The sequence below is a fragment of the Lolium perenne genome, chromosome 4, assembly GCF_019359855.2.
Source record: "Lolium perenne isolate Kyuss_39 chromosome 4, Kyuss_2.0, whole genome shotgun sequence".
Lineage (NCBI taxonomy): Eukaryota > Viridiplantae > Streptophyta > Magnoliopsida > Poales > Poaceae > Lolium > Lolium perenne.
The window spans coordinates 179,273,986-179,346,074 of NC_067247.2; the positions used below are offsets into that span (position 1 = coordinate 179,273,986).

A 72,089-nucleotide genomic window follows, 5' to 3' on the forward strand; every position below is an offset into this window, starting at 1 on the left:
TTAACTCCGGCATTGAGGTGCTCTTGTAGCCCTACACAATTAGTGGTGTTCATCATCCAACAAGAGAGTGTAGAGTGGTTTTATTATGTGATCAATGTTGAGAGTGTCCACTAGTGAAAGTACGATCCCTAGGCCTTGTTTCCAAATACTGCAATCATCGCTTATTTACTGTTCTGCTGCATCTTTACTTACTACACGCCAGCAAGCACTTTTCTGGTGCCGTTACTACTGCTCATATTCATTCATACCACTTGTATTTCACTATCTCTTCGCCGAACTAGTGCACCTATACATCTGACAAGTGTATTAGGTGTGTTGGGGACACAAGAGACTTCTTGCATTGTGATCGCAAGGTTGCTTGAGAGGGATATCTTTGACCTCTTCCTCCCTGAGTTCGATAAACCTTGGGTGATCCACTTAAGGGAAACTTGCTGCTGTTCTACAAACCTCTGCTCTTGGAGGCCCAACACTGTCTACAGGAAAAGGAGTGTGCGTAGACATCAAGCATCCTTACATTTAGTCCATGAATCAATACTATTCTTAGGCAAAGATAGCAACCAATCTTTAGCTCTTCCTCTTAAGGAGAAAGGGAACAATTTTAATTTTATAATGTCACCATCTACATCCTTATACTTTTGCATCTCACAAAGTTCAACAAAATTATTAAGATGGGCAGCAGCATCATCAGAACTAACACCAGAAAATTGCTCTCTCATAACAAGATTCAGTAAAGCAGGTTTAATTTCAAAGAATTCTGCTGTAGTAGCAGGTGGAGCAATAGGTGTGCATAGGAAATTATTATTATTTGTGCTAGTGAAGTCACACAACTTAGTATTTTCGGGAGTACCCATTTTAGTAGTTGTAAATAAAGCAAACTAGATAAAATAAATGCAAGTAACTAATTTTTTTGTGTTTTTAATATGGAGAACGCAAACAAGATAGTAAATAAAATAAAGCAAGTAACTATTTTTTTTGTATTTTGATATAAGAAAGCAAACAAAGCAGTAAATAAAATAAAGTAAAGCAAGACAAAAACAAAGTAAAGAGATTGGAAGTGGGAGACTCCCCTTGCAGCGTGTCTTGATCTCCCGGCAACGGCGCCAGAAATTAGCTTGTTGATGCGTAAAGCACACGCCCGTTGGGAACCCCAAGTGGAAGGTGTGATGCGTACAACAGCAAATTTCCCTCAGTAAGAAACCAAGGTTTATCGAACCAGTAGGAGTCAAGAAGCACGTTGAAGGTTGTTGATGGCGGAGTGTAGTGCGGCGCAACACCAGAGATTCCGGCGCCAACGTGGAACCTGCACAACACAATCCAAGTACTTTGCCCCAACTTAACAGTGAGGTTGTCAATCTCACCGGCTTGCTGTAACAAAGGAATTAGATGTATAGTGTGGAAGATGATGTTTGCAGAGAACAGTAAGAACAAGTATTGCAGTAGATTGTATTCGATGTAAAAGAATGGACCGGGGTCCACAGTTCACTAGTGGTGTCTCTCCAATAAGAAATAGCATGTTGGGTGAACAAATTACAGTTGGGCAATTGACAAATAGAGAGGGCATAACAATGCACATACATATCATGATGAGTAATGTGGAATTCAATTGGGCATTACGACAAAATACATAGACCGCTATCCAGCATGCATCTAACAGACAATTGCATTAAGTATGGTGCGTAATGTAATCAACACAAATATCCTTAGACAAAGCACTGATGTTTTATCCCCAGTGGCAACAGCACATCCACAACCTTAGAACTTTCTGTCACTGTCCCAGATTAAATGGAGGCATGAACCCACTATCGAGCATAAATACTCCCTCTTGGAGTTACAAGTATCAACTTGGCCAGAGCCTCTACTAGCAACGGAGAGCATGCAAGATCATAAACAACACATAGATGATAGATTGATAATCAACATAACATAGTATTCCATATTCATCGGATCCCAACAAACGCAACATGTAGCATTACAAATAGATGATCTTGATCATGTTAGGCAGCTCACAAGATCGAACAATGATAGCACAATGAGGAGAAGACGACCATCTAGGTACTGCTATGGATCCATAGTCCAGGGGTGAACTACTCACACATCAATCCGGAGACGATCATGGCGATGAAGAGTCCTCCGGGAGATGATTCCCCTCTCCGGCAGGGTGCTGGAGGCGATCTCCTGAATCCCCCGAGATGGGATTGGCGGCGACGACGTCTCTGGAAGGTTTTCCGTATCGTGGCTCTCGGTACTGGAGTTATTATCGACGAAGGCTTCTTATAGTCGGAGAGGTAGGTTTAGGGGCGACGCGAGGGGCCCACACAACAGGGCCGCGCGGCCAGGGCCTGGGCCGCGCCGCCCTTCTGTGTGGCCGCCTCGTCGCCCCACTTCGTTTCCCTTTCGGTCTTCTGGAAGCTTCGTGGAAAAATAAGACCCTGTGCGTTGATTTGTCCAATTCCGAGAATATTTCCTTACTAGGATTTCTGAAACCAAAAACAGCAGAAAACAACAACTGGCTCTTCGGCATCTCGTCAATAGGTTAGTGCCGGAAAATGCATAAATATGACATAAAGTATGTATAAAACATGTGAGTATCATCATAAAAGTAGCATGAAACATAAGAAATTATAGATACGTTTGAGACGTATCACATGTTAGGTGGAGTACGTCGGAGCATCTAGGGTGGTCGGTTTGGAGGTCGGGAGAAATCCCTGTCGGCATGCTCGACACCGACGCGGTGACGCCTGCGGGTGTCACCCTACCTTCCTGAAGGGCGTCGGGTGTACCTCCTCCTCAATCCCCTTCGCATACCGGGGGAAACCCCAGGACTAGTCCGGGCAGCAGCGGCGTCATCGTCGTCTCCTTGGTGAAGGTGTTGCTTGGTATGCGGCGCTTCGGCGTGCTAGGAGCGTGGTGATACTTCTCCGGAGGGTGCAACGGTTGCGGGTCGTCATCGTTTTCGTCGATCTGCCGGTGTCGGCATTAGTTTTTCTTTCCTTTCTTTTTCTTTTCTTTTGGGCTTGGTTGTGCTGCGGCCTCGGCGTGTTCGTTGTATCGGGTCGTTTGCTATATTAATATAGCGGGACGAAAGCCTATTTAGAAGAAGTATACTTAATTATCCTACATGAGCAGAGCGATCGAACTAAATTAAGCAAACGACTAAACTGAATGGGAAATGCATCATTCAGCACCAGTGAGAGCTAAAAATTCCCGGGAAACAATCTACTTGGACAGTATTTTCATATAAATATCATGACCAAAGGAACAATAACATATATGTCTCAGCAAGCGAACAATAATACAAGCCTCAATCAATTGGATCCATAACTAGATAAATAAAGGTGTTGCTGAAACTGAAACTGTTGGAGTGTATTCGTAGCTTGATACACTTCTAAGGTAGGACACACTAACTACTCCCTCCTCCTTTCTCCGGGCTTGGGACCGGCTGATATAGGCGGAGTTACCTACCCTACCAAATAAAAAGTACAAGTTCATACAAATTTAGGTTTAAAAATATTACAAATGAAGTACATAAAAACTGTATTTTTTCTTTTTCATTTTTTCATTTTTTCAATTTTTTTTGGATTTTTCTTCTTTTCTTTTTTGGATTTTTCTTTTCCATTTTTTTTTGGATTTTCTCCTTCCTCTTTTTTTCTGCGCAAGATAAATCTGACAGTATTTTTGCGCCCATAGATCAATCACCAGGTTGCAATTTCCAAGCCCTTGCAGTTAACTACCTACAAAATAAACCAGCATACAAGATAAGCATAATCACTTTAAAAAAATTGAAAAACCAGATTCAAGACTACACAAAAGGTCAAGATCCAGTTATATATTTGCCAAATGCTTAACCAAACTGGGGCGTGTGCATCTGTCAAACGACATAAGGCCATGAAGATTACAATCATGCAGGTTTTGTCATCGATTGTAGTATATCTTGCGCTGCCACTAATATATACAGCAATTTTTTTTTCAAATTAAACCACTTTAGTAATTGAAAAAGACAGAGTTGTACAATCCATTCCCTTCAAAACATTTCAAATAGATTTAAACTAGTATCATCGATATCTATTTACAGATGCACACAATCGGTACGCAATTTCAAAAGAAAATAAAGAAGAAAGTATCAACTGGAGTTATTCTAGGAAATGTACAATCACAATAGATTGAAACATTTTACGTGCATAAGGTTGACACTATATCTAGACAAGGTTGCTACCAAGACCTTAAAAGGGTTATACTGCGAGACGCTGAGCAACAACAGGGCTTATGCAGTTCTTTGTGCATTGCTAATAGGAATATAATAAGCTAGTAAAACAGGAAGCTTCTAAAAAATCTGGTCGGTCCAAATTATCTTATGTAGAATACTTATAATTGTAAGTTATACAAGGTGAAATATGGCCTCTGACTTGACATCAATTGACTAAAACTAGAGAAAATAACAATAGTACAATACCCAATGAAATATACACAAGACTCAGATCAACTCAGATTTGCTTACAGGATGAGGGCGTCAAAAATGTTTGTACAGAACAAACGAATAAGATAAAATGTGCTCTTTTGTCCAAAATGTCAAACGGCCAGGGTTCTTCCTTTTACGGAAGGAAAAGAGGACAGCCTGCCAATGGACGCAAACCATCGACCGGACTCCCTTGGTGCCGTGGATGGATCGATCAGGAGAGCACCCACCGAACGAACGGCATGCAGCCAGGCCGAAGCCGGCGTCGCGCGCTGCAGTGCGGCGGCGCGTGTACTTAAAACTCGTGTTGTACGGGAATATGGGACTCGGTCTACGCGCAAAGCTGCCCCAGTCTCGTGGAGTCGTTCGTTCAGTGGCGTGCGCTCTCCCGGTCTAGACAAAGCTGCCCCAGTCTCGCAACGCAACCGATCAATCCATATTCACGGCACGGCACGGCACGCACCAAGAGATCTTGGTGCTGATGCGAAGAAAACATAAGCTAAAGCCGAACGAGCGCCACAGCCGACCTGCACAAGCGGGAGGAGGCAGATAAGAGATAACCAGCCTTTGCAGGAACGGACGAGTGTGTCAGGGCCACAACCTTGCTAGGAACATGATCGACCCACTAAAAACATCTTCACCGGCGCCCCCGATATCGGTACCGGCGCGCTCCAAATAGCATCGGCGCTTTTTCGAGCCCAACATAAATGCCGGCAACCTCATGCCGGCCCTTTTGTGAAGGGCGCGAACTAGGCGCGCTTGCGTCTCGCGGCACGCCGTTTTTCGCGGGTGGGGGCACCTTGTCAGCGAGAGGACGCGACGGAAACGACTAGGGATGGTTTGTCGTCAGCGTTTAATGGTCTCCCACGCGGAAACCGAGGTGGCGGCGAGGAAGGAGACTAGCCTCGTGGCGTCCACTCGCATGCGCCGCCCTAAATGCGGGTAGTTGGCACCCCTATTAGTACGTACATCGTCCACCGCCGCGGTACTATCCTCTCATCTCCACCACCGCCGCCGCGCCAGTCTCTCCTCTCCACCTAAAAAATGTCGTGCCGTCTTAAAACGACGTACTCCATACTTGGCCTCAACGGCTGCGCGCTGCATGCGGCGACTTCGCCACCACCGCAGCCCGAGCCAGAGCCGCAGCCCGACGCGAAATACAGCTCCGATGACGCATTGGATCCACGGTTCGTGGTGTGGCACGAGGCCTATGTCGCAGACGTGGAAGCTGAGGCGGCGGAGGAGGCGGCGCAGTGGCGCGAGCAGCTGCAGACCCTCGCTGACCCGAGCAGGCGGCGATCCTGACGTCGTTGAACGCACAACGCTTCCGGAGGTTGGAGGAGGAGCGGGAGTTCCTCAACGACGCGAACCTCGAGCATGCCCTCGAGATCTCGAGCCACCGAGCGGCCACGGAGGAGACGGAGCTACAGAAGCTCATTGAGTTGAATGCTCATTGCCACTACGAGGCGTTCGCCCGCGAGCAAGCGAGACGCGCCGAGAACGAGGCAATGGCCGGCAGCGCGGGGACAGCGCCGTCGGCAAGCTCCTGCGACGTCGGCCGCCATGCTCCACCGCCAGATGCACGAAGTAAGGGCCGAGAGGTGGGCACGGACGCATGCGGCAAAGGGAAAGAACGACGACGAGGCAGGCCCGTCGCGCGCCCCAACCGACGGCCAATAGATTAGGGCTAAGTTTAAGTTTTATTTAAGTTTACATTCGAGCGTATGAATTTCGGTTTTAAATGTCATTTCAAGTTTCAAATTCTATCGAGCTGGCCGTATGGGGGTACCGGTATGGGAGCCGGCACCCCTGCCGACGCCTATTTGGGGGCCGTCGGTGGAGATGCTCTAACTACTACCAATCTACTACCTTCATTTCAAAGAATAAGACGCACACGCGTATTCCAAGATGAACTTTGACCTTAAAAATTGAACAACAAAATCTTGATTATATTATATGTAATTAGTATCATTGGATTCGTACTAAAAAGAACTTTTTAATGGTACTAACTTCATATAAACAATGTTTATCTATTTGAAGTAATTATTGATCAAACAAAAAACATGTAAAACGAGGGCGCCTTATTCCTTGAAACGAAGGTAGTACAACCATGTCACCGGTACCAAGAAAAATAATGCAAGCCGATAATATCTAAAGTACCCTGATAATGAATGGTCACATCTGATTCAATACTACTCCACCAAATAAAAGCACAACACTGTGTGAACCTAACAAGATAATCTGTAAAACATAAAATGCCTAGTTCATGTCCATACCTCGTGCCTTCTCAGTCCATATGCAGTTGGGCATTACTACCAGTCGTAGACATCCAGGTCTTCACCATGACGTTGTTTGTGCTCTTGTTGAAGCCCTGGTATCCACAGCGAGGATAGCTCTTTCATACCCTCGTCCAGCCACAGTTGTTGCAAATTACCCAATCCCTCAACACACCTCAAGCCTGGGCAAAGATTTACACGCAGCTCCTCCACTTGAGGAAGGTTCGACACCCTCTCGAGCCCGCCGCATCCGTCGATTAAAAGCGTCTCGGAGAGGAACGGGAGGTCCTCCACCACCTTCAAGGAGCTTGCTCCTCTTATATTGAGCTCTTTCAAGTTGGTGGCCTCCTGTCCTAGCTGTCGTGGGAGAGATCCCAGCTTAGGGCAGCCCCCAAGTTCCAACTCCTTCAAGTGTGGCAGCAGCTTCATCCCTGGAGATGGGGCTTCCCCCTTTTGTATCTCAGCAGATCCATCCTCTCCCCCTTCCGCTGCTTCTGCATCTCCCTCTTCAACAAAGGACCACTTCTCCCAATTGGGCATATCCCTGATGATCAACGTTTCGAGCTTGGGGAAAGCAACAACCGCATCCGTGGATCTGCGATTATCCCCCCTGCAGCCCACGAATTCGGGCCCAATCTTGGTAACTGCTGCTGCTCCATCAATTTTCAGATATCTCAGGTTGGGCAGCTCCCCGATTGGTGGAAGATGCACACATGAATTGCAATCTATGAGGGTCAAGTATATAATTGAAGCTAGGTGGGTGGTACCAAGCCATGTGGGATACATCCGACCAAAGAAACTATTGATAACTAGATCTTCCAGGTTCTGTGGAGGGATTAGCTGCTCAACGACCTTCTCAATGTTGCTAACATCTTCCTCTGAATATGGTTCATCTGTAGGTTCGGTGCAGATAAGGAGCAAAACTTTGAGATGTTTTTTCTCTGTCAGCAATGAATCTGTACCGTAAGGAGTAGCCCTTTCCAATTTAATCATATCAAGCCGCCTTAGCTGTGAGAGATGTGCCAACTCTTCCAACTTCCATCCATCTTGTATTTTACCATTGTCACCTCCACCACCAACAGGAAATCCTTCCAAATCATTGAGGAATTCTAATCGTCCAATACCTTTTGGAACCTGATTTATGGGTGTATCAGCAAGCCCGAGGCGCCGTAAATTGCACAACCGAGTGACTGCCAACGGAAGGCTGTGCAAATCTTTGCACCTCGACAAATTAAGTATCTGAAGATTCATTAGAGAGCTGATGGACTCTGGAAGACCAGATATGTCCGTCCCATCAAGATCAAGTAGACGTAGATGGATCATATTTCTTATATAATCTGGGATGCTGTGTACAAGTGAGTCACTCAGATTCAAAACTCGAATATAGGGAAATCTCTTGAAAAATGTTTCATCGACACTCCATGGCTTCTGATCAGTGTTGAAGGTCCTAAGTTTAAATTCCCCCTTATCCATGCTAGGTAACACTGCACTATCCGCCTTAGTGACAGCGGTAAGGCGTCGCAGTCTTGATATATTGATAACCCCTAAAGATTTAGGGTCTCCGATGAAACATTCTTCCCTTGACAAGTAACAAGCAAGCTGCCTTAAGAGGTCGTGCATTTTGCATACCACATGGTCTACAGATGTACCATTTGGTTGGAGGAGATTCCGATTAATTAGTTCATAGTAGTACTCTTCTGCTGTGTCTTCCAGAAGTTGGCCTTGCTGCTGCTCTATAAAGCCTTCAGCAACCCAATCCATCACAAGATAATCACGGTACAGCAACGCATCTTCAGGGTGAAGAGCACAATAAAGAAAACACTGCTTCAGATGAATTGGTAGGTCATCGTAACTCAAATACAAAGCACCTCTAAGCTCAGTAGGAAGATTGTCCACAGACCAAGCACTTCCATCAATAAATTTTCTCCACCCATTCTCTGTTTTCTCTTTAGTTGCTAGAACCCTGGCCGTAACCTTGATTGCAAGCGGAAGTCCACCACATTTGCGAACAATATCGAAACCCATATCCCGAAGTTTTTCCACATCTTTTTCTTCATTGAGGTTCATACTCTTCCAAAGCAGCTCCCATCCTACATCTGCTGACATCAGATCAACTCGATGCACATATTCCATCCCAATTGCATGTGCAACTGTATCATGCCGAGTGGTAACTAGAATTACTCCAGTTGCAGCAGCATGTAATGGGATTCTCAGCAGATTGGTCCACACCTCAGGCTGCCAAACATCATCTAGCACAAGGAAAAAACTTCTATCTGTAACCGCGGCTGCAAGCTTGCTGCTGAGCTCTCCCTCAGTTTCATCTTGCTCATGGTGTACCGCAAAATTTCGAAGAATTTCTTTCAAAAGAGCGACTTCAGAGTACTCCTGAGAAACACATATCCAAGCTTTCTTGCTAAAGGCCCCTTCTAGCTTTTTGTCATTATATATTTTTTGAGCTAGTGTTGTCTTCCCTATCCCACCTGTTCCAACAATACCAACCTTGTACGCCTTCTTTTCCTTATTTCCAAGCACATTTTTAACTAATCTTTTGCAAGCATGTAATGTTTCATTTCCCACAAGATTAGGCTCCACAAGGTTGGTAGTTCTCTTCACATTCGTAACTTCTGCTTTAGGCTGCATACTCTGAAGCCCTAAAAATCTTTCACCCAACTTTGAGATCTTCTCCAGTTCAACATTGAAATCTCTGATTTTAACAGCAATCTTGTGACGCTTCGGAACATTTGGAATGCAAGTGAAAAATGAAATGCCACCACATTTAGTTGACTCTGTCGATGATGAAGGACATCCTGCTAGTAGCATTCTCCCTTCAGATCTTGCGATGTCGATAATATCATCAGCATAATACATAGCATCTCTCAGCTCACCAAGCCAATTGTTAACTGCTGATTCTTTTATCCTCCTTTTCTCAGCATCATTAAGAAAGCATTGTATCTGGGTCATTGTTCGCTGCAGTTCTTTGAGGTCTTCTTCTGCCCCTAGAATCAAAACTGCCTCTTCTGTAATCATTTCTTGCATTTTTTTGGCACATGACCCAACAAGAGAATCCGGCTGCCATTCAACAAACTTGATGAGGTTGATCCACGAGAAATACAAAGCGACTCCTCTGGAAGTGTGGGAAACATGCAGGCTGGTAAAGAATGCAGAAGATGTGTTAAAGACTGGTTAAAAATTTAACAGTTTTCACCAAATACTAATAATGTTAGAGAAATTCTGGCTCAAATAATCTAGCTCGGGACAGAAGCTCCAGTTATAGCTTTAGTGCGCTCTGTGGGCTTTGGCATTTAGCACACCACAGTATGTTGGTAGAATGCCAGAATAGTGGGACTACCAAATCACTTCAATTTATGTGCTGGAGAATAAAGCAGGTGTGGAGGTTTGTAAATCATGCTGACTGCATATCCATGTGGATGACGAACCTAATACGCTACTACTCGTTTTGCTACTTTGGCTTTAGTAAAATTTGAGTGCTAGGACTTCCATGTTAAAATTCACTCTCCTTATTCCATATGGTTTCCTCAATTGCACATGTCTATGATTCCTTTAATTTGTTTTACACAAATAGAAAGTAATGAATTAGAAAATTACTAAGTCCTCTTGATATGGTCCAAATCTTGATCACAGGTGTAATTGAACACGATACCTGCTCCAATGATCAACACATCGCCACTTCAGATCTTGATGGACCGTGCCCAGGGGAGTGAAATTGAACTGGTTGAATAGACCGATGTGTAGAAGAGATAGCGGAACATTATCATCCAGTCATCAATAAAACAAGACCTACTGCTGGGGAGTGAAAAAAAAGAAGGTGAAGTGTACATGTTTCCCTTGAACCTAAGCTAGCTCAGCAAATAGGTAGAGAATTTCTAACAAAACAGAGCTATAAGAACTAGAGAAAGTACCTTAATGCGGGTAGGTTGATTAGAGTGCTGCAGGAGAGTGAGATATATTCATACAAATTCTTACATCCCAGTAGGATCTCTTTGGTACGGAGGCTAACAAGCAGAGAGAATAAGCGCACCGACCACAAAAGCCTAGCTGCATTTGTATCATCAACGGGTGCAAATTAGGATAAACAAATAAAGGTTAAGACAAGAAAGAGGGTGAAATATGTACTCTCTATTGATCAAGGGACACACTTGAGCTTACCAGTTATGAAGGAGAACGGATGCAGAAGCGGAGTATTGCAGAACGTTGAAAACCGATGGATGCAGATCCAGATGAATGGTTGGAAGTCAAAGAGCAGTGGCTACAGAAGCAACATGTTCTTGCATCTCATCAACAGTTTGGGGCCTGGGGGTACCTTGCGCAAAATAGTATTGAGATGTGGCCACCCTGTTCCGATGTGGCCACTAACTTGCAAGGGCTTGCTTATTGGTACTGAATATCAACTGCTTAGCTGGTAGGCTGCTTAGTGGCACCCGTTATTCATCAGGACCTGCATTCAGGTCTAATATCTTTCTTATGATAATTAGTTGGCGATGTGATCTGGTTACCTACCTCCTCGAGATTTCATGAGAACACGCCGGACATGCCGTCCATGTTATTAGTTTAGTCCTGGCTTATCACGTATGTTGTATGCAAGTTGTACAGTTTATAAAGTAGTACTGAGGACTTTGTTAATTGATGGATCTGGAATCTTCCCACGAGGGCAGCAGACCAGCAACTCCTCTCTGTAGCGCGCTAGACAAGAAAAAATGCAGTTGGCCAGCAATATTCAGGCATGACAAGAAAAACGGGCATGGCAAAACAGAATAATATTCAGGCATGTCCAAAGAAGGTTGTCTTATATGATGCCTTGAAGATCTGTATTTACCCACTCGTAAGTCACAATAGTGACGATGATAAGTGAGAAAACAAAAGAAAATCGAGTCAGCTGAGATATCACACTCACAGATCATAGATAAATGTAGCGATGACTCCTTCCATTCCCACCCTTCCGTAGTATGTAATGGCGCCCATGTGTATGCAAGTTGCCCATTTTTAAAGCAGCCGAGACAACTAATCAACCTAATAACTAATCGATCTTATCTAACCCGGGAAAAAAACCTACTGAAGTCGATGGTACGGTAAAAAGAGGCGACAACGAACCTACTATGAAGACCCCAGTAATTTCCCCCCATCCTGACACCTGCCCTGAGCAGAGCATGGTTTACTCCCCGGCAAAAGCAGGGCCATCCTTCCCTGAGCATCGGAAGCAGGAGATTCCGTTCCGCCTCCCAGGCGAGCGGCGAGGTCAGGCATCTTCCGGCTGGGCACCACGAAGACGATGAGAGGGGACGGGAGATTTGCTTTGGGCCTTTTGCCACAGCACCGAAAAACAGCCCAGATCTTTTGCGAGATTTAAAACGGCACGCCAACAAGAAGGCTTTGTACAACTGGAACAACTGGACAAGGCTTTGTCATTAGTTGTGGACTAGAAGGACCGAGCGCGTCTTGCCGCGCCCGCTTTTCTATCTTAACGTTGTGCTGGAGAGCATGGTTTTCTAGGGGAATAAACTGTTGGATAATTAGGCACAATTTTCATGATTAATTCCAGAATATTAAACATGACGACAGTAACTACTAACATGTGAAACTCGAACATACTAGATGCAGTGATCAACATGAACAGTAGCAAAGCAAACAGTACAGCATCCATCGCTAAACAAATCGAGATATGTCGCACGTACCGATCTGGTGGAGGTGGCGGTGGAGGTGTAGCAGATGATGTCGCAGCAGTAACGTTGTTGATGACAACGTTGTGGACGACAGGGACGACGGGTCGAAGTAGACGGCGTTGAAGACGACGGTAGGCAGCACCGCCCGACTTGGACGGAAGACGACCCGTGATGAAGAGCTTGAGCAGTCGCGCAGAGCGCTTCCCAAAAACCTAATTCGCCCTCTCCCGTACAGGATCGCAAGGACGAGCGGTTCCGGAGACCTGCTCTCCCGTTCGCCGATGCACGTCGGCGCGCGGGATGGAGTAGGCTATGATGGCGGCGCAAGCAGAGAGAGGTGGAAACCCTAACTCGTGTATCAGATGTGTTTCTGCGGTAGCCGGGCAAGAGATTATATAGGCTCAGGAAACCCTAGGCAACGTGGGGCACGCCCACGTCGCGCGCACGTTTTCGAGTCGGTTACAGATAGCCCACGGTCCGGGAGCGACCCGAACCGACTAACTGCGACGCGTCCGTCTAGGACTCTGTTCGTTTTCCTGAGCTGCAAAAAGTAAGGAAAGTCTCGGCTCGAGGCTCAATCCACTCACCACGAGCGCGGCGCGCGTCGTGACGTGTCGAGTCGAGTCGAGTCGAGACGAGACGAGCGAGCGAGGAGGAGGAGGAGCGCGCGTGAACCACTCCTATTCTTACTCACTTACTAGTGGTGGAACAACCCACCTTATAAGGTGGTCTAACTTCCTCCCAACTTTCCATGTGGGACTAAACTTCCCACCTCTTGCCACTCCCTAGTGAGCTGCCACCAACTTGGGCTCAAACTCACAAGGCTGCCACTAAGTGGGCTTTGAGATTTATAGGGAAATCTGAAATCTAGTATGGGCCAATGTGTATGGGCCCAATATTTCAACAATCCCCCACCAGATCTCAAATCCCCAATTAGAGATTTACCAATACTCGCTGCTTGTTTATATACCAGTGTTTCAGCGGAGACTGTTAAGTTGAACTTCCGCCTAGAACCTTAAGCTACATCCATTCACACTTGAACAATGGACTAAGCCTTGAATTGCAAGTTTTGCGTGAACAAGGTTTCACTCAAAGTCATAACCAGTACATGGCTGCCAGTAGCCTACCCCGCGGGTGAAGCATATGCGTCATACTTCGTGGTCTCTTCATGAGTTTACTAGAGATCACCCAAATCTCATAGATTGCGACGTTTAACAATCGGACTCATATAGGTGTGTTATTTCAAGAATGCTCTGTAGGACAGCATCTTTGCTAAAATAGCCAACATAAACACATTAAGGCTTGTTGCCAACCTGCCTTACAGCAATTGAGAGTTGTGCATCTTCGCATAGAGAGGGTTACAGAATACTCTCCTCAATTAAACCACTAGTTTGTTCTTCCCAGGTCCTAATTCACGGGATCTCCGATCACAAAGGTTGGGTTACCACTATGGTGTAACATCAACGGGTCTCAAACCCATCTCCCTCGATGCACTTTCTATCACATTACGTGATAGTCCCTTTGTAAAGGGATCTGCCAGGTTTTTATCTGTTTGAATATATGTAACAGTTATTACTCCGGAGTTTCGCAATTTCCTGACAGACTTCAAACGTCTTTTGACGTGTCTTGATGACTTCGTGTTATCCTTAGAATTGTTCACTTTGACAATTACAGTTTGATTGTCACAATTCAAAAGGATTGCCGGTACAGGTTTTTCAACCATAGGCAAGTCCATCAAGAGCTCACGCAACCATTCTGATTCAACAGTGGTTGTGTCCAAAGCAGTTAGTTCTGCTTCCATAGTTGACCTCGTCAATATGGTTTGTTTACAAGATCTCCATGACACTGCGCCACCTCCAAAGGTAAATACATACCCACTAGTGGCGTAGAGATCAGCTACATCAGAGATCCAATTTGAATCACTATATCCTTCAAGCACAGCTGGGTGCCCTGAATAGTGAATCCCATAACTCATTGTACCACATAGGTAGCGCATGACCCTATCAAGTGCATGCCAATGATCAGTACCCGGGTTTGACATGAACCTACTCAACTTGCTAACAGCAAAAGAGATGTCGGGTCTAGTCGCGCTCGCTAAGTACATGAGTGAGCCAACAATCTGAGAGTATCTCAGTTGATCTACGGCAATCCTCCGGTTCTTGCGTAATGTCACACTGGGATCATAAGGTGTTGGAGAAGACTTGCTATCAATATAGCCGAACCGGCTCAAGATCTTCTCAACATAATGGGATTGTGTTAGAGTAATCCCACTCTCGTTCTTAATAAGCTTGATGTTCAGAATCACATCAGCTTCTCCCAGATCTTTCATATCAAAACACTTTGACAAGAAAGACTTGACCTCGTGTATTACTTTCATGTTTGTACCAAATATCAGAATATCGTCCACATACAAACACAGTATAACACCTTCGCCCCCACCATGGCGATAGTAAACGCACTTGTCAGCCTCATTGACAACAAAGCCTACAGAAGTCAAAGTTCTGTCAAACTTCTCATGCCATTGCTTAGGTGCTTGTTTCAGGCCATATAAAGATTTCAGCAACTTGCACACCTTTCTTTCTTCACCTTTTACTACAAACCCATCAGGCTGATCCATATAGATTTCCTCTTCCAACTCTCCATTAAGAAAAGCTGTCTTTACATCCATTTGATGAACGATAAGACCATAGGAGGCAGCCATGGACAGTAGTACTCGAATGGTGGTAAGTCTAGCGACAGGTGAATAGGTGTCGAAGTAATCTTCGCCTTCTCTCTGTGTGTAGCCTTTAGCTACAAGCCGCGCCTTGTACTTCTCAATAGTACCATCAGGTCTTAGCTTCTTCTTGAACACCCATTTGCAGCCTACAGGCTTGCATCCATGGGGTCGTTCTGATAGCTCCCAAGTTCCATTAGAAAGAATCGAGTCCATCTCATTATGGACAGCTTCTTTCCAGTCATCTGCATCTGGAGATGCGAATGCCTCTGCAATGGACGTGGGAGTATCATCCACAAGGTACACAATGAAATCATCACCAAAGGATTTTTCAATCCTCCGTCTCTTGCTCCGTTTAGGATCTTCATTGTCATCCTTCTCAGTAACATTCTCATGTGATTGTTCAAAATACTCATTAGATGGACTAGACTCAGGAATTATCTCAGTAGAAATTCTAGCAATGCTATGCATATCTTTCATAGGAAACATGTTCTCAAAAAATGTTGCATCACGAGATTCCATAATAGTATCAACATGCATATCAGGTACCTCGGATTGAACTACTAAAAATCTATAGCCTATACTCCGTGGAGCATAACCTAGAAAGATACAATCCTTGTCTTTGGTCCGAGTTTGCGCTTCTTAGTAATTGGAATATTGACTTTCGCCAAACATCCCCACGTGCGCAAATACGAAAGTGATGGTTTTCTCCCAGCCCACTCCTCGTAAGGGGTTTTATCTTTATTCTTGTTAGGAACTCTATTCAGGACATGACATGAAGTCAATAAAGCCTCCCCCCACCATGCCTTTGATAAACCAAATAGTGGCTAACATGGAATTCACCAAGTCAGTCAGCGTGCGGTTTTTCCTCTCGGCAACCCCGTTTGACTGGGGCGAATAGGGAGGCGTCCTCTCATGAATAATGCCATGTTCCTCACAGAATTCATCAAAGATTTTAGGAAAATATTCACCACCACGATCCGACCTAAGACGCTTGATCTTTCTCTCTAGTTGATTCTCAACTTCAGCCTTATAAATTTTAAAGTAGTCTAAAGCTTCATCTTTAGTTCGCAACAAATAAACATAGCAAAATCTAGTCGCATCATCAATCAATGTCATGAAATATCTCTTTCCACCTTTTGTCAACACACCATTCATCTCGCATAGATCAGAATGTATGAGTTCTAGAGGTGCCAAGTTTCTCCCCTCGGCCGCCTTGTGAGGCTTCCGGGGTTGCTTTGATTGCACGCAACTATGACACTTAGAACCTTTGGCAATGGTGAAATTCGGAATTAAACTTAAACTGGATAGCCGAGACATTAAACCAAAATTAATGTGACATAAACGAGAATGCCAAACACTGGTATCATCACTGACATTGCCACAAATATGGTTCACAGACTTATTACTGAAATCAGAAAGCGAAAAGCGGAACAAGCCTCCGCATTCATAGCCTTTACCAATAAATTGTCCAAACTTGGAAACAACTACTTTATTCGACTCTAAAACAACCTTAAACCCATCTCTGCATAGAAGGGAGCCGCTAACGAGATTCTTGTTCATAGTAGGGACATGCTGCACGTTCCTCAGCTGCACGATCTTCCCCGAAGTGAACTTCAGATCTACCGTGCCAACACCACGAACAGAAGCATGTGACCCATTCCCCATCAAGACGGAAGAATCCCGGGCGACCTGGTAAGAAGTGAACATGGAGATGTCAGCACACACATGAACATTAGCACATGTATCAATCCACCAACATGGAGATTGAAATACTGAAAGAACAGTAAAGAGATTACCGTACCCATCAGCATTGCTAGCGGTCACCGTGTTGACTTGCCTCGCCTTTTTCTTGCGGTCTGCCCTCTCTGGACAGTCCTTAGAAAAGTGGCCAGTCTCTCCACAGGTAAAGCAGCTCAGATCTGCTTTGTTTATCATCTTCTTCTTCTTGAAGGTGGTAGTCTTCATAGGCTAATAGAAGGAGGGCTTGTTATTCCCTTTATTCTTCTTTGTAGGGTTTCTTCGCACCATGTTGGCGCTAGACTGACCCTCTCCTTTCTCGCAGTATCCTTAGCCCGAGCTTTCTCCTCAACATCAAGAGACGCTATCAGATTTTCAACTGATATCTCCTGTCTCTTGTGTTTGAGAGTTGTGGCAAAGTTCCTCCATGAAGGAGGCAACTTAGCGATGATGCATCCAGCCACAAACTTATCAGGTAAGGCACACTTAAGGAGTTCAAGCTCTTTCGCAATGCACTGTATCTCATGAGCTTGTTCGACTACAGAACGGTTGTTTACCATCCTGATGTCATGGAAGCTCTCCATGATGTACAGTTCATCGCTCGCATCGGTTGCACCGAATTTAGCATTCAGTGCATCCCAGAGCTCTTTACCGTCTACTATGTGCATGTACACATCACATAGACGATCAGCAAGAATACTCAGAACGCATCCGACAAAGAGAGTATTGTCTTCCTTTAACTTGTTCTGATCTTGGTCAGATATAGTTCCTTCAGGTAAGCCATTACTAACTTGGAATACTTTCAGATGAGTAAGCCAGAGCGTGGCCTTAATCTGCCACCTCTTAAAGTGCACACCGGTAAACTTATCCGGCCTCAGTGCATCAGCAAAACCAGCCATTGTTAACTCAGAAAATTGCCTACAATTAGGTTTTTGGATTGTTGGATAATTAGGCACAATTTCCATGATTAATTCCAGAATATTAAACATGACGACAGTAACTACTAACATGTGAAACTCGAACATACTAGATGCAGTGATCAACATGAACAGTAGCAAAGCAAACAGTACAGCATCCATCGCTAAACAAATCGAGATATGTCGCACGTACCGATCTGGTGGAGGTGGCGGTGGAGGTGTAGCAGATGATGTCGCAGCAGTAACGTTGTTGATGACAACGTTGTGGACGACATGGACGACGGGTCGAAGTAGACGGCGTTGAAGACGACGGTAGGCAGCACCGCCCGACTTGGACGGAAGACGACCCGTGATGAAGAGCTTGAGCAGTCGCGCAGAGCGCTTCCCAAAAACCTAATTCGCCCTCTCCCGTACAGGATCGCAAGGACGAGCGGTTCCGGAGACCTGCTCTCCTGTTCGCCGATGCACGTCGGCGCGCGGGATGGAGTAGGCTATGATGGCGGCGCAAGCAGAGAGAGGTGGAAACCCTAACTCGTGTATCAGATGTGTTTCTGCGGTAGCCGGGCAAGAGATTATATAGGCTCAGGAAACCCTAGGCAACGTGGGGCACGCCCACGTCGCGCGCACGTTTTCGAGTCGGTTACAGATAGCCCACGGTCCGGGAGCGACCCGAACCGACTAACTGCGACGCGTCCGTCTAGGACTCTGTTCGTTTTCCTGAGCTGCAAAAAGTAAGGAAAGTCTCGGCTCGAGGCTCAATCCACTCACCACGAGCGCGGCGCGCGTCGTGACGTGTCGAGTCGAGTCGAGACGAGACGAGCGAGCGAGGAGGAGGAGGAGCGCGCGTGAACCACTCCTATTCTTACTCACTTACTAGTGGTGGAACAACCCACCTTATAAGGTGGTCTAACTTCCTCCCAACTTTCCATGTGGGACTAAACTTCCCACCTCTTGCCACTCCCTAGTGAGCTGCCACCAACTTGGGCTCAAACTCACAAGGCTGCCACTAAGTGGGCTTTGAGATTTATAGGGAAATCTGAAATCTAGTATGGGCCAATGTGTATGGGCCCAATATTTCAACAATCCCCCACCAGATCTCAAATCCCCAATTAGAGATTTACCAATACTCGCTGCTTGTTTATATACCAGTGTTTCAGCGGAGACTGTTAAGTTGAACTTCCGCCTAGAACCTTAAGCTACATCCATTCACACTTGAACAATGGACTAAGCCTTGAATTGCAAGTTTTGCGTGAACAAGGTTTCACTCAAAGTCATAACCAGTACATGGCTGCCAGTAGCCTACCCCGCGGGTGAAGCATATGCGTCATACTTCGTGGTCTCTTCATGAGTTTACTAGAGATCACCCAAATCTCATAGATTACGATGTTTAACAATCGGACTCATATAGGTGTGTTATTTCAAGAATGCTCTGTAGGACAGCATCTTTGCTAAAATAGCCAACATAAACACATTAAGGCTTGTTGCCAACCTGCCTTACAGCAATTGAGAGTTGTGCATCTTCGCATAGAGAGGGTTACAGAATACTCTCCTCAATTAAACCACTAGTTTGTTCTTCCCAGGTCCTAATTCACGGGATCTCCGATCACAAAGGTTGGGTTACCACTATGGTGTAACATCAACGGGTCTCAAACCCATCTCCCTCGATGCACTTTCTATCACATTACGTGATAGTCCCTTTGTAAAGGGATCTGCCAGGTTTTTATCTGTTTGAATATATGTAACAGTTATTACTCCGGAGTTTCGCAATTTCCTGACAGACTTCAAACGTCTTTTGACGTGTCTTGATGACTTCGCGTTATCCTTAGAATTGTTCACTTTGACAATTACAGTTTGATTGTCACAATTCAAAAGGATTGCCGGTACAGGTTTTTCAACCACAGGCAAGTCCATCAAGAGCTCACGCAACCATTCTGATTCAACAGTGGTTGTGTCCAAAGCAGTAAGTTCTGCTTCCATAGTTGACCTCGTCAATATGGTTTGTTTACAAGATCTCCATGACACTGCGCCACCTCCAAAGGTAAATACATACCCACTAGTGGCGTAGAGATCAGCTACATCAGAGATCCAATTTGAATCACTATATCCTTCAAGCACAGCTGGGTGCCCTGAATAGTGAATCCCATAACTCATTGTACCACATAGGTAGCGCATGACCCTATCAAGTGCATGCCAATGATCAGTACCCGGGTTTGACATGAACCTACTCAACTTGCTAACAGCAAAAGAGATGTCGGGTCTAGTCGCGCTCGCTAAGTACATGAGTGAGCCAACAATCTGAGAGTATCTCAGTTGATCTACGGCAATCCTCCGGTTCTTGCGTAATGTCACACTGGGATCATAAGGTGTTGGAGAAGACTTGCTATCAATATAGCCGAACCGGCTCAAGATCTTCTCAACATAATGGGATTGTGTTAGAGTAATCCCACTCTCGTTCTTAATAAGCTTGATGTTCAGAATCACATCAGCTTCTCCCAGATCTTTCATATCAAAACACTTTGACAAGAAAGACTTGACCTCGTGTATTACTTTCATGTTTGTACCAAATATCAGAATATCATCCACATACAAACACAGTATAACACCTTCGCCCCCACCATGGCGATAGTAAACGCACTTGTCAGCCTCATTGACAACAAAGCCTACAGAAGTCAAAGTTCTGTCAAACTTCTCATGCCATTGCTTAGGTGCTTGTTTCAGGCCATATAAAGATTTCAGCAACTTGCACACCTTTCTTTCTTCACCTTTTACTACAAACCCATCAGGCTGATCCATATAGATTTCCTCTTCCAACTCTCCATTAAGAAAAGCTGTCTTTACATCCATTTGATGAACGATAAGACCATAGGAGGCAGCCATGGACAGTAGTACTCGAATGGTGGTAAGTCTAGCGACAGGTGAATAGGTGTCGAAGTAATCTTCGCCTTCTCTCTGTGTGTAGCCTTTAGCTACAAGCCGCGCCTTGTACTTCTCAATAGTACCATCAGGTCTTAGCTTCTTCTTGAACACCCATTTGCAGCCTACAGGCTTGCATCCATGGGGTCGTTCTGATAGCTCCCAAGTTCCATTAGAAAGAATCGAGTCCATCTCATTATGGACAGCTTCTTTCCAGTCATCTGCATCTGGAGATGCGAATGCCTCTGCAATGGACGTGGGAGTATCATCCACAAGGTACACAATGAAATCATCACCAAAGGATTTTTCAATCCTCCGTCTCTTGCTCCGTTTAGGAGCTTCATTGTCATCCTTCTCAGTAACATTCTCATGTGATTGTTCAAAATACTCATTAGATGGACTAGACTCAGGAATTATCTCAGTAGAAATTCTAGCAATGCTATGCATATCTTTCATAGGAAACATGTTCTCAAAAAATGTTGCATCACGAGATTCCATAATAGTATCAACATGCATATCAGGTACCTCGGATTGAACTACTAAAAATCTATAGCCTATACTCCGCGGAGCATAACCTAGAAAGATACAATCCACTGTCTTTGGTCCGAGTTTGCGCTTCTTAGTAATTGGAATATTGACTTTCGCCAAACATCCCCACGTGCGCAAATACGAAAGTGATGGTTTTCTCCCAGCCCACTCCTCGTAAGGGGTTTTATCTTTATTCTTGTTAGGAACTCTATTCAGGACATGACATGAAGTCAATAAAGCCTCCCCCCACCATGCCTTTGATAAACCAGCAGTGGCTAACATGGAATTCACCAAGTCAGTCAGCGTGCGGTTTTTCCTCTCGGCAACCCCGTTTGACTGGGGCGAATAGGGAGGCGTCCTCTCATGAATAATGCCATGTTCCTCACAGAATTCATCAAAGATTTTAGGAAAATATTCACCACCACGATCCGACCTAAGACGCTTGATCTTTCTCTCTAGTTGATTCTCAACTTCAGCCTTATAAATTTTAAAGTAGTCTAAAGCTTCATCTTTAGTTCGCAACAAATAAACATAGCAAAATCTAGTCGCATCATCAATCAATGTCATGAAATATCTCTTTCCACCTTTTGTCAACACACCATTCATCTCGCATAGATCAGAATGTATGAGTTCTAGAGGTGCCAAGTTTCTCCCCTCGGCCGCCTTGTGAGGCTTCCGGGGTTGCTTTGATTGCACGCAACTATGACACTTAGAACCTTTGGCAATGGTGAAATTCGGAATTAAACTTAAACTGGATAGCCGAGACATTAAACCAAAATTAATGTGACATAAACGAGAATGCCAAACACTGGTATCATCACTGACATTGCCACAAATATGGTTCACAGACTTATTACTGAAATCAGAAAGCGAAAAGCGGAACAAGCCTCCGCATTCATAGCCTTTACCAATAAATTGTCCAAACTTGGAAACAACTACTTTATTCGACTCTAAAACAACCTTAAACCCATCTCTGCATAGAAGGGAGCCGCTAACGAGATTCTTGTTCATAGTAGGGACATGCTGCACGTTCCTCAGCTGCACGATCTTCCCCGAAGTGAACTTCAGATCTACCGTGCCAACACCACGAACAGAAGCATGTGACCCATTCCCCATCAAGACGGAAGAATCCCGGGCGACCTGGTAAGAAGTGAACATGGAGATGTCAGCACACACATGAACATTAGCACCTGTATCAATCCACCAACATGGAGATTGAAATACTGAAAGAACAGTAAAGAGATTACCGTACCCATCAGCATTGCTAGCGGTCACCGTGTTGACTTGCCTCGCCTTTTTCTTGCGGTCTGCCCTCTCTGGACAGTCCTTAGAAAAGTGGCCAGTCTCTCCACAGGTAAAGCAGCTCAGATCTGCTTTGTTTATCATCTTCTTCTTCTTGAAGGTTGTAGTCTTCATAGGCTTATTGAAGGAGGGCTTGTTATTCCCTTTATTCTTGCTGTAGGGTTTCTTCTGCACCATGTTGGCGCTAGACTGACCCTCTCCTTTCTCAGTAGTATCCTTAGCCCGAGCTTTCTCCTCAACATCAAGAGACGCTATCAGATTTTCAACTGATATCTCCTGTCTCTTGTGTTTGAGAGTTGTGGCAAAGTTCCTCCATGAAGGAGGCAACTTAGCGATGATGCATCCAGCCACAAACTTATCAGGTAAGGCACACTTAAGGAGTTCAAGCTCTTTCGCAATGCACTGTATCTCATGAGCTTGTTCGACTACAGAACGGTTGTTTACCATCCTGATGTCATGGAAGCTCTCCATGATGTACAGTTCACTGCCTGCATCGGTTGCACCGAATTTAGCATTCAGTGCATCCCAGAGCTCTTTACCGTCTACTATGTGCATGTACACATCACATAGACGATCAGCAAGAATACTCAGAACGCATCCGACAAAGAGAGTATTGTCTTCCTTGAACTTGTTCTGATCTTGGTCAGATATAGTTCCTTCAGGTAAGCCATTACTAACTTGGAATACTTTCAGATGAGTAAGCCAGAGCGTGGCCTTAATCTGCCACCTCTTAAAGTGCACACCGGTAAACTTATCCGGCCTCAGTGCATCAGCAAAACCAGCCATTGTTAACTCAGGAAATTGCCTACAATTAGGTTTTTGGATTGTTGGATAATTAGGCACAATTTCCATGATTAATTCCAGAATATTAAACATGACGACAGTAACTACTAACATGTGAAACTCGAACATACTAGATGCAGTGATCAACATGAACAGTAGCAAAGCAAACAGTACAGCATCCATCGCTAAACAAATCGAGATATGTCGCACGTACCGATCTGGTGGAGGTGGCGGTGGAGGTGTAGCAGATGATGTCGCAGCAGTAACGTTGTTGATGACAACGTTGTGGACGACATGGACGACGGGTCGAAGTAGACGGCGTTGAAGACAACGGTAGGCAGCACCGCCCGACTTGGACGGAAGACGACCCGTGATGAAGAGCTTGAGCAGTCGCGCAGAGCGCTTCCCAAAAACCTAATTCGCCCTCTCCCGTACAGGATCGCAAGGACGAGCGGTTCCGGAGACCTGCTCTCCCGTTCGCCGATGCACGTCGGCGCGCGGGATGGAGTAGGCTATGATGGCGGCGCAAGCAGAGAGAGGTGGAAACCCTAACTCGTGTATCAGATGTGTTTCTGCGGTAGCCGGGCAAGAGATTATATAGGCTCAGGAAACCCTAGGCAACGTGGGGCACGCCCACGTCGCGCGCACGTTTTCGAGTCGGTTACAGATAGCCCACGGTCCGGGAGCGACCCGAACCGACTAACTGCCACGCGTCCGTCTAGGACTCTGTTCGTTTTCCTGAGCTGCAAAAAGTAAGGAAAGTCTCGGCTCGAGGCTCAATCCACTCACCACGAGCGCGGCGCGCGTCGTGTCGTGTCGTGTCGAGTCGAGCGATGAGGAGGAGGAGGAGCGCACGTGAACCACTCCTATTCTTACTCACTTACTAGTGGTGGAACAACCCACCTTATAAGGTGGTCTAACTTCCTCCCAACTTTCCATGTGGGACTAAACTTCCCACCTCTTGCCACTTCCTAGTGAGCTGCCACCAACTTGGGCTCAAACTCACAAGGCTGCCACTAAGTGGGCTTTGAGATTTATAGGGAAATCTGAAATCTAGTATGGGCCAATGTGTATGGGCCCAATATTTCAACATAAACCACATCCAGGGTTGCTTATTTTTATCGGTCACAATCTAACATCATCGACAAATAAACAAACAATGCAGAATTTAGAAGCCGGCCTGGTGCAAATACACAGTTCTATAAGTATGGGAAACTGAACACAGCAAATGAAGAAGACATCAAGTACTTGAAGGTGCATGGTAAGAGAGCCTATTGACTGGACCGGAGAAAATTTAAGGAAACAAAATATAGAAAATTTGCATCCGGATTCAGGAACACATGGCCCCCATTTTCTGCTCAATCTTTCAATCACGTAGAAGCCAGCTCACAATCTGACACAAACACAATCAAACACCATCGCATTGCATGCCGTTTTTTTCAAAAACATCGTATTAGCTAGGAGCATAGGACTAACGTTGGCAATCGCAATGCATGCTTTAGGTATAAGATAGAATCCAAATTGATGATTACGCTTCACTATAGTAAAAATTATGTTCTGAGCAAAAAGAAAAAGGACCCAGTGAGATCTATCAAATAAAAATGTCTCTAATGCCAATTGGATGTCGGTTTGTGTTGTTTTAGCAGGTAGTCAGTTTAATCCTGAAAAGCACTGGCTTCCAGTAATGTTACGAAAATAAAATACACTCATTCAGGTAACCACCCTCTGCTGAACCAGTTATCAAAGTGAAGTTGAATTAGTTAACACAGCAGATATTTAATTGGTCGCTTATGAATTATTAACACGACAGAAAAAACACAAGTTAGCCTATGAGACTGTTGGCCATCCTACTATGATTTTATTTCTGATCAGTCCAGACTTTCTAAGCATGTTTCATTAAGTACTTCCATCTTGTACATTGACATCGCAGCATCATGGAAAAAATTCTTAGCATGTTCATTCCAGGTGTAACCAAGAACCTGCGAAGTAATAGAATCAGAATGTACAAAACATAAGAGCAAAAGTAATAAAATCCATGCCAAATTACTGCATTATATTACTATGCAGTAAATCAAATGTGTGAGGCATTACCACGAGCTATCAGTCTATCACCAGTAGTATGTAAATCTGTAATAAAACTCAAGCCAGATAAGGCAGTCGTACATTATGTATGCAAATTCAAGCAAGCAGCATATACTTAATCAGTATGCAAACCATTTAAATGCAAGATCTAAAATATTTTCTCATGCACATGTGAAAATTAGAAGCAAGTAAAGATCATGTACAGAAGTAAGCTGATGTAACTGAAAAAAAAGATTAGAATTAATAACCATTTTGTATATCCACTGGAGACTTGACAGACTTACAAATATACTCTCCAATAATGGGAATAGTTATCTGTAAAACTGGGACTGGACACGTGACATGGCCTGATGAGCTGCAGATCTAAAGATCTGATAGAATAATTATGGCAATGTTGAGTAAGTGCTTACTACACCTGATCGAGTCCCCCAAACCAGTAAACCATTAAGTGTGGATGACATATTTTCGAGAAAACACAAAAAGCCTTTGCATTTCATTTCATTGAAAAGAAGGAGATGAACATAGGTTTATCGGTTACAACCCGCGGATCAGGTGTAGTAAGCACTTACTCAACATTGCCAACCAGCCGGTGAAAGAGGTGCTGTCCTCACAGTGCGTTGGGCATGGTGCGGCAGTCCCCGTCGCCGTAGATGCTCAGCCGTCCAGCATCGGTCAAGGTGTGCCAACCAGTGGAAGAATTTGACACTGTGAGGCGCCCAGGTCTTCCAGGTAAGCTGCCAGGCATCGCAGAGCAGGGAACCATGCAATGTGGCTAGCAGAGTAGGTGCCATTGCTGGTCCACTTCCACAACATGGTGTCGGCCTGGTCGGAGAGCTGAATGTGCTCAAGCCTTCTCCAGAGCAACAGATAGTCGCCAATCTCCTCGACGCCCAGGGTGCCATGTATGTCCCGGACCCAGTGGCGGTTTGCAGGCCATGGGCGACAGTAGTGGTGCGCCGCCGGCGCTTGGGGATACAGGCGTATAGGTGCGGTATGATCTCGCGGATAGACCTACCGTCGATCCAACGGTCCTCCCAAAACTGCGTCGAGCGGCCATTGCCGAGGGATATGGTTGTGTAGGCGAAGAAGAGGGCATGCTCCTCGGCGGAAAACTGCAGGTCAAGCCCATGCCACCTCAGGCGCAATGCAAGGCCGGCCTTGGCCATGTTCTGGATGCCGAGACCGCCGTATTCGATGGGATGGCAGACTATGCTCCGGTTAACATGGCAGCTGCCGCTGTTGACGTCCTTGCAGCCTGCCCAGAGGAAGCCTCTCTGAATCTTCTCGATCTGTTTGATGGTTTTCTTCGGCGGCGCGTAGACGAGGACGACGTCGTCGGCGTAGAGAGAAATCCCAGGGATGTGGCATCGAGGGTGCAGCTCCCTGAGAATGCCCACTTCGGTGGCGCGCCTGAACAGCCGGCCCAGCACGTCGATGGCGAGCACGAACAGCTGCGGGGAGAGCGGGTCTCCCTGTCGCTGCCCGCGGCGGTGCCATATGGGTGGGCTAGGTTCGCCGTTAATCCGCACTCTGGTGCTCGCCGAGCTGAGGAGGAGGGCAAGCCAATCCAGGAACCTGTAGGGGAAGCCGTACCAGCGCAACACCTCGAAGAGGAAGGGCCAGGAGACGGAGTCGAAGGCGCGGGCGAGTGATAACCCACAAGTATAGGGGATCGCAACAGTCTTCGAGGGAAGTAAAACCCAATTTATTGATTCGACACAAGGGGAGACAAAGAATACTTGAAAGCCTTAACAGCGGAGTTGTCAATTCAGCTGCACCTGGAAACAGACTTGCTCGCAAGAGTTTATCAGTAGTAACGGTTTATAGCAGTAGCAGTAGTGAAATAACAGCAGCAGAATAACAGAGACAGCAGTAGTGATTATAGTAAACAGCAGGATTAAAATACTGTAGGCATAGGGATGGATGACGGGCGTTGCATGGATGAGAGAAACTCATGTAACAATCAAGCAGGGCATTTGCAGATAATAATAAAACGGTATCCAAGTACAAAGCAATCCATAGGCATGTGTTCCATATTTAGTCGTACGTGCTCGCAATGAGAAACTTGCACAACATCTTTTGTCCTACCAGCCGGTGGCAGCCGGGCCTCTAGGGAATCTACTGGAAATTAAGGTACTCCTTTTAATAGAGCACCGGAGCAAAGCATTAACACTCCGTGAACACATGTGATCCTCACATCACCGCCTTCCCCTCCGGTTGTCCCAATTTCTGTCACTTTGGGGCCTCGGGTTCCGGACATCGACATGTGTATACAACTTGCAGGTAAGATCATAAAACAATGCATATTATCATGAAACAATAACATGTTCAGATCTGAGATCATGGCACTCGGGCCCTAGTGACAAGCATTAAACATAACAAGTTGCAACAATATCATCAAAGTACCAATTACGGACACTAGGCACTATGCCCTAACAATCTTATGCTATTACATGACCAATCTCATCCAATCCCTACCATCCCCTTCAGCCTACAGCGGGGGAATTACTCACACATGGATGGGGGAAACATTGCTGGTTGATGGAGAGGCGTCGGTGGTGATGGCGGCGATGATCTCCTCCAATTCCCCGTCCCGGCGGAGTGCCAGAACAGAGACTTCTGGTCCCCGAGACGGAGTTTCGCGATGTGGCGGCGTTCTGGAGGGTTTCTGGCGACTTCGACTTCCCCCCGTGCATTTTTAGGTCGAAGGCGTTAAGTAGTCCAAAGGAGGGAGTCGGAGGCCGGCCGAGGGGGCCACACGCTAGGGACGCGCACCCCCCTCCTGGGACGCGCCGCCCTAGGGTGTGGGGCCCTCGGGCCTCCACCTGGCTTGCCCTTCTGGCTCCGTCAGTCTTCTGGAAAAATAGGACCTTTCGCATAATTTCCGAGGATTTTCCTGAAAGTTGGATTTCTGCACAAAAACGAGACACCAGAACAGTTCTGCTGAAAACAGCGTTAGTCCGTGTTAGTTGCATCCAAAATACACAAATTAGAGGCAAAACAATAGCAAAAGTGTTCGGGAAAGTAGATACGTTTTGGATGTATGAGCAAGGTCCAGCTTTAGCAGCACGCGGGGCTCACGCAGTTGTTGCAAGAGGCGAGGATTGTCTCACAAGGACGAAGTTGTCGTGCAAGCTGCGCCTGGGGATGAAAGCGTTTTGGTTCTTGCTGACCAGGGTGTCGATCTTCGGGGCGAGGCGGAGCGAGAGCGTTTTCGCCACGAGCTTTTCCACAAGGTGAATCAAGTTGGTTGGCCTGTACTTGCTCAACGTCGACGCGTTCGGTTTCTTGGGCAGCAGGGTTAGGAGCGCCTGATTCAGCTTGTGGAAGTCGCGGCCACGCAGGGCATAGAGTTGGTTGAACGCCTGGACGACGTCGCTCTTGATGGTTCCCCATCATGCACGCAAGAACTCGGCCGTGAAATCGTCCGGTCCTGGGGCTTTCCGCGCCAGCAGGCGCTTGATGGCGCTCCAGATTTCCTCCTCCGTGAAAGGGGCGTCCAGGTCTCTCAGAGGGAGTGATGAGCTGCTGCAGCTCAAGGGCGACGTCCCGTGCACTATCTGTGCCGATCATGACGTCGAAGTGTGAGAACGCGGCTTTGGCCATGTCATTGTGGTCGGTGAAGACATGGCCATGGGCGAGGACGCTGTAGATTCGTTTCTTCTGTCGGCGATAGGAGCAATGATGGTGGAAGTATGCGGAGTTGGCGTCGCCATCTTTGAGCGTGGCGAGACGGGAGCGTTGCCTGGCGATGGTGCGCTCGAGAGAGGCGAGTCCAAGGTATGAGACCTTGAGGTTTTGGTGCAGCCACCTCTCCAATGGCGAGAGAAGCCGATCCTCCCTGGCTTTATCGAATTTCCCAATCACCTCACGGTAGATAGCGATCCTGTGCCGCACGCTTACTACCGTGCGTGCACTCCAGGTCGTCAGCGCCTTCGCAGTAGCCTGGAGCCGCAGCCAAAGGTGATGGAAGGGGTCTGTGGCATTGACGGAGTGCCATGCCGTGGTGACTTCGTCATGGAATCCATCCTGGCGGAGCCAGAATTCCTCGAAACGGAAGCGTCGATGAGCGGCCGGAGAGGGAGAGTGATACGTCTCAAACGTATCTATAATTTCTTATGTTCCATGCTACTTTTATGATGATACTCACATGTTTTATACACATTATATGTCATTATTATGCATTTTCTGGCACTAACCTATTAACGAGATGCCGAAGAGCCGATTCTTTGTTTTACGCTGTTTTTGGTTTCAGAAATCCTAGTAAGGAAATATTCTCGGAATTGGACGAAATCAACGCCCAGGATCTTATTTTTCCACGAAGATTCCAGAACACCGAAAGGGAAACGAAGTGGGGCGATGAGGCGGCGACACGCCAGGGCGACGCGGCCCAGGCCCTGGCCGCGCCGGCCTGTTGTGTGGGCCCCTCGTGGCGCCCCCTGACCTACCCTTCCGCCTACTTAAGCCTTCGTCGATAATAGTTCCAGTACCGAGAGCCACGATACGGAAAACCTTCCAGAGACACCGCCGCCGCCAATCCCATCTCGGGGGATTCAGGAGATCGCCTCCGGCACCCTGCCGGAGAGGGGAATCATCTCCCGGAGGACTCTTCACCACCATGGTCGCCTCCGGATTGATGTGTGAGTAGTTCACCCCTGGACTATGGGTCCATAGCAGTAGCTAGATGGTCGTCTTCTCCTAATTGTGCTATCATTGTTGGATCTTGTGAGCTGCCTAACATGATCAAGATCATCTATCTGTAATGCTACATGTTGCGTTTGTTGGGATCCGATGAATATGGAATACTATGCTATGTTGATTATCAATCTATCATCTATGTGTTGTTTATGATCTTACATGCTCTCCGTTGCTAGTAGAGGCTCTGGCCAAGTCGTTCCTTGTAACTCCAAGAGGGAGTAATTATGCTCGATAGTGGGTTCATGCCTCCATTAAATCTGGAGGAGTGACAGCAACCTCTAAGGTTGTGGATGTGCTGTTGCCACTAGGGATAAAACATCAATGCTATATCTAAGGATGTATTTGTTGATTACATTACGCACCATACTTAATGTAATTGTCTGTTGTTTGCAACTTAATACTGGAGGGGGTTCGGATGATAACCTGAAGGTGGACTTTTTAGGCATAGATGCATGCTGGATAGCGGTCTATGTACTTTGTCGTAATGCCCAATTAAATCTCACACTACTCATCATAACATAATGTGCATTGTTATGCTCTCTTTATTTGTCAATTGCCCAACTGTAATTTGTTCACCCAACATGCTTATTCTTATTGGAGAGACACCACTAGTGAACTGTGGACCCCGGTCCATTCTTTTACATCGAATACAATCTACTGCAATACTTGTTCGACTATTTTCTGCAAACAATCATCATCCACACTATACATCTAATCCTTTGTTACAGCAAGTCGGTGAGATTGACAACCTCACTGTCATGTTGGGGCAAAGTAATTTGGTTGTGTTGTGTAGGTTCCACGTTGGCGCCGGAATCCCTGGTGTTGCGCCGCACTACACTCCGCCGCCATCAACCTTCAACGTGCTTCTTGGCTCCTACTGGTTCGATAACCTTGGTTTCTTACTGAGGGAAAACTTGCTGCTGTACGCATCACACCTTCCTCTTGGGGTTCCCAACGGGCGTGTGCTTTACGCGTCATCAAGCTCTTTTTCTGGCGCCGTTGCCGGGGAGATCAAGACACGCTGCAAGGAGAGTCTCCACCTCCAATCTATTTACTTTGTTTTTGTCTTGCTTTACTTTTATTTACTACTTTGTTTGTTGCACTAAAACAAAACACAAAAAAAATAGTTGCTAGTTTTACTTTATTTACTATCTTGTTTGCCATATTAAAAACACAAAAAAATTAGTTACTTGCATTTACCTTATTTTTGTTATCATGACTAGTCCCATAGTTGTTACTCTATCACCTGAGGAATCGATTTTCACTTTTAAACAAGGAGGTGAAGAGAGTTTTAAAGAAGCTTGGTCTAGAATTTTTGATTCTTATAGTAAAACCGAACCTAAAATGACGCTAAGTTTGCTTCTTAGTAATTTTTATTTTGGGCTTATTCTTCGTTATAGATATGCTTTAGATGCTGTAGTGGGAGGAGATTTCCTTCACTGTGATGGGGATCAAGCTTTTAATGCCATAAAGAAACTGGTTGCATCATCTAGTTCCACTAATAATTATGATCCATCCCTTGTTAGTATTTATAATAGATTGAACACTCTTGAGACAAATGTATCTTGCTTAAAAGAAGGGTATGGTCAAATTCGTGAGCACTTTGATTATGTTCCAATAAACTCTGAACCATCAATGTGGGACCCCACTATTAAAGTTACTATTGATGGTAAAAAAAATTATGCTCGTTGTGATATTATGACTGAATTTTGCCTTATGCCTGAAAGTATTTATAAATCTTTGACACTCTGGGGACTTACCGAAGGAGGAGAAGGAATAACTCTCGCTGATAACTCTGTTATAATTCCCAAGGGAATAGCTGAAGGAGTATTCACAAACCTTCTTGGAAAAACGGTATCCACTGATTATCTCGTTATTGAATGTGTAGGTACAGGACAAATCACACTTGGAAGATCCCTGCTAAAGCTCTTCGGAGTAACCATAGATGTGGAAAAAGGCACTCTAAGTTCCTCCATACCTGGATGCCATCATATATTCCCTAAACCAAAGAGTAAGAAGGGTAAGCGCGGAGCCTCTGGTAAGAATGCCAATGCTTCATCTTTTGATAATACTTGATACACACTTTCTGCGCCTAGCTGAAAGGCGTTAAAGAAAAGCGCTTATGGGAGACAACCCATGATTTTACTACAGTACTTTTATTTTATATTTGAGTCTTGGAAGTTGTTACTACTGTAGCAACCTCTCCTTATCTTAGTTTTATTGCATTGTTGTGCCAAGTGAAGTCTCTAATAGAAGGTTGATACTAGATTTGGATTACTGCGCAGAAACAGTTTTCTTGCTGTTACGAAATTGAGTCACTACGTCTGTAGGTAACTCAGAAAAATATTCCAATTTACGTGCGTGATCCTCAGATATGTACGCAACTTTCATTAGTTTTGAGTTTTCTCATCTGAGCAAGTCAGGTGCCTCTAAAAAATTCGTCTTTACGGACTGTTCTGTTTTGATAGATTCTGCCTTTTATTTCACATTGCCTGTTTTGCTATGCTTGATGGATTTCTTTGTTCCATTAACTTTCAGTAGCTTTGTGCAATGTCCAGAAGTGTTAAGAATGATTATGTCACCTCTGAACATGTGAATTTTTGATTATGCACTAACCCTCTAATGAGTTTGTTTCGAGTTTGGTGTGGAGGAAGTTTTCAAGGGTCAAGAGAGGAGGATGATACAATATGATCAAGAAGAGTGAAAGCTCTAAGCTTGGGGATGCCCCGGTGGTTCATCCCTGCATATTTCAAGAAGACTCAAGCGTCTAAGCTTGGGGATGCCCAAGGCATCCCCTTCTTCATCGACAACATTATCAGGTTCCTCTAGTGAAACTATATTTTTATTCCACCACATCTTATGTTCTTTACTTGGAGCGTCTGTATGTTTTTGTTTTTTGTTTTGCTTGAATAAAGTTGGATCCTAGCATTCATTGTGTGGGAGAGAGACACGCTCCGTTGTTGCATATGGACAAATATGTCCTTAGGCTTTACTCATAATATTCATGGCGAAGGTTGAACTGCATCGTTAAATTGTTATATGGTTGGAAACGGGAAATGCTACATGTGGTAATTGGTATAATATCTTGAATAATGTGATACTTGGCAATTGTTGTGCTCATGTTTAAGCTCTTGCATCATGTACTTTGCACCTATTAGTGAAGAAATACATAGAGCTTGTTAAAATTTGGTTTGCATAATTGGTCTCTCTAAGGTCTAGATATTTTCTAGTAAGGGTTGAACAACAAGGAAGACGGTATAGAGTCTTATAATGCTTTCAATATGTCTTTTATGTAAGTTTTGCTGTACCGGTTCATACTTGTGTTTGCTTTAAACAACCTTGCTAGCCTAAACCTTGTATCGAGAGGGAATGTTTCTCATGCATCCAAAATCCTTGAGCCAAACACTATGCCACTTGTGTCCACCATACCTACCTACTACATGGTATTTCTCCGCCATTCCAAAGTAAATTTCTTGAGTGCTACCTTTAAAATTTCTATTCTTTATCTTTGCAATATATAGCTCATGGGACAAATAGCCTAAAAACTATTTTGGTATTGAATATGTACTTATGCATTTTCCGGCACTAACCTATTAACGAGATGCCGAAGAGCCAGTTGCTGTTTTCTGCTGTTTTTGGTTTCAGAAATCCTAGTAAGGAAATATTCTCGGAATTGGACGAAATCAACGCCCAGGATCTTATTTTTCCACAAAGCTTCCAGAACACCGAAAGGGAAACGAAGTGGGGCGACGAGGCGGCGACACGCCAGGGCGGCGCGGCCCAGGCCCTGGCCGCGCCGGCCTGTTGTGTGGGCCCCTCGTGGCGCCCCTGACCTACCCTTCCACCTACTTAAGCCTTCGTCGATAATAGTTCCAGTACCGAGAGCCACGATACGGAAAACCTTCCAGAGACGCCGCCGCCAATCCCATCTCGGGGGATTCAGGAGATCGCCTCCGGCACCCTGCCGGAGAGGGGAATCATCTCCCGGAGGACTCTTCACCACCATGGTCGCCTCCGGATTGATGTGTGAGTAGTTCACCCCTGGACTATGGGTCCATAGCAGTAGCTAGATGGTCGTCTTCTCCTAATTGTGCTATCATTGTTGGATCTTGTGAGCTGCCTAACATGATCAAGATCATCTATCTGTAATGCTACATGTTGCGTTTGTTGGGATCCGATGAATATGGAATACTATGCTATGTTGATTATCAATCTATCATCTATGTGTTGTTTATGATCTTGCATGCTCTCCGTTGCTAGTAGAGGCTCTGGCCAAGTCGTTACTTGTAACTCCAAGAGGGAGTAATTATGCTCGATAGTGGGTTCATGCCTCCATTAAATCTGGGGGAGTGACAGTAACCTCTAAGGTTGTGGATGTGTTGTTGCCACTAGGGATAAAACATCAATGCTATATCTAAGGATGTATTTGTTGATTACATTACGCACCATACTTAATGCAATTGTCTGTTGTTTGCAACTTAATGCTGGAGGGGGTTCGGATGATAACCTGAAGGTGGACTTTTTAGGCATAGATGCATGCTGGATAGCGGTCTATGTACTTTGTCGTAATGCCCAATTAAATCTCACACTACTCATCATAACATGTATGTGCATTGTTATGCTCTCTTTATTTGTCAATTGCCCAACTGTAATTTGTTCACCCAACATGCTTATTCTTATTGGAGAGACACCACTAGTGAACTGTGGACCCCGGTCCATTCTTTTACATCGAATACAATCTACTGCAATACTTGTTCTACTGTTTTCTGCAAACAATCATCATCCACACTATACATCTAATCCTTTGTTACAGCAAGCCGGTGAGATTGACAACCTCACTGTCACATTGGGGCAAAGTAATTTGGTTGTGTTGTGCAGGTTCCACGTTGGCGCCGGAATCCCTGGTGTTGCGCCGCACTACACTCTGCCGCCATCAACCTTCAACGTGCTTCTTGGCTCCTACTGGTTCGATAACCTTGATTTCTTACTGAGGGAAAACTTGTTGTTGTACGCATCACACCTTCCTCTTGGGGTTCCCAACGGGCGTGTGCTTTACGCGTCATCAGAGAGCAATCAAGCACCAGGGGGCTATGGTCGGAGAGCATAGAGGCGAGGCAGCGCAGGTGACACTCGTCGATCATGTCCTCCCAGTCCGAGGTGCAGAGGGCCTGTCAAGCAGCACCATGGTTGGCAGTTCTTGGCCGTTGGTCCAGGTGTATCGCCGGCCGTTCAGGTAGATTTCCTTCAAGCTAGATCGTCGATGCATCGACGAAATTTCCCCATAAGCCGTCTGTTGAGGTTGTTGTTGTTTTTGTCTTCGTCTCTGTAGATAAGATTGAAATCGCCACAAAGGAGCCAGGGTCCAGCGCGAGAAGTGTGGATATGACGTAGCTCGTTTAGGAACTCGACTTTGTCATCGTCCTCTTTGGGCCGTAGAGTACGGTGATCCACCAAGGCGTAGACTCGGCCATCGTGACCTTGGCCGTGAAAGCGTTGGTTGTGAATAATGGGTCCGTGATACGCACGTCCCTGCTCTTCCAAGCTAGGAGGATCCCTCCACGCGTACCCACGGCCGGGAGATACGTATAGTCATCAAATTCGGAGCCCAGTGCCTCAAGCACGATATACGAGTGAATGATTTCCATTTTCGTTTCTTGAAGACATACAATGGAAACACCCAAGGTGAGAATGAGGGAGCGAATGGTGGTGCAGCGTCCCCGGGCGTTGAGGCCACACACGTTCCAGATGGCGATCTTGAGGTTTCTATGCATTGGGCACGTGATCGACAAGGCGCTGATCCCGGAGATCGGCGGGGAGATCTCGGTTGACAAGGGCCACGATGGCCACAAGCACGTGTCGGTGGAGCGGCGCGGCTAAGATGTTGTCATAGGCACGCATCTCTGCGGCGGTGATCACTTGGTCGACGTCGATGATGCCGATGGTGTGGAGGACCTGGACCTGGGCACGTTGCTCGGCGGTGGGTGGCGCGGCGGTTGTTGTTGCCTTGGCAGCACATTTGGCGGAACGACCACGTCACGGTGAGAAGGACAGTGCTTGGCGGCGAGGGCGCCATCTACGACAGGGCAGAGCCGCAGAGATGTCCTTGGTGGCAGCTTTGAGGAAATCACCAAGTGTCCAAGCCTACAGAGCGGGGTGAGGCCGTCTGCTTCTTCTTGCGGCGGATGGTGATCGGCGGCGATGCAAAACGGCTGGCGGAGCGAAGGATGGTGGGCGGGAGAGGTTCCTGGGCCATTACATTTGAAATGGGCTCCGGCGTGGCAGGCTGGGCCTCAGGGTCGGCCCAGAGGGAGCGGGATGGAGAAGGGGATTCAAAAGTTGGCGCCAAGCTGCGCACATTGCTGGCCCCATCCTCTTCCGCGTCGTCCTCGCCTATGGGTCCTGATACGTCTCAAACGTATCTATAATTTCTTATGTTCCATGCTACTTTTATGATGATACTCACATGTTTTATACACATTATATGTCATATTTATGCATTTTCCGGCACTAACCTATTAACGAGATGCCGAAGAGCCAGTTGTTGTTTTCTGCTGTTTTTGGTTTCAGAAATCCTAGTAAGGAAATATTCTCGGAATTGGACGAAATCAATGCCCATGGGCCTATTTTCACACGAAGCTTCCAGAAGACCGAAGATGATACAAAGTGGGGCCACGAGGTGGCCAAACACTAGGGCGGCGCGGCCTGGCCCTTGGCCGCGCCGGCTTGTTGTGTGGGGCCCTCGTGTGGCCCCCTGACCTATCTCCTCCGCCTACTTAAAGCCTTCGTCGCGAAACCCCCAGTACCGAGAGCCACGATACGGAAAACCTTCCAGATACGCCGCCGCCGCCAATCCCATCTCAGGGGATTCAGGAGATCGCCTCCGGCACCCTGCCGGAGAGGGGAATCATCTCCCGGAGGACTCTACACCACCATGGTCGCCTCCGGATTGATGTGTGAGTAGTTCACCCCTGGACTATGGGTCCATAGCAGTAGCTAGATGGTCGTCTTCTCCCCATTGTGCTATCATTGTCTGATCTTGTGAGCTGCCTATCATGATCAAGATCATCTATCTGTAAAGCTACATGTGCGTTTGTTGGGATCCGATGGATAATGAATACTATGCTATGTTGATTATCAATTTCTCTATGTGTTGTTTATGATCTTGCATGCTCTCCGTTGCTAGTAGAGGCTCTGGCCAAGTCATTGCTTGTAACTCCAAGATGGGGTACTTATGCTCGATAGTGGGTTCATGCCTCCATTAAATCTGGGACAGAGACAGAAAGTTCTAAGGTTGTGGATGTGCTGTTGCCACTTGGGATAAAACATCAATTCTATATCTAAGGATGTATTTGTTGATTACATTACGCACCATATTTAATGCAATTGTTTGTTGTTTGCAACTTAATACTGGAAGGGGTTTGGATGATAACCTGAAGGTGGACTTTTTAGGCATAGATGCATGCTGGATAGCGGTCTATGTACTTTGTCGTAATGCCCAATTAAATCTCACACTACTCATCATATCATGTATGTGCATTGTTATGCTCTCCTTATTTGTCAATTGCCCAACTGTAATTTGTTTACCCAATATGCTATTTCTTATGGGAGAGACACCACTAGTGAACTGTGGACCCCGGTCCATTCTTTTACATCGAATACAATCTACTGCAATACCCGTTCTACTGTTTTCTGCAAACATCATCTTCCACACTATACATCTAATCCTTTGTTACAGCAAGCCGGTGAGATTGACAACCTCACTGTTAAGTTGGGGCAAAGTACTTGGATTGTGTTGTGCAGGTTCCACGTTGGCGCCGGAATCCCTGGTGTTGCGCCGCACTACACTCTGTCACCAACAACCTTCAACGTGCTTCTTAGCTCCTACTGGTTCGATAAACCTTGGTTTCTTACTGAGGGAAAACTTGCTGTTGTACACATCATACCTTCCTCTTGGGATTCCCAACGGACGAGTGTTTTACCGTCACAAGGAAGCTACTACACCCACGTTAACTGTGCGCAAGCAGCTACTTTTCTGGTGCCGTTGCCGGGGAGATCAAGACACGCTGCAAGGGGAGTCTCCACCTCCAATCTCTTTACTTTGTTTTTGTCTTGCTTTATTTACTACTTTGTTTGCTGCACTAAAACAAAACACAAAAAAATTACTTGCTAGTTTTACTTTATTTACTATCTTGTTCTCTCTATATTAAAAACACAAAAAAAATTAGTTACTTGCATTTACTTTATCTAGTTTGCTTTATTTACTATTACTAAAATGAGTAATCCTGAAGTTGAAGTTCGTTCATTTAAACAACAAGGGGGAGAATGTTTAAAAGATGCTTGGTATAGAATTAGTGATGCTCATAATAGGTGCACTAAGAAACACTCCACTATTATCCTACTCAGGAATTTCTATGTTGGTATCTCTAGCTGGAATAGGTCTGTTCTTGATTGTCTCGCGGGAGGTAATTTCCTAGCCACTCCTGCTTTAGAAGCTAGTTGTATTATTGAGAGTCTATTTGGAAAACCACCTGTTAATGAAGTTAAAATTGAAATCTCTCTTGAAGATATCATGAAAAAGATGGAGACCATAGAGCAAAATCTTCCAAGCATTGAGACTAAATTGGGAATATTACTTAATAGCACTGATGAACTTGATAAATCTCTAGGAGGAATTAATGAGAGAATTTCCACCTTAGAAACTTGCGCTACTCATGATAATCAAACCCATAGGATTAGTGAACTTGAAGAAGCTATGGGAATTTTGGGTTCAACTTTTTCTTCTCTTAAGTATAAAGAGAAAGCTTATGTGGGTAAGGAGCAAAAATTCATGTATGTCTCTAAGGTGCCTAAACCAAAAAACTATTATAGGTCTAAAATTTACAAAGCTCTTAATACCACTATAGATAATGGAGCATCTAAGGTACCTATTGATGTTGATGCTTCATCTCTTGATAACACTTGATACACACTTTCTGCGCCTAGCTGAAAGGCGTTAAAGAAAAGCGCTTATGGGAGACAACCCATCATTTTACTACAGTACTTTTTGTTTTATATTTGAGTCTTGGAAGTTGTTACTACTGTAGCAACCTCTCCTTATCTTAGTTTTATTGCATTGTTGTGCCAAGTAAAGTCTCTAATCGAAGGATGATACTAGATTTGGATTACTGCGCAGAAACATATTTTCTTGCTGTCACGAATCTGGGTAAAATTCTCTGTAGGTAACTCAGAAAATTATGCCAATTTACGTGCGTGATCCTCAGATATGTACGCAACTTTCATTAGTTTTAAGTTTTCTCATCTGAACAAGTCTGGCGCCTCTAAAAAATTCGTCTTTACGGACTGTTCTGTTTTGACAGATTCTGGCTTTTATTTCACATTGCCTGTTTTGCTATGTTAGATGGATTTCTTTGTTCCATTAACTTTCAGTAGCTTTGTGCAATGTCCAGAAGTGTTAAAAATGATTGTGTCACCTCTGAACATGTGAAATTTTTGATTATGCACTAACCCTCTAATGAGTTTGTTTCGAATTTGGTGTGGAGGAAGTTTTCAAGGGTCAAGAGAGGAGGATGATACAATATGATCAAGGAGAGTGAAAGCTCTAAGCTTGGGGATGCCTCGGTGGTTCACCCCTGCATATTTCAAGAAGACTCAAGCGTCTAAGCTTGGGGATGCCCAAGGCATCCCCTTCTTCATCGACAACATTATCAGGTTCCTCTAGTGAAACTATATTTTTATTCCGTCACATCTTATATGCTTTACTTGGAGCGTCTGTTTGTTTTTGTTTTTTGTTTTGTTTGAATAAAGTTGGATCCTAGCATTCATTGTGTGGGAGAGAGACACGCTCCGCTGTTGCATATGGACAAATATGTCCTTAGGCTTTACTCATAATATTCATGGCGAAGGTTGAACTGCTTTGTTAAATTGTTATATGGTTGGAAACAGAAAATGCTATATGTGGTAATTGGTATAATATCTTGAATAATGTGATACTTGGCAATTTTTGTGCTCATGTTTAAGCTCTTGCATCATATACTTTGCACCTATTAATGAAGAAATACATAGAGCTTGCTAAAATCTGGTTTGCATGCTTGGTTTCTCTAAGTCTAGATATTTTCTGGTGAGAGTTTGAACAACAAGGAAGACGGTATAGAGTCTTATAATGCTTTCAATATGTCTTTTTATGTGAGTTTTGCTGTACCGGTTCATACTTGAGTTTGCTTCAAACAACCTTGCTAGCCTAAACCTTGTATCGAGAGGGAATACTTCTCATGCATCCATAATCCTTGAGCCAAACACTATGCCACTTGTGTCCACCATACCTACCTACCACATGGTATTTCTCCGCCATTCGAAAGTAAATTGCTTGAGTGCTACCTTTAAAAATTTCCATTCTTTATCTTTGCAATATATAGCTCATGGGACAAATAGCTTAAAAACTATTGTGGTATTGAATATGTACTTATGCATCTTATCTCTTATAAGTTGCTTGTTGAGCGATAACCATGTTCCTGGGGACGCCATCAACTATTTCTTTGTTGAATATCATGTGAGTTGCTATGCATGTTCGTCTTGTCTGAAGTAAGAGTGATTTATCATGATCAAATGGTTTGAGTATGCATATTGTTAGAGAAGAACATTGGGCCGCTAACTAAAGCCATGATCCATGGTGGAAGTTTCAGTTTGGACAACAAACCTCAATCTCTTATGAGAATATTATCTGTTGTTGAATGCTTATGCATTAAAGAGGAGTCCATTATATGTTGTCTATGTTGTCCCGGTATGGATGTCTAAGTTGAGAATAACCAAAAGCGAGAAATCCAATGCGAGCTTTCTCCTTAGACCTTTGTACAGGCGGCATAGAGGTACCCCTTTGTGACACTTGGTTGAAATATGTGCTATGCTATGATAATCCATGTAAATCCAAGCTAATTAGGACAAGGTGCGGGCACTATTGGTATACTATGGATGAGGCTTGCAACTTGTAGGATATAATTTACATAACTCATATGCTTTATTACTACCGTTGACAAAATTGTTTCTTGTTTTCAAAATAAGAGCTCTAGCACAAATATAGCAATCCATGCTTCCCTCTGTGAAGGGCCTTTCTTCTACTTTTATTGTTGAGTCAGTTTACCCATTTCCTTCTATCTTAAGAAGCAAACACTTGTGTTAACCGTGCATTGATTCCTACATACTTGCATATTGCACTTGTTATGTTACTTTATGTTGACAATATCCATGAGATATACATGTTACAAGTTGAAAGCAACCGCTGAAACTTAATCTTCCTTTGTGTTGCTTCAATGCCTTTACTATGAAACTATTGCTTTATGAGTTAACTCTTATGCAAGACTTATTGATGCTTGTCTTGAAAGTACTATTCATGAAAAGTCTTTGCTATATGATTCATTTGTTTACTCATTACATTTACCATTGTTTCAAATCACTGCATTCATTACATGTGCTTACAATAGTATTGATCAAGATTATGTTGGTAGCATTGTCACTAAGAAATTATCTTTGTTATCGTTTGCCTACTCGGGACGAGTAGAACTAAGCTTGGGGATGCTTGATACGTCTCAAACGTATCTATAATTTCTTATGTTCCATGCTACTTTTATGATGATACTCACATGTTTTATACACATTATATGTCATATTTATGCATTTTCTGGCACTAACCTATTAACGAGATGCCGAAGAGCCATTTGCTGTTTTCTGCTGTTTTTGGTTTCAGAAATCCTAGTAAGGAAATATTCTCGGAATTGGACGAAATCAACGCCCAGGGGCCTATTTTCACACGAAGCTTCCAGAAGACCGAAGATGATACGAAGTGGGGCCACGAGGTGGCCAAACACTAGGGCGGCGCGGCCTGGCCCTTGGCCGCGCCGGCCTGTTGTGTGGGGCCCTCGTGTGGCCCCCTGACCTATCTCCTCCGCCTACTTAAAGCCTTCGTCGCGAAACCCCCAGTACCGAGAGCCACAATACGGAAAACCTGGACTATGGGTCCATAGCAGTAGCTAGATGGTCATCTTCTCCCCATTGTGCTATCATTGTCTGATCTTGTGAGCTGCCTATCATGATCAAGATCATCTATCTATAAAGCTACATGTGTGTTTGTTGGGATCCGATGGATAATGAATACTATGCTATGTTGATTATCAATTTATCTATGTGTTGTTTATGATCTTGCATGCTCTCCGTTGCTAGTAGAGGCTCTGGCCAAGTCATTGCTTGTAACTCCAAGAGGGGGTACTTATGCTCGATAGTGGGTTCATGCCTCCATTAAATCTGGGACAGTGACAGAAAGTTCTAAGGTTGTGGATGTGCTGTTGCCACTAGGGATAAAACATCAATTCTATATCTAAGGATGTATTTGTTGATTACATTACGCACCATATTTAATGCAATTGTCTGTTGTTTGCAACTTAATACTGGAAGGGGTTCGGATGATAACCTGAAGGTGGACTTTTTAGGCATAGATGCATGCTGGATAGCGGTCTATGTACTTTGTCGTAATGCCCAATTAAATCTCACACTACTCATCATATCATGTATGTGCATTGTTATGCTCTCCCTATTTGTCAATTGCCCAACTGTAATTTGTTTACCCAATATGCTATTTCTTATGGGAGAGACACCACTAGTGAACTGTGGACCCCGGTCCATTCTTTTACATCGAATACAATCTATTGCAATACTCGTTCTACTGTTTTCTGCAAACATCATCTTCCACACTATACATCTAATCCTTTGTTACAGCAAGCCGGTGAGATTGACAACCTCACTGTTAAGTTGGGGCAAAGTACTTGGATTGTGTTCTGCAGGTTCCACGTTGGCGCCGGAATCCCTGGTGTTGCGCCGCACTACACTCCGTCACCAACAACCTTCAACGTGCTTCTTGGCTCCTACTGGTTCGATAAACCTTGGTTTCTTACTGAGGGAAAACTTGCTGCTGTACACATCATACCTTCCTTTTGGGGTTCCCAACGGACGAGTGCTTTACCGTCACAAGGAAGCTACTACGCCCACGTTAACTGGGCGCAAGCAGGTCCCGAAGCAGCAGCAGAGGGGTGGTGTGGATGATGATTGCCCCGATAGGAGATCGGCCTCGGGCACAACGCGTGGGGTAGCAGGCAACGAATCAGGGACCTCGATGCCAGCAAAGCTTCTTTGCATCCTGCTTTGATCCTCGGATGCTTCTAGGGAGTTAGAGCATCCCCACTCACCTCCCCGACTTGGCCCCCGAGCGCCGTTTTTATCATCCGGACGGCGAATTTCGGCCCAGTCGCGCCCCCGATTCCTCGTTTTTCTCCGGATTTGGGCCTAAATACATCCGGCGAGCCCACGCCATCCCCGGTCCCCCGAGGCGCGCTCGGGGACTCCGGATGAAGTGAAAGCGCGCGAAACACCGAGATTTCTCTCCCGCGCTTTCGCTTCGGCTTCCGCGCGAGAGATGGACCCGGCCGGTCAGCGACAGACGCATCGTCTTCCGCGCGGAGTAAAGGCTGCCGCCGGTCAGCTCGCCGCGGACGCGTAGCATCCACGCGGCAATAAATCACCGGCTCCTGGCTCGCCTAAATACCCCTCTCGCCGCGACGCGTCGCACCACTCTTCCTCTTCCTCTTCCTTCCCTCGACCTCGACCTCGACGAGATCCATGGCCTACAACGACGAAGATGGCGCCGCCAACAACGGCTTCCCTCGCCGGTCGCTCCACGCGTGGGAGGGGCACCTCCTCCACCAGGCGGGGTACCCCTGCCCGCCGGACACGAGGCCTCCCAGCGGCGGGTGGTGGCTAAGTGCGGGCGGCGTGCCAATCCCGCCGCCGCCCCAGGGACGCTACCTCGAAGCCGCCATCGAGGAGGTCCGACTAACGTTGTCGGACCAGGACCGCGCCGAGCCGCGCTACCACCCCGACGACCTGACGGCGTGGAACTCCTTCTTCCTTCGCCGGTGGGAGCAGGAGCTCGCCTCCTACGACGGCCCGCCGCCTCCGCCTCCGCACAACAACGCCGCCGGACGCAAGCGGTGGTGGAGCGTGCCGGGCCGGACGCTCGAGGCCATCCTCGAGCACATCGAGGGCGGCAACTTCCCCATTCTAACGATGCCCCCACTGTCGAGGGCATCGGCCAGCCGCCGCAGGGGAAGCTGGCAGCCACGGCGCATGGCTGCCAGTTCTTCGTCGTCCGGTTCGGCGGCGAGGTCGATCTCCAGGTCGGCGCCATCCTTGGCGCCGGTGAAAAAGGAGCCATCTTCCCCGCCGAGCAACCGCGCGCGCGGCGGCGGGATCATCATCCGCGAGCCATCGACGGCACAAGGACGGCGCCGCTCCAAGAGCGGAAGCGCAAGCCAGCGAAGGTGAAGGTGGAGGAGGCCGAAAGCGCCGAGGACGCCGCCATACTCGAGGCCGTCATGGCGAGGTCCCTCCAGGACCTCGTCCCCGCCGAGAACTCCATGCCACTCGACCAGGCATGCGCCTGGTCGAGGGAGCAGTGGGAGAAGGAGGAGGCGGAGCGGCAGGCGAGGCTCCTCGAGGACGTCGCTCGCTACCGCCGGCCTGCGACTCCTCCATCCGGCGTCGCCGTCCCCATCATCGACCTCGAAGCCTCCGACGACGACTGGTACAAGCCATCGCCGTCCCCGCCTCGCACCAGTGGTCGGTGGGGAGACGCCGGTCAGGGCAGCAGCCAGGCCGCGCCGCCGTAGTTTGACAACGACGGCTCCGACGATGATGGCGGCGACAGCGACTACACGGTGTTCTACCGCCATTTGGGCATGTAGAGTGCCGTGTTTTAAAATTTAGAGTTGTATTCCCCTAGCCGAATTCGAAATATAGTTGAATTCGGCCTCTATGTATGAACTTCGCCCTCTATATAGTAAATATCATTAAAGTTAGTCTAAATTCAGTCGTTTTTTGCCGTATTTCGTCAAGTTTACGTTTTTCAAAATTAAATCAACGGCTACGACTGGGATCGCGACTGGGAAACTGGCCCTCCCCACGCCATTTTTTCGTCCAATCCGAACGAAATTATCCCCGGATTTCGAGCGTGGGGAGGCCAAACGAGTGGAGATGCTCTTAGGCTCAGGATCAGCAGCCGTTGGCTCCGGGGAAGGCGACGCGGGGCCATGGACCATGTTGGTCCCTTGATCAAGGAAGCTGCCAAAGAGGACCGTGGCGAGGTCCCCGTTTGCAGGTGCGGCCACAGCGCCGGTCAGGGCCGAGACTGAGCAAGTGCGAGCTGCAGATTGGACGGGCGTGGCCTGCGGCGATTGGCGTGGAGCGTCTGGAGCCGTTGTGTCTGCAGCGACGGGCCCGCTTCCCCACTTTGCCCATCTTTCTGACGCCATACCGACTTTTCCTTTCCCTTTCTGGCTCGGCGACGAGGGCGGTGGGCTCCACGGCGCCCCGGCCATGGCGCCATGGACCAGTCTGTGCAGACAGGGCGCTGCCTTGGTGGCGCGTCACGACGATGGCCGGCGGCGGCGCCCCACGCGACGTCAATGGCCAGCCCATCCGCACGTTGATGGTGACCGGGGGCGGGCCAGGAGAGTGCGTCCATGGCGAGGCCATCTGCGCGTCCGCCGGCGGTAGGGGAGTTGGGGCGGCGGCGCTTCCTGCTACGCCGACGTGGGAGACGGCACTCCTGGGCATCATGGGGTTGGTCGCCACGATCCTGACGGGCCTGGTCACCCTGTCCACGGCGACGGCGGTTCCCGCCATTGTGGCCACCATCGCGAACGCCAGGCGGTGGTGCGCGGTCGGCCTCGTAGCGGACGATATCGATGGAGACAGGGTAGGTGAGCCGCTTGATGGTGGGGGCTTGGGAGGCATGACAAGCAGGAGTGACCTCGACCACTTCCAAGATGACGTGGCGGCGGATGGAGGCGGGGTCGCAGGTGCGGGCGTCGAGCCGGTAGATTGCCATGTCGGCCCTGGTACGCGGGCTGGGATGGAGGCGCTCGATCTAGCAGCTGGAGTTGAGGAGGTGCTCGGCCGTGGACAAGTTCCAAGCTTGGGCCGGAATCCCGCGGAGCTCCAGCTCCAACTTGAAGGCGAACAAACCCAGATCGGCGTGGGCGAGCTTGCACCATGGCCTCAAGGAAAGCGTGAAGCCGTATCCAGCGCCGCCAAGGAAGTGGTCGCCGGAGAGCCGGTCCTTCAGCTCCAAGGAACGGAAGATGAGCAGGAAATCTTCTGGGTGGTGGAGGTGGACGGAGAAGTCGCTGGGCCGGAGCTCAAACTTCTCGTAGATCGCAGCGGCAACCTCCTACGCGGTGACCAGGGGGCGCGTGCCCGTGATGGAGGCGACCATGGAGCGACGGAGGACGTCCTCAGCCTGCTCAACCTCGACGGACCACGAGATGATGACGCGCACCGGATGACAAGGGATTAACTTGTCAATGCCTACAAGTAGTAGACTAGGGTTTCGTTGGATGTAGAGGGCAAGTAGATCTCGAAGGTTTCAGCCGAAAAGTGCTCGACGATGTAAAAACTAGGCTTTGCTAAACAATGATTCGATGCTTTCTTTGTCCCTCGACTCCCCCTTATATACAAGTTGGAGCCGAGGGATTCGTAATACACAGGTTTACAGGGTCCGGGAGGGTTTCTAACCCGTCCCGCCAGATTACAATTGACACTTCCTATTACAACTCTATCTTTCCAAAATAACATCTTGGGCTTCCGAATCTTCTCATCCTTCGGGTCGTGGGCCTTCAGTAAACCCCGGGTACTACCTTCGGCAGGCCGATTGGGGATGCCTATGTCAGTAGCCCCCGAGATTTTATTTGAATCGTAGAGTCAGGTAAAATCTCCACTTTTATATTTTTTTGACAACTCTGAACTTTTTCACATGTCTTTGCATATGAATTTCTATATTGTACAGGGATAATGGTAGTTGGGGCTAGTTCATCTGTCGGATCAGGTACTAGTTAACTGCTCTAGTGGCAATCCGCAAAAACCTACTTCAAGATCACGGCCCTGGACATGATCTCGGGATACTGGTGTAAACTTCGACAGGTGCCGCTTAAGGTCTTACCATTCTGTCGAGTCCCAGTCATATTTATCGGGTACCTAACGCGTCCGTTAGGATTTTTCTTCGTATCTGTTGATACGGAAAAAAGTAGCAAACCGACGTCAGAGACGGCGCCACGCCGCACATAACGGATCTGGGGTCTTACCTTCGCAGTGTTGCGGCATTCAGAATTTATTCGCAACTTTTGGCGTTCTGAGAATATATTGTCGAGTGCTTATTCGGCTGAAGGAATAGCACATTTTATCGAGTCAACGGATGACTTGCATTCCCGATGGGAGTATATGTAGAGTTATTGTCACAACGAGTGTCCCCTGGTTTGATTTCCTTCTAGCCTTAGTTGTATTTGCTAGCACCAATTGGTTTAGCAACCAAGTGATGATACATCCAGGTTTCATACCCTTTTTGCTTCTGTGTGATGCATGTGAATGCTTAAGTATGAGCAAGACAGATGCTTGCTCATGATTCTTGTGTATACCTCACTCCAGCTCCTACAAATAGGGTTGGTGTAGAGGATTGCTTCAGCAATGAATTGGTGCTTGCCCTGCTCCTCCTTGTGAGCTTGTGATCTTGGTTTGATTCTGTGGTGAGTTTGGACAGGTTGAACAGCTCTGGCTGTTCTTCCTGTTCTTGCTGTTTTTGTGACTTACCCTGTGAGGCTGCTGTCGATGCAATGGTTAGGGTTTGCTTCATAAAACCCTTTATACTTGCCCTCTCCCTTTCCTTTATGGTCGACAGCCATGCTGTACTCCTCCCCTGGTCACTAAGTGTGTGGAGAGCATGCAGCAACCCTGGTGTGTTGTTGAGCATGCACACCAGCATTGTGTGCTGCCTGGTTGTGTGTATGTGAATCCAGCTTGGGACTTGTGCTGTGGAAAGATCAGCTTCGGCAGGGTTGATCATATCTGCTCAATTTCCTTTCTTTCTGACCTGCCAAGTGGCATATTGAGCAAGATTTACATGATGATCAACAATGTAGTTTAGGATATTTAATTGAATTGTAATTTTCCTTTTTCTTTTCTTTTTTTATTTTTGTGCAATTTTTGTAATGTGATGTATACTTCCATTTTCTAATTATGGATATTGTAAATGACAATGTATTATGTGTGTATGTCAATAAAGCTCAAAGTTTTCTCTATTGAGTTATTTCTAGAGTTTGCATTAATCATAATGTTCATTATTTGTTATTACTTAATGAATTTCCTCACAATTGAAATATAATGTATTATTTAATGTTTGAATTTGAAATTAAAATGTCATCTTTGGTTTGAATTCAATCATACAACTTAATTTCGAATTCAATCATGCAACTTAAGATTTCAATGCAATAACTCTTCTTTCTTCTCAAAACCCTAATCTAGTTAAGTAAGAACAAGTTCATCGCACTCTCGAAACCCTAACCCTGTAAGGTGTCGAGAGAGAAACTTGTCCCCCTTTGATGCAGTTTTTGCTTAAAAGCGCGAAATGTCACAGTGTCACAACCAGAGAAATCCAGCATGGATTTAGTCCTATGTAGCCATCCAGATCCACCAAGCACCTAATAGTCTAGCTAAACCATCAGACTGACAAGCAATATGTGCCTATCTTGTTTATCAACACCAAAGCCACTGGTACTTCACCAAGTGATTAGCCAGTGAGGATCTATTCATCAAAGAAAGCCAACAATGGTGGGAGCCACCCTAACAGCAAGGACTTACTATCAGGGTTACCTCAACCACTTCACAAAATCCCACAGATAAGCCATGCCCAATTATCATTACCCAGATGGGTTCAAAAGGGAGCTAGGGTACCCAACCCAAGGGTTGGCATCCATCTAGCTCTATCAACTTCATTGAAATGATCATTACTGCTCAGCAGTTCATATCAATTATCCACTCAATCAACAAAGGCAACACAGATAATTGATATCAGTAAGTAAATCATGAAACAGACACTTGCAAATGATCCAGTGGATCACTGCAAGCAACAGCAGACACTTGATCAGGCAAAGCCTACACCAGCACAGATATGTATGTCACACAGACCCCAGAGGGAGCATCAGATAAACACAGGCAACTAGCAAGCACACAATCAACAAGCAAGTGGTGATCCATAGATCACCAGAGCCTGTTAGAGCATGCCAGGGCATGCTAGAATTAATCACTGGCATTACACAGGAAGCTATATGAATTAAACAGCCACAGATAATTAACAGATACTTCACAGATAACCAAATGGATGATTTATAATTGTATCCAGAAGCACATCAAATACATGATGTACCACTGGATCAAACTAGACATGGATGGCACACACATATAATTAAGCCATAACAACAACCAGAGCCATTAAGCAAGCAATTGATTTAATTGTAGCATGACCAGTAACAATTTAGCAAACCATGAGCATTACAAGATGCTCATGAGCAAGCATATATGAACACACTTGAGCATCTGGCGAGCTTAGTAACAAGAACAGAGCCACAGAGAGGGAATTAAGCAAGAAAGGAAAGCATAGCAACCAATTAGATCAGGAATTCTTGCACAGAGATATGGCAGAGCATCACACAGCAATAGCACATGTCTAGCGCAGCAGCACAACACAGCAGGAGCAGGCACACATGGCGCTGCAGAAGAGCACAACAGCTCTGTGCAGGCAAGCACAACACAACAGTAAAGCTAGCATGAGCATGAGCATCAGTACAAGCACATGAACTAGAGCAAGGCCATGGCAGCAGCAGTAGCGCAGTAGCATGTCTAGCCAGCTGGGCGCAGCAGAGCACCAGCATGGTAGGCATCTCCTTGAGGAGGAGCAGCCGCGGCCAAAGCTAGAGGATGAAGAAGAAGAGCAGGCAAGAAAGAGAGAGAGGAGGGGATTAATGGGGCGTGTACCTGGAGCAGAGCATCCGGCGTGCCATGGCGGCACGGCGGCACAGGCCACCCACGGCAGCACCAAGCCGCGCCTGGCCTGACGTCGCCGAGCAAGGGCGCTCCAGCACCGCCACGGCTCCAGGAACGTCGGCGGCGACGAGATCGCCGTGGACCTCCACGGCCAGACGAGCAGATGGGTTGGGGGCGACACGAAGAGGCGGTGAAGAACAGATCGGCGCGGTGGATCTGAAGCCCCATCGAACGGCGGTTCAGACGCACCCCATCTCGCCGGCGGCGGCGGCCTGAGTTGGCCGGAGGAATTCCGAGAAGGGGGCGGCGACGAGGGAATCGCCAGAGAAGAAAGGGGATTAGGGTTTCTGCGCGCGAGGAAGAAAGGGGCGAGTGGGCCGACCGAGCCCAAGTGTGGCTCGGGTCAGGGTTAACCCACTGGGCCACCCTGACAGGTGGGCCCAGGGGCATTTTGGTCATTTCAAAATCCAATTAAAACAAAAACTTTGAAATTACATAAGAAATGTTTAAAGGCTCTAAAAAAATAGTTAAAAATATGAAAATTGATCAGCATAAAATTCTCTATTTAAATAAAATAACAAAGAGAATTTTTGATAATAACTAAGAATAAGTCTTAATTTTGATGATTAAAATAATCATAAAATCACACATGTTATTTTCAATAATGAAAATAAGTCCATTAATGCATTTGGACTTTAAAAACACCTTGACAACATTTCAAGGTTGTATTTTACTTTAAATAGAGTATCTCCAAATTCATTCTTAGTATTAACCTCTCACATGAAATAATAACGACATCGGAAGGGGGGAACAAACCCTAAAACTGGAATCATGCATAATTGCTTCTTTAACCATTGCCCTTATCGGACAATGATGCTATTTTTCAGAACCAGAGGACAAGGGTCAGTCCACACCATCCAACTGCAAAACTTTGCAGTGTTCAGGCAAGTTCATCACTTGCTCATGTCATTTGTGTATTTCTATCAAATTACTTGCAAAGTACTATGGTTATCACTACTGCACAAAAAACCAAAACCACTATTTTCATAACTATGAATATGACTAAGTGGTTGGCAATGGAACCATGGATTGTGTTGATATGGTGGAGGTTCCATTGCAAGGGTTTATATCCATCTAGGATTAAACAACAAATGTCGCCAGTGATTCTTGTGCCGTAATACCCGTGTTAACCATAAGATCCGGAGTGGGACGGAGTAGTCAAAAGTGTTTCCACCTCTCGTTCACCAACGGATGCGCTTTACCGTAGTACACTTGTAATCCAAGGGGGCAAGCTGGTGAGGCTGGGGAGTCCTAAGTCCCCACGGCTTTGTCCGTAGTACACTTGTCGCCCGAAGGAGCAAGATGGTGAGGCTGGGGAGTCCTAAGTCCCCACGGTATTGCGGTCTATGATGGGTTGCAGCTACCGGCGTAGGAGTGTATGGTAGAGCCCAGCACTGTCGTCGTGGTCGGGGTCCACCCTGAAATCTACGGGAATAATGGGACCGGCGTGGACCCAGGGTCGGGGCATGCAACAAAGGGTGGGTGTTCGAGGTAGCGGAGGAACATGATTGGCTAGACCTTATACCGGGCCTCACACCAAAGGAAGTGTGGACGGGAAAGCTGCCCGGTTGGCACCAAGGTTAAGATCTCTTATGGGTAAAGCAACACAACTCTGCAGAGTGTAAATAACCGTGACCAGTCACTCCCTGTTCTGGGATATGGAACTGCGAACGCGGCCGGAAAGGAACTCCATGAAGTTCTAGTAAACCGGTGAAGGCTGACGGACATAGTTCTTTGAAATAAAAGCAATCTCTTGAAGAAATGTTTATAAAAACTTGCATTGATATTAGACTTTCTTGTCTGGTATCGTAGCTAGTGCATTAAACACCTCTTTCCTATAATGAACTTGTTGAGTACGCTCGTACTCATACCACTCTTAAATCCCATGCTTAGATTGTCTGAATCGTCTGGAGGAGGACTATGACAACCATGAAGGAGCCGAGATCATCGGCTATGAAGAACCAGACCTCTCTGGAGGTGTTGAAGGCGTAGACTACCTTATAGTCTACGGAACCGGGGAGGCTTCCGGAGGAGAACAAGCCTAGAAGCACCAAGTAGTAGTAGTATCCGAGCAGTGCGTGTTGGAGATATGCCCAAGAGGCAATAATAAAATGGTTATTATAATATATATTTGTGTTTATGATAATGTTTACATACCATGCTATAATTGTATTAACCGAAACATTGATACATGTGTGTTATGTGAACAACAAGGAGTCCCTAGTAAGCCTCTTGTATAACTAGCTTGTTGATTAATAGATGATCATGGTTTTTTTGATCATGAACATTGGATGTTATTAATAACAAGGTTATATCATTATATGAATGATGTAATGGACACACCAAATTAAGCGTAGCATAAGATCACGTCATTAAGTTATTTTCTATAAGCTTTCGATACATAGTTACCTAGTCCTTATGACCATGAGATCATGTAAATCACTTATACCGGAAAGGTACTTAGATTACATCAAATGCCACTGCGTAAATGGGTGGTTATAAAGGTGAGATTAAGTATCCGGAAAGTATGAGTTGAGGCATATGGATCAACAGTGGGATTTGTCCATCCCGATGACGGATAGATATACTCTGGGCCCTCTCGGTGGAATGTCGTCTAATGTCTTGCAAGCATATGAATGAGTTCATAAGAGACCACATACCACTAAGATTTGAGTAAAGATTACTTGTCAGGAGACGAGGTTGAACAAGGTATAGAGTGATACCGAAGATCAAACCTCGGACAAGTAAAATATCGCGTGACAAAGGGAATTGGTATCGTATGTGAATGGTTCATTCGATCACTAAAGTCATCGTTGAATATGTGGGAGCCATTATGGATCTCCAGATCCCGCTATTGGTTATTGGTCGGAGTGAGTACTCAACCATGTCCACATAGTTCACGAACCGTAGGGTGACACACTTAAAGTTGGATGTTGAAATGGTAGTACTTGAATATGGAATGGAGTTCGAATATTTGTTCGGAGTCCCGCATGAGATCCCGGACATCACGAGGAGTTCCGGAATGGTCCGGAGAATAAGATTCATATATAGGATGTCATTTTATGTGAATTAAAATGTCGCGGAAGGTTCTATGGAAGGTTCTAGAAGGTTCTAGAAAAGTCCGGAAGAAACCACCATGGAAGGTGGAGTCCACATGGGACTCCACCTCCATGGCCGGCCAACCCTAGTGGGGGAGGAGTCCCAAGTGGACTCCCCCTTAGGGGGCCGGCCACCACCCCATATGGGAGGTGGAACTCCCACCTCTAGTGGGAGTCCTAGCTTGGCTAGGTTTCCCCTCCATATGGAAGGTTTTTGGTTCGGGTCTTATTCGAAGACTTGGAGACCAACTCTTGGGGTTCCACCTATATAATGAGGAGCCAAGGGGAGGGGGCCGGCCACCCAAGAACCACCAAGGTGGCCGCACCCCTTAGTGGCCGGCGCCCCCCTCTCCCAAACCCTAGCGGCCTCTCTCCTCCACCACGTCCCGCACGCTTAGCGAAGCTCCGCCGGACTTCTCCACCACCACCGACACCACACCGTCGTGCTGTCGGATTCAAGAGGAGCTACTACTTCCGCTGCCCGCTGGAACGGGAGGTGGACGTCGTCTTCATCAACAACCGAACGTGTGACCGAGTACGGAGGTGCTGCCCGTTCGTGGCGCCGGAAGCGATCGTGATCAAGATCTTCTACGCGCTTCTGCAAGCGGCAAGTGAACATATACCGCAGCAACAAGAGCCTCATCTTGTAGGCTTTGGAATCTCTTCAAGGGTGAGACTCGATATCCCCTCGTTGCTACCGTCTTCTAGATTGCATCTTGGCTTGGATTGCGTGTTCGCGGTAGGAAATTTTTTGTTTTCTATGCAACGTTATCCTACAGTGCGAACTTTTAGTATTTAGCTGCTCGGGAGAATAAATGTATAACCTAGTAAAACGTCTATATTGTAAGTTAAGTTGGGTTCGCCTCGAACCCAGGAGTATCCCTCTCAGGACTCAAGAGGAGCTCCGAGACGATATGTATATTATGCTTGTAATAATAAATGAATGAGTTATGGACCTGCTATGTTCTGTTGTACTACTCTGAGGGATGTAACATTTGCGGATTGGTACTTCGTGAATGTTATATCAACGACTGGCATACTACTACATGCAGTGGTATGCAGGGTCACCACAGTTGGTATCAGAGCAAAAGCTTTGACCTTAGGTTGGAACCTAGTAAATGGGACGAAACGTTAGGAGTCAAATAGGATTAGTAAAGAATTCTCTAAAAATATGGTGTATATTCACTTGAGAATAAAACAATCATATCTTTTAGTGCAATGATTCTTTATTATCTCTATTATGATGTATTATTACTAATCTTATATATTCTTTCTATTCTATAGCCAACAATGGCAAGTTCACGTCTTGGAAGAAACGTGAAGGTGTTAGATTCCACACTGAGTGAATATGAAGGAGGACTCGCAGATATACTTCGTGCCATGTTACTTGAATTTAGGTGTGATCCCCAGATCCAAGTAAAGAAATACTGGTTCTACGACGGACCAGTGCTGGCCAAGTGTAGGGTGGGACTTAGACTTCCTGAATCCCTAGGGTTGAGCATAGTTATGCCAGCAGGGGAAGCCAGAACTATCCAAACAGCCTACCACATTGCAGTTATGAGAGCCATTACTGATATCAGGGAACATAAGACAAAAGAGCTTATTGGTTCCGAGTTTAGCCACATTCCACACTTAGAGGAGGAAGATGACCCTATGCTTAATCACTTCAAGTATGCAAAACGCAAACCAGCAGAAGCCACAAAGTACATGGACAATAGCCGCAACCTACTATCATTGTTCTTTCAATTGAACCGACATCTGTCGGGAGCAATTGATACAATGCTGGAAGAGTTCACGGAACCCAAAGAGGAGGCGAAAGGGAAGGAACCAGTGGTGGATGAGGTACACACACCAGTTTATTCAGCTGGTGATTACATTAGTATTGATCATCCCGAACAGCAAACCACACCCGTTACACCTAGGTACTATCCTAGTAGCTCCTATAAGGGATATGAGGGTGGAGAGGAATCTGGGAACCATCAGCGTTCCGAGACTCCTATAGAGAACTCAACAGGTTGGCGTTGGCGGTCAGACACAGGAAACTCTGGCAATCCAATCAGGGGTAATTCCGAGATGGAAGAAGATGCCACAAACCAGTTCCAGTACGATCAGTACAATAGGGGAGACTATGAAGAGTATCCTATACTGATTGAGTCGGATACTGATGGTGGGAATACCTATGTTGGAGTCATCGGGGAGTACACCCGATGGGTGGATTATGATGCCCTGAATAATCAGTTTATGACCACAGATTTTTCCCTGGGATCATCTTCGGATTCCGATTACCAGCCAACGGGAAGACCCTATGTTCCAGAATCCGTCAGGAGGACTACACGTTCGACCGGATGGAAGCCTGGAATGTATCGGGAATAAAGCACGCATAGAGACCACCAAGGGAGGCGAGACTACGATATACAAGTACCACGTGTATCGTAGTGTGTAATATTTGTAGAAATTTGTATATATACTTTAATAAGTGAGTTTACATACTCACATCGACTTGAGTATTGTAATAAGACCACTTAAGTATGTAAATACATGGTATATGTTTTGTATGATTTGGATTTGCTTCTTGATTTCCATTGCGTGACTAGTTCTGTGCACAAAGTTGAGCTCAGAAAACTTGCGCATGGAGTAATTATGAGTATCATCTTGTGTTGCAGAACTAGGGGGATATGTCGGGATCGACGGGTGAGGAAAGTGACGCGCAGCGCATGGAGCGCGAGGCGAAACAGAAGGAAGAGGCTGACGAAGCAGCCAAGAATCAGTTTCCACCACCACCACCTATGACGCAGCAGAACTTTGTCCAGTATATGCAGATGATGGAAGAAAGACAACGTGTAACGTTGGAGCAGCAGAATAAATTCTTCCAAGAGCTGCTGCAACAGAATAGGGCAGAGAGGCCAGAGAACCAGGGAGTCACCTTGTCAGACTTCCAGAACACTAAGCCGATATCTTTCGCATACGCGCCCGAGCCAATGGACGCGGAGGACTAGCTGATGGACACTGAGCGAAAGCTCAATACTGTTGGTTGCAACGACCTGGAGAAGGTCCGTTATGCTACACACTTGTTGTGTGGACCAGCAGCATCATGGTGGGATAATATCGTAGCCGTGTACCCGGCTGAAAAGGTATTTACCTGGGAAGAGTTCAAGAGGAAGTTCAGGGAATCCAATGTCCCTGAAAGCATAGTGGAATTGAAGCGCCGAGAATTTGAAAGTCTCGAGCAGAAGGATAAAGCTATCCTGACCTATGTCAGGGAGTTTTCAAGACTGTCCCGGTACGCTGTTGAGGAGATCAACACCGAGTACAAGAAAAAGAAGAGGTTCTTGCGGGGATTAAGTCCCCAGTTTAAAGTTCAGCTAAGGATGATGAGAGCGACTGAGTTTCAAGAGTTGGTGGATGCAGCCATCACTCTTGAAGATGATTTTAAACAACTGCAAGATGAGAAAAGGAAAAAGGCCAAATTTGAGCCTAAGAGGTTTGTTAGCAACAAGCCAAATACCAGCTTGAGTTTCAAGCCAAGGTACAACAACAACAACAACAACAACAATAACAACAGCAACTACTACAATAGCAGAAGGAACCAAGCATTCAAGACTGCAAATCAATCGGTTTGCCGAAGCTGTGGACTCACAGGACATTTTGCCAAGGATTGCAAGAAGCCAAGGATCATATGCTTTGGTTGTCGCTAGGAGGGGCACATGCTCAAGGACTGCCCCAAGAGAAATACCGGAGGAGGTCAATCTGGAGGAGGAGGAAACCATGGAGGAAATACCGGAGGGAGCTGGAAGAACAAGAAGCCCTTCGGAAAATTAAACTGCACCAGCTTGGAGGAGGTGGTTAACTCCGATCAGGCAGTGATAGGTACGCTCCAGATACTCACTCATCCTGGCAAAGTACTTTTTGATACTGGTGCAACTACATCATTCATTTCTCAGCAATTCATCATCAAACATGGGATTAGTTGCACTAAGTTAGATAAAACCATAACCATACTTTCTGCGGGGGGAACGATAGTAGTAACCCATACCAAACAAGGACAAGTCATCATGATCAATAAATGCACATTTGACGCAGACCTGTTCATTTTACCGATGAAGGACATTGATCTCATTCTTGGTATGAACTGGTTAGAAGCTAACGGAGCATTGATTGACTGTGTGAACAAGACTGTGTCTTTGAAAAGCCCCGACGGAAGTAGAATGATCTATCAAGGAGATAAGCTAACACAAATCGAAGTTTAGCTACAGCTGAACAGCATGAAGGAGGTGAAGTTGGAAGATATTCCTATAGTGAATGAATTCCAGGATGTGTTTCCTCAGGAATTGCCTGGAATGCCACCTGATAGGGAGATAGAATTTACTATCGACCTAATTCCAGGAACAGCTCCGATTGCTAAAGCACCATATAAGATGGGGCCTAAGGAGTTGAAAGAGCTCAAGGAGCAATTGGATGACTTAGAACAGAAAGGATTCATACAGGAGAGTGTTTCACCATGGGGATCACCTGTGATCTTCGTTGATAAAAGAGATGGAGGTAGAAGGATGTGCGGAGATTACAAGAATTTGAACAACGTCACAATCAAGAACAAGTATCCACTTCCAAGAATACAAGATCTATTTGATCAAGTTAGAGGCGCGGGAGTCTTTTCCAAGATTGATCTAAGATCCGGTTATCACCAGATAAAGATCAAAAAGGAAGACATTCCGAAAACAGCCTTTGTCTCAAGGTATGGACATCATGAATACCTTGTAGTGCCTTTTGGATTAACCAATGCCCCAGCAATCTTCATGAATCTTATGAATAAGATCTTCATGCCATATCTAGACAAGTTTGTCATCGTATTCATTGATGATATCTTGATCTATTCCAAGAACAAAGCCGAACATGCTGAACATCTGAGGTTAGTGCTGCAAACACTAAGAGAACATCAACTCTATGCCAAGTTCAGCAAGTGTGAATTTTGGCTAGATCAAGTGGAATTTCTTGGTCATGTCATTAGCAAGGATGGAATAGCTGTTAACCCGAGCAAGGTAGCAGCAGTTTTAGAATGGGAAGCACCCAAGACTGTCAAGGACATCCGAGGATTCCTAGGAATGGCAGGATATTATGGGAGATTCATTGAAGGATTCTCCAAGATAGCAGGACCAATGACGAAGCTGTTAAGAAAGAACACACCATTCGTGTGGTCAGAGGAGTGTGAGAAGAGTTTTCAAACTCTAAAAGAAAAACTCACCACAGCACCGGTGTTAGCAGCTCCTAAAGTTGGCAAGGATTACACCGTGTACTGTGACGCATCCAAGCATGGATTGGGTTGCGTACTCATGCAAGATCGGAAAGTAATATCTTATGGATCGAGGCAACTCAGACCTCATGAAGTGAATTATCCAACACATGATCTAGAGCTAGCAGCAGTTCTATTTGCACTTAAAACATGGAGACATTTTCTTTATGGAGCCAAGTGTGAGCTCTATACGGATCATAAGAGTCTCAAATACTTCTTTACTCAAAAGGAATATGAGGCAGAAAAGATGGCTAGAACTAATCAAGGATTACGATTTGACCATCAATTATACTCCAGGAAAGGCTAATGTTGTAGCAGATGCCCTGAGTAGGAAGAGCACTGGAGGAGTAGAACAAGAGTTATCACCGGAGTTGAGGAAGGAATTAAGCCAAGCCCAAATACAACTTTGGGAGAAAGAAGCTCATGAAGGACTATCGGCTTTACAAGTAGCCGATGAGCTAAATGTTAATCTCAAGAATGAGATAATGATGGGTCAATTGGATGATCCATTCATCGTAGAGGACATGAGAAGGATAGATGAGGGTAGACAATCAGAATTCCACCGAGGAGAATCAGGATCACTTTGGTTCCAGAAGAGGATTTGTGTTCCGGATATTCCTGAAATCAAGGAAGTAATACTCCGGGAGGCACATCAAACACCATACTCCATACATCCGGGAAGTACAAAGATGTACATGGATCTAAAGGAACTATTCTGGTGGAACAATATGAAGAGAGAGATAGCACAATACGTGGTGGAATGCCATACCTGCCAAAGAGTGAAGGCTGAACATCAGAGTCCGGCAGGAAAGTTACAACCTTTACCAATCCCAGAATGGAAATGGGAGGAGATAGGAATGGATTTCATCACCGGACTACCCATGACCAATAAAAAGAAGGACATGATATGGGTAATCGTGGACCGGTTGACGAAAAGTGCACACTTCTTAGCGGTAAATCAGCAGGATAAAGGAGAGAAACTCATTGATCTTTACATCAAAGAGATCGTGAGTAAACATGGAGTGCCCAAGAAGATCGTGTCGGATCGAGGATCCGTGTTTACGTCAGCATTTTGGAAGCAACTACACGAAGCCTTAGGATCCAAGTTAGACTATAGTACCGCCTATCATCCTCAGACAGGTCGACAAACGGAGAGAACTAATCAGATCCTAGAGGATATTCTTAGGGCTTGTGCCCTAGACTTCGGAGGATCATGGGAGGAGCACTTGCCACTAGCAGAGTTTTCATACAATAATAGCTATCAAAGCAGCATCAAGATGGCACCGTTCGAAGCTCTGTATGGAAGGAAGTGTAGATCACCCATATGTTGGTATGAAGCTGGAGCAAGCAAAGAGTTCAATCCTGATTATGTCAAGGAAAAGCAACAAATAATTGACATTATCAGAGATAGGTTGAAGATAGCCCAAAGTCGGCAAAAGAGTTACGCAGATCAGAAGAGAAGAACATGGGAGCCACAAGTTGGAGACATGGTTTATCTCAAGGTGAGCCCGATGAAAGGACTCCAGAGATTTGGAGTAAAGGGAAAGTTAAGCCCTAGGTACATCGGACCTTTCAAGATTCTGAGTCAAAACCGAGGGTTAGCCTTTGAATTGGAACTACCGGGAAGGTTATCTCAGGTTCACAACGTATTCCATGTATCGCAACTCAGAAAGTGTTTAAAGACCCCATATGAACCAGTATCACATGATGAGATCGAGTTACAACCAGACTTGACCTACATCGAGAAGCCAGCAAATATTCTCGAGGAGAACTGGAAACAACTAAGGAATAGAGCTATAAAATACTGCAAGATACAATGGAAGCATCATCCCGAGAGGGAAGCCACCTGGGAAAAGGAGGAAGACCTGAGGAAAACATACCCCGAACTCTTCAGGTATTACAACCACAACTTCGGGACGAAGTTTTCTTTAAGGGGGAAAGGCTGTAATGTCCCAGGTTTAGAGACGGTCGAGGGGTAGATTTTACAAAGGGATGTGCATTGCATTGCAAATTCTGGGGAAATTTCGCGCTTTTAAACAAAAACTGCATTGAAGGGGGACAAGTTTCTCTCTCGACACCTTACAGGGTTAGGGTTTCGAGAGTGCGATGAACTTGTTCTTACTTAACTAGATTAGGGTTTTGAGAAGAAAGAAGAGTTATTGCATTGAAATCTTAAGTTGCATGATTGAATTCTAAATTAAGTTGTATGATTTAATTCAAACCAAAGATGACATTTGAATTTCAAATTCAAACATTAAATAATACATTATATTTCAATTGTGAGGAAATTCATTAAGTAATAACAAATAATGAACATTATGATTAATGCAAACTCTAGAAATAACTCAATAGAGAAAACTTTGAGCTTTATTGACATACACACATAATACATTGTCATTTACAATATCCATAATTAGAAAATGGAAGTATACATCACATTACAAAAATTGGACAAAAATAAAAAAAGAAAAGAAAAAGGAAAATTACAATTCAATTAAATATCCTAAACTACATTGTTGATCATCATGTAAATCTTGCTCAAGAAGATCTTGATCTTCTCTTGATCATATTCTTGATTCCCTGCACACAAACACAAAGAAAATAAAACAAGTGTTATGCCAAGTGGCATAGCCACTTGGCAGGTCAGAAAGAAAGGAAATTGAGCAGATATGATCAACCCTGCCGAAGCTAATCTTTCCACAGCACAAGTCCCAAGCTGGATTCACATACACACAACCAGGCAGCACACAATGCTGGTGTGCATGCTCAACAGCACACCAGGGTTGCTGCATGCTCTCCACACACTTAGTGACCAGGGGAGGAGTACAACATGGCTGTCGACCATAAAGGAAAGGGAGAGGGCAAGTATAAAGGGTTTTCTGAAGCAAACCCTAACCATTGCATCGACAGCAGCCTCACAGGGTAAGTCACAAAAACAGCAAGAACAGCCAGAGCTGTTCAACCTGTCCAAACTCACCACAGAATCAAACCAAGATCACAAGCTCACAAGGAGGAGCAGGGCAAGCACCAATTCATTGCTGAAGCAATCCTCTACACCAACCCTATTTCTTGGAGCTGGAGTGAGGTATACACAAGAATCATGAGCAAGCATCTGTCTTGCTCATACTTAAGCATTCACATGCATCACACAGAAGCAAAAAGGGTATGAAACCTGGATGTATCATCACTTGGTTGCTAAACCAATTGGTGCCAGCAAATACAACTAAGGCTAGAAGGAAATCAAACCAGGGAACACTGGTTGTAACAACACAGTGTCACAACCAGAGAAATCCAGCATGGATTTAGTCCTATGTAGCCATCCAGATCCACCAAGCACCTAATAGTCTAGCTAAACCATCAGACTGACAGGCAATATGTGCCTATCTTGTTTATCAACACCAAAGCCACTGGTACTTCACCAAGTGATTAGCCAGTGAGCATCTATTCATCAAAGAAAACCAACAATGGTGGGAGCCACCCTAACAGCAAGGACTTACTATCAGGGTTACCTCAACCACTTCACAAAATCCCACAGATAAGCCATGCCCAATTATCATTACCCAGATGGGTTCAAAAGGGAGCTAGGGTACCCAACCCAAGGGTTGGCATCCATCTAGCTCTATCAACTTCATTGAAATGATCATTACTGCTCAGCAGTTCATATCAATTATCCACTCAATCAACAAAGGCAACACAGATAATTGATATCAGTAAGTAAATCATGAAACAGACACTTGCAAATGATCCAGTGGATCACTGCAAGCAACAGCAGACACTTGATCAGGCAAAGCCTACACCAGCACAGATATGTATGTCACACAGACTCCAGAGGGAGCATCAGATAAACACAGGCAACTAGCAAGCACACAATCAACAAGCAAGTGGTGATCCATAGATCACCAGAGCCTGTTAGAGCATGCCAGGGCATGCTAGAATTAATCACTGGCATCACACAGGAAGCTATATGAATTAAACAGCCACAAATAATTAACAGATACTTCACAGATAACCAAATGGATGATTTATAATTGTATCCAGAAGCACATCAAATACATGATGTACCACTGGATCAAACTAGACATGGATGGCACACACATATAATTAAGCCATAACAACAACGAGAGCCATTAAGCAAGCAATTGATTTAATTGTAGCATGACCAGTAACAATTTAGCAAACCATGAGCATTACAAGATGCTCATGAGCAAGCATATATGAACACACTTGAGCATCTGGCGAGCTTAGTAACAAGAACAGAGCCACAGAGAGGGAATTAAGCAAGAAAGGAAAGCATAGCAACCAATTAGATCAGGAATTCTTGCACAGAGATATGGCAGAGCATCACACAGCAATAGCACATGTCTAGCGCGGCAGCACAGCACAGCAGGAGCAGGCACACATGGCGCTGCAGAAGAGCACAACAGCTCTGTGCAGGCAAGCACAGCACAGCAGGAAAGCTAGCATGAGCATGAGCATCAGTACAAGCACATGAACTAGAGGAAGGCCATGGCAGCAGCAGTAGCGCAGCAGCATGTCTAGCCAGCTGGGCGCAGCAGAGCACCAGCATGGTAGGCATCTCCTTGAGGAGGAGCAGCCGCGGCCAAAGCTAGAGGATGAAGAAGAAGAGCAGGCAAGAAAGAGAGAGAGGAGGGGATTAATGGGGCGTGTACCTGGAGCAGAGCATCCGGCGTGCCATGGCGGCACGGCGGCACAGGCCACCCACGGCAGCGCCAAGCCGCGCCTGGCCTGACGTCGCCGAGCAAGGGCGCTCCAGCACCGCCACGGCTCCAGGAACGTCGGCGGCGACGAGATCGCCGTGGACCTCCACGGCCAGACGAGCAGATGGGTTGGGGGCGACATGAAGAGGCGGTGAAGAACAGATAAGCGCGATGGATCTGAAGCGCCTTCGAACGGCGGTTCAGACGCACCCCATTTCACCGGCGGCGGCGGCCTGAGTTGGCCGGAGGAATTCCGAGAAGGGGGCGGCGACGAGGGAATCGCCAGAGAAGAAAGGGGATTAGGGTTTCTACGCGCGAGGAAGAAAGGGGCGAGTGGGCCGACCGAGCCCAAGTGTGGCTCGGGTCAGGGTTAACCCACTGGGCCACCCTGACAGGTGGGCCTAGGGGCATTTTGGTCATTTCAAAATCCAATTAAAACAAAAACTTTGAAATTACATAAGAAATGTTTAAAGGCTCTAAAAAAATAGTTAAAAATATGAAAATTGATCAGCATAAAATTCTCTATTTCAATAAAATAACAAAGAGAATTTTTGATAACAACTAAGAATAAGTCTTAATTTTGATGATCAAAATAATCATAAAATCACACATGTTATTTTCAATAATGAAAATAAGTCCATTAATGCATTTGGATTTAAAAACACCTTGACAACATTTCAAGGTTGTATTTTACTTTAAATAGAGTATCTCCAAATTCATTCTTAGTATTAACCTCTCACATGAAATAATAACGACATCGGAAGGGGGGGAACAAACCCTAAAACTGGAATCATGCATAATTGCTTCTTTAACCATTGCCCTTATCGGACAATGATGCTATTTTTCAGAACCAGAGGACAAGGGTCAGTCCACACCATCCAACTGCAAAACTTTGCAGGTGTCTGTGCAAGTTCATCACTTGCTCATGTCATTTGTGTATTTCTATCAAATTACTTGCAAAGTACTATGGTTATCACTACTGCACAAAAAACCAAAACCACTATTTTCATAACTATGAATATGACTAAGTGGTTGGCAATGGAACCATGGATTGTGTTGATATGGTGGAGGTTCCATTGCAAGGGTTTATATCCATCTAGGATTAAACAACAAATGTCGCCAGTGATTCTTGTGCCGTAATACCCGTGTTAACCATAAGATCCGGAGTGGGACGGAGTAGTCAAAAGTGTTTCCACCTCTCGTTCACCAACGGATGCGCTTTACCGTAGTACACTTGTAATCCAAGGGGGCAAGCTGGTGAGGCTGGGGAGTCCTAAGTCCCCACGGCATTGTCCGTAGTACACTTGTCGCCCGAAGGAGCAAGATGGTGAGGCTGGGGAGTCCTAAGTCCCCACGGTATTGCGGTCTATGATGGGTTGCAGCTACCGGTGTAGGAGTGTATGGTAGAGCCCAGAACTGTCGTCGTGGTCGGGGTCCACCCTGAAATCTACGGGAATAATGGGACCGGCGTGGACCCAGGGTCGGGGCATGCAACAAAGGGTGGGTGTTCGAGGTAGCGGAGGAACATGATTGGCTAGACCTTATACCGGGCCTCACACCAAAGAAAGTGTGGACGGGAAAGCTGCCCGGTTGGCACCAAGGTTAAGATCTCTTATGGGTAAAGCAACACACCTCTGCAGAGTGTAAAGAACAGTGACCTGTCACTCCCTGTTCCGAGATATGGAACTGCGAACGCGGCCGGAAAGGAACTCCATGAAGTTCTAGTAAACCGGTGAAGGCTGACGGACATAGTTCTTTGAAATAAAAGCAATCTCTTGAAGAAATGTTTATAAAAACTTGCATTGATATTAGACTTTCTGGTCTGGTATCGTAGCTAGTGCATTAAACACCTCTTTCCTATAATGAACTTGTTGAGTACGCTCGTACTCATACCACTCTTAAATCCCATGCTTAGATTGTCTGAATCGTCTAGAGGAGGACTACGGCAACCATGAAGGAGCCGAGATCATCGGCTATGAAGAACCAGACCTCTCTGGAGGTGTTGAAGGCGTAGACTACCTTATAGTCTACGGAACCGGGGAGGCTTCCGGAGGAGAACAAGCCTAGAAGCACCAAGTAGTAGTAGTATCCGAGCAGTGTGAACTTTTAGTATTTAGCTGCTCGGGAGAATAAATGTATAACCTAGTAAAACGTCTATATTGTAAGTTAAGTTGGGTTCGCCTCGAACCCAGGAGTATCCCTCTCAGGACTCAAGAGGAGCTCCAAGACGATATGTATATTATGCTTGTAATAATAAATGAATGAGTTATGGACCTGCTATGTTCTGTTGTACTACTCCGAGGGATGTAACATTTGCGGATTGGTACTTCGTGAATGTTATATCAACGACTGGCATACTACAACATGCAGTGGTATGCAGGGTCACCACAGTTATCCTTATAACTCGAAATATGCTCCTTCTTTCTTCTTTTACTTTCTTTTTCTCTCTTTCTTCTTTTTTTATAATTCCATCGGGCACGCGAACAGCGTTCCCGATGGGAGTAGCCCCCGAGGCTACAGCCAAGGACTTGTGCTTGGTTGTAGGCTCAACATTTTAGTGCATCGTGTCGCTATATTGTCATTCCTTCTCGATTTTTTCCTTCTTCTTCTTCTACTTTTTTTTTCTTATATCGGGTGCGCGAACAGCGCTCCCGATGGGAGTAGCCCCCGAGGCTATGAACAAATGCTTGCGTTTGATCATAGGCTCCCACAAATTCTATATTGTCATACTCGAAATTTACTTCTTTCAAAGTAGCCCCGAGCATTTGGGCAAAAACTTGTATTTGATCAAAGGCTCCCGAAGTATTCAATAATTTTCCTTGTCGCCAAATCTCCTTTATTTTCCTTGTCGAAATTTCCTCACTTGGTCAAAAGTGACCTCAGAACCGACGATAGTCGTGATTTTTGCGTCCATAAAGCTTGAGTACTACTCTCTCTCTGCCTTGTGGGTCCTCTTTTTCTACCACGTTGACACGTCGTGCAAGTGGGGGACACACGTCCTCCGCTTTTCCTGGCGCACGTACTGTAGCGCCTGTTCTGTTCCATTGGATTGAATTTACCATGTTACCCTTCGGTTACAAATTTCTTGTCCACCGCACGATTTCCTCATCAACGGTGCGTCGATTCAAGACACCTTTATTTAAGGTCATCGTCTTCCTCCTTTCACACTTTCCTTCACGCCGTTGCTCTGCTTCCTCTTGCGAAAAATCTCCCCTTGCGCCCATAGTTCTTAGAGCTCCGCCCTGCTCAAGCTGTGCTGCTCTCCCATTGTTGATGCCGCCGCGCAGACTCACCAGGCACACCACCCCTGAATCCACAATGGCCACCGCAGATCTTGGAAGCGCGGAGTGGGAGAGATCCAAAATCACCTCCCAGGACATCAACCTACTGAAGAAACTGGGGACCTCCAAGAAGCCCGACGCGCTGCGCTTCCCCAGCGAGGAAAGCTACCCAACTCCTCCAATGGAGTATCGGGTTAGTTTTGTTGATCACCTCATCCGCGGGCTCTCCGCTCCTATCCACAATTTTCTTCGAGGATTGCTTTTCATGTATGGATTGCAACTCCATCATTTCACCCCCAACTCTATTCTCCACATTTCCATCTTTATCACCCTTTGCGAGTCCTTCCTTGGAGTCCAGCCTAACTGGGCTTTATGGAAGCGTCTCTTCTTTTGTCGCCACAATGGCTCTGCCAACGTCGCCTACAACATAGGTGGCGTTGTTATCAGCGTCCGCCCTGATGTCGATTATTTTGATGTCAAGTTCCCTGATTCAGTTCAAGGGTGGCGCAAAAAATGGCTATACATCCACGAGGAAAACCACGGGTCTGTTGAAGACAACATTCCCCCTTTTGATGGTGCCGAAAAAATCTACCGCCGCCGCTCCTGGGACGCAGAGGCTACCGCCGAAGAAAAAGCGGCGACAGAGGCACTGATGACTCGCATCCACGAGCTTCAAAATACTCGAGGCCAAGAATTATCGGGTATCCAAATCACGGCGTATTTCCTTAGGATTAGAGTGCAGCCTCTGCAAGCTCGCAAAAATCCCCTCTGGAAGTATGCTGGCGATGAAGATGTGGATCGCTTGACAGTAGATTTGTCGGTCAAAGACTTAGAAAAACTTGTCCGGAAAATTTCCTCCCTCAGCAAAAAAGATCCAGTCCCCTCGTCTTGCCGCGTGGAGCCGTATAGCGCCACCAACCCTCTCCCTGAGGTAAGTTCTTCGGGTGCACTATTTTTGTTGATGCCGTTTTCTTTTGTTTTTGTTGACATCCTGTTTTATGACTTTTGTCAACACTCTTCTATTTTGTAGAACCATCCAGACTTGGTTTCTCTTCCTCCCCTTCCCGAAGGTGGAGAGGTCGAAGAACGGGCCGTTGTCACCGACGACAACCAGGGTACTTCTCGCCCTGAGAGCGAAACCGCAGTTTCCCGTAAATCTGCGGCCTCCTCTGAAAAAGAGACTCAATCTGAAGGTACTACTTCAGTCCCTTCTCCTCCTCCTGCTGTTTCTCCAACGAACAAGAGGAGGAGGATTGAAGTCGAAGATTCCGGCACCTCCAAAGCCGAAGAAGCTGATCCTTCTAAAGGAAAGAAAGCTTTCGATCCTTATTTGGATGCCCTCGTCAGCTCGTAAGTTACCTATCTTTTGTTGTTTATCTTACGACATACTTGTCATTGTTTCGCTTATGTTGTCGACGTTTTCTTGCAGTGACGACGAGGACGAAAATCCTTCTATTGTCGTGGCTGCTCGAACGAGTACGTCGCGCACTTTAGTTGTGTCGGATGCTCAACCTGAGGCGGAGGAAACTTCGCCTCCTCAACATGACGTCGAGCATCCGACTCCACCTGCAAGCCTCCGAGCTCCTTCACCAAAGAGGGTCAGAATTGAACCAATCGAAGAATCCACCCAATTAAGCGGTGGTTTTACGGCTGCTTCATTGAATGATGTAAGTTTGGTCCATAACTATTTTCCTTGCTGCCTCTGCTTTTTCCTGAACTATATTTTGACTTCTTTCTCTTTTGGTTCCTCTAGCCTTTGATGAAGGAGTTTTTTCGACTCGGTACCCAATTTGTCGGGTATCGTGATCTTTCCGATCGACTGAAAGGTATTACCTTGCTATCTTTTCCTTAATTGCATTTCCTTTTTCTTAATTCTTTTCGCCGTAGTCAGTATTTGTCGTCTGCTTTTGTAGCCAATCTTGCGGAAGCTACCAATCGTGTTGACGCACTTGCTCGCAAGCTGGAGCAAAGTGAAAAAGCTCGCAAGGAGGCCGAAGCAGATGCCAAGAAGGCTAAGGCAGAAGCCTCCACCGTCGAAGATCTTCGGAAGAGACTTCATAAGGCGGAGAGTTCTCTGAGCGAGCACATATCTCAACAATCTGCTCACGAGGAGGCGGTTATCAAGCGCCTTGCATCGCAAAGTCGTCGTTTCGTCAGTAAGTACCCGAACTTTTTTGGCTTGTTTTTAACTCCTTCTGTCTTGCTTCCTTATCGATAAACCTTTGCTTCAGCAGGGAAGACGGGTCAGGAGTATGAACTTAGTGATCGCGAGAATGACCCCCTTTTTGACGCGCTTTCTCTTATGGAGATTCATGGAGATTAAGCACGCGACGGCCTTGCCGAAGCTGAAGCGGGGTTGTCGCGGCTTTACCCTTACTTCTTCCCGAAGAAAGAGCAACCCGCGCCATTTGTTGCCCTCGCCAAGTCCTTCAACACTTCCGAAAACCTTGGGCTCAAGCTTCGCCAAGATAGTTTGAAGGTTGGCGTGGAAAGTACTATCGCTTTGGTTGCCGAAAGTCAACAAACTGTCGACTGGACTAAAGTTGGCGACACTCAAGAGATGGAGACCAAAAGGTGGCAGTCGCTGATCAAGGCTGCGAAACCAAACTCAAAGAAGGTCCTTGCATATCTTGGGTGCAAACCAACTCCGGCTCCAAGCTCATCAAAGTCGGAGGTCCAGTAGGCCACCTTGTCTTTTCTCCCCCCTTTTTTATTTTTCTTTCTTTCTTTTGATGTTGTCGCCAAAGTAGCTATTGGCGACACTTATCCCACTAGCTCTTCTGTAATGTCTTGTAATTATTCTGAAAAATCAATGGAATTCTGTCTTGCTTGATGATTGATGTCGACTCCTTTTAATTTCAGTTGATATTTGATAACTATACTCCAACTCCTACTCCTTCTGATGTTTTTGATGGGGTTCGTAGCATAGAAAACAAAAATTTTCCTATCGCAAAGACGAATAAATCCAAGATCTAATCTATGGAACACCCAAGATCTAATCTACAAGATCGAAGCAACGAGATGGAGATGAGACTAACCCTCGAAGATTCCAAAGCCTACGAGATTAATCTCGTTGTTGGTGTAGACGATCGTCCCCGGTGCTGCAATCCGGCAGCACTTCCGTACTCGGTCGCGCGTACGGTGTCGATGAAGCTCCTTCCTCTCCCGTTCCAGCGGGCAGCGGAGGTGTGGTAGATCTCCTCCAACGTCCAGCAGCACGACGGCGTGGTGGTGGTGGTGGAGGAAGAAAACTGCAGGGCTTCGCCTAAGCCCGGACAGCGTATGGTGGAGGGAGAGGCGGCCAGAGGAGGAGGCAATGATGGGGTGGTGTGGCCGGCCACCCCCTCCCCTCTTTATATAGGGGGCTGGCCGGCCAAGGTGGCCCCCCTTCCCATCTAGGGTTAGGGGGGGCGGCGGCCAAAGGGGGGAGAGGGGCTTTCCCCTCCCCCAAGTTGATCCCCCCCAGGGAAACCCTAGGGGGTTGGCCGGCCTGGGCCTAGGGGGCCAAGTGCCCCTGGCCCATTAGGCCAGGAAGCATCCCCTCGGCCCACGGTGGGCCTCCTAGGTCGTGGGCCCCATGGTGGACCCTTCCGGAACCTTCTAGAACCTTCCAGTCAACACCGGAATAATTCCGAACATTTCCGAAAACCCAGAAATCAACTTCCCTTATATGAATCTTATTCTCCGGACTATTCCAGACCTCCTCGTGACATCCTGGATCACATCCGAGACTCCGAACAAACTTCGTCTCCATACCATATTCAAATCTACTTATGCGACTGTCGTTGCCTAATCGACGGTATCTCGGAGGAGGGATCCTCACGAGGGGGAGAAGAAGTAGGGGCCATAGGGCGGAGTGCACACGGGACGATGGTATGCGAGTTACCCAGCTTCGGAACACCTGCACGATGACAGGGCCTACTGCTGCTTGTCTGGAATTATCTGGGCGCTTTCGCGTTGTTACAATGAGTTGTGGTTGTGCCTCTAGGGCTCCCGGGATCCGGCTTATATAGGCGCTCGGATCTAGGGTTTACACAGGGAGTCCTAGCCGGAATACAAGTTGCCTAACTACGGTACAAAGTCTTGCCGTGTACGTCAAGGATCCGCCTTCCTTCTAGGTCACGCTGGATCCGGATACTTCATGGGCCTTCACGGATCCGGCCTCCTTCGTAGGTCGGTTAGGATCCGGCTCCTCGTTCCTGGGCTGGACGTCATCCTTCATGATCTACAGCAACTGGGCCGCCCGATGGGCCACATGCCTCACCACCAACTTTGGGCCACCCGGGCTTGCCGGATCTTGGCCACGCCGTTGATATAACCATAAAGTATACCCACAACAGTAGCCCCCGAAGTTCTCCGAGATTCATCATTCTTGAAGAGCTTCAAAACTTATTACTTTATTCCGGGTTCGCTCCTCCGGAAATCCTTCATCTTCAGATCATGCGTAACAACGGAAAGTCCACTTTTCCCGCACATAACTTCCTCATTTCCCGCGCTAAATTTTCGCAGATGCAAATCTTTAGCCGGAATTCTCGGGAGTGCATGGTTAAGTTACCTCCACGTCGTTTTACCGCACTTGACCTAAAACACGTGTCATCCATCCAACGGTGTGACCGTTCCGTTTCCACCGTCGGATCCGAATCCCGAATCTCCGCGTGCGGCCTATAAATACCCCGCGGCTCGGTAATTTTTCATTCTTTCACCTCTCCTCACCACTTCGTCTTCCTCCTCGCGCCGCGCTGCCCGACAGATCTCGATTCCGGCGAACTTCGCCACGGTGATCTCCGCGCGCCGCCAGTCCAAGCCTCCCCTCGCGCCAAGATCCCTTCGGTTGAACGGGAATTTCTTCCCGCCGCCGATTTGTGGTCACGCGGGGCGGTTTACTTCAAGTCCGGCGACCTCGTCTTCACCGAAGCTCCGTCGAGCCACCGCGCCATTAGCGGTAAGTGCGCCGGCCTCGTAGAAGATAGACTTAGTGTAGAAGATAGATTAAGTGATCCGGGTACTCAAACAATTTGTATGGGCGCAGCCGGAAGCATGCCTCTCGAAACGTCGCATTGTACTGGTAGCTCTCCGAGTAGCCCGGATCCCAATCAAATAGAACCCATATGCCCGGATCCCATATCATTCCTGCCACCATATGTTTCCGACATTAGACTAGCTCAACCTTTTTCCGCATCTTCCAGCACCGCTCCAAGCCGGATCCCTTCCCTTCAAGAGCTCCAGGAAGAACTCGAGGGACAAGCTCGGATGGCAGCAAAAGTGCAGGAGGCGGAAAACAAGAGGGCGTCCAAAGCCCGGATCCGCGAAGGAGAGCGGGGTCAGTGGTGGCCTTGCGCAACTACCGATGTGGAGCTTAGAGAGCTCCAGAACGAGGGCATGATCTCCACACATTGGAGTTTCACTCGTGATTCCGACGTCCCCAAGCCAGAAGCCGGTGAAATTGTTATGACCAAGGCTTGGGTGGAACGCGGACTTTCACTTCCCTGTTCGGAATTTTTTCTCTCCGTCCTCAACACATACGGGCTCCAGCCCCACAACATCTGCCCAAATTCATATCTCCTCCTGTCCAACTTCGTGACTCTCTGCGAAGGACACCTTGGGATCCGGCCAGACGTCAAATTATGGCAATTCTTTTTCCGAGTGAAGAA

General features: G+C 46.2%; 1 protein-coding gene across 2 annotated transcripts; it reads right to left on the reverse strand.

Moving 5' to 3' along the window:
- Positions 1-3,201: 3,201 nt before the first annotated feature.
- Positions 3,202-10,780, reverse strand: LOC139830058 (putative disease resistance protein RGA3). Of its 2 annotated transcripts, XM_071818936.1 has the most exons (4): positions 10,650-10,777; positions 10,391-10,530; positions 6,730-9,877; positions 3,202-3,731 (listed from the first exon to the last, which is right to left on the reverse strand). In XM_071818936.1, the coding sequence occupies exon 3, from the start codon at positions 9,763-9,765 to the stop codon at positions 6,766-6,768; it is 3,000 nt and encodes a 999-aa protein (XP_071675037.1). In that variant the 5' UTR covers positions 9,766-9,877; positions 10,391-10,530; positions 10,650-10,777; the 3' UTR covers positions 3,202-3,731; positions 6,730-6,765. The 2 variants fall into 2 exon arrangements, with proteins under 2 accessions (XP_071675037.1, XP_071675038.1); XM_071818937.1 differs by lacking the exon at positions 10,391-10,530 and having other exon boundaries at positions 10,650-10,780.
- Positions 10,781-72,089: the final 61,309 nt, after the last annotated feature.

Bases quoted from the DNA above. Each gene is read 5' to 3' on its own strand.
- LOC139830058 (XM_071818937.1), bottom strand. From the start codon at position 9,765: ATGCAAGAAATGATTACAGAAGAGGCAGTTTTGATTCTAGGGGCAGAA.